Raw genomic sequence first — 70,447 nt, 5'->3', positions numbered from 1 at the left:
TCTCGAAGACATTGAATTGTGCACGTTGCTCACAACAGCTGCAAAGAATCAACAGGTAATTTCCTATTTTAAGCATCAGACTTTCACCGCATTGTTCTCAAGACTTTGGGATAATTACCAAGGAGTCACTGAAGAGAGTAACAAAATGAGCAGCCAAAAAAATCCCACTATCCTGTCCCTCAGACGACGGAGTTTGCAAATGTCAATTTACCCCGAGACTGAAAGTGTTATGAAAGAATTCGCGGAGAAGTAACATCCCTTGCCGGAGGCAAAGGACAGTTCGGGTGGAGACTACGAAGGACATGGAAGGGGCTTTACCACCGGCCGTCTACACGAAGCAACAAGATTCCACCAAAGTGGACTTGTTAGCCGGGTTAGGGAACGATTTTCAGCCAGTACGGCTCAGCAGCGACAAAGGAGCCGACTGTATCGTTGAAGTGGAAGTTGCTGAGGTGCAAACATATGCAGACGAATATGACACGGACTCAGAAGACGACCAATTCGCGCCCATTTTCGCTTGGATTTCTAAAATAAGCTTACAGTAGATATCTCTAATAACCTAATTGGAAAGTAGACAAAGGAACATTCCTTTCCACCAGATTATTTCATCGGAGTCATTCGCAATCGACACATAAAACAAAACATAAAAACATAATATTGTGCTTGAGGACTCTTCAAAACTTTGTTTTCCTTCTGAAGATCTTCTTTCTAACATTTTGACCGGCTGAGACGGTTGAAAAGAAATGTTTCAATTTTGCACACGGGCGTACAGAAGTTTGTGTGCAGAAGGGTGATAATTAACTTAAACACCCTTCAAACAAAGACTGAAAGTCACTTGGGATATCTTGGCATTACTTTATTCCAGAATTGAGAAAATGGAGCTCTTACTTTATCAATTTTCGACTTAATTTTTGAATTTATGCTATGTGCAGTTTTTGGCCAAAAATAGGGTCGGAAAGTAATAATAAACTCGCCAAGTTAATTATTAACAGTCATTTAACTGACAACTGACAAATGGCCTAAAGTTCAACTGAGAACTGACAAATGGCCGAAATTTTAACTGACAACTGACATTTGTACCCCCCTAATCCAGACCCTCACACATGACTCAGGAACCATTACGTTGGTTAATCTTTCGCTTCAGAGAAAGATCGCTAAGCGAGGAATCTTGTTGTTGTTTACAGCATTTATGGATCATCGTGAGACCAAATTGAAAATCTTGTGAGCCCAGTCAAGTGTTTTATCCCTTTTATCATCTGAAAGAAAGCTATCGTTTCATTTAATGAGCAAAATTTGAGCAGTCCTGGAGCATCAATATTATCTGTAAAGTGCATTAGAACCTGTAAGTACTGAAATGTTGCAATTTCACAGTGGAAAAAAACATAAATCAAAATGCATGGCTAGAAAAAAAATATCACTTAACGAAAAAGTCTAGTAGCTGGCAAATCACTTAAGCAAGGATAGATATAAGCTAGTTATTTGTTATCCTTGTATTCGGAATTCAATATATTTGTGTTAACGTACGTAGCCCTAACTGCATGCAGCAGCTTTTGGAATAACATAATCGTTGCATTCGCAGGCATTACATCAAGCAGCGACTTTTCTAGCGAAAAGTTTTCTTGCTAAAATATTTTTACAAGTACAGTATAAACTGAACTTGTAAACAATGTGATATAAGATAAGTTGTTGACAGTCAAATTTACTGTATTTTGCGCATTTCTAAAGGCTCTGCGATTTATTGAAGGACAACATCAGAAGTCTTCCTGTAGACTAATGGCAAATGCGGGTTTTAAAGTCGAAGGTCATCTAAAAGTGAATCACAGAATAAGAAACGAGAGCACGTGATCAGGGCTGAGTTAATGAGTAACTATAGCAGATGCTTGTATTATTCTGCGATTGGACTGTATCCAATACCTCACTACACGCAACGTGTGAATTTCTCTATTAAATCGTACGTGTAACGAGACCAGGACCCTCGCTTGTCTACCGTTCTCCATAGTAGAGATAATTCCATATTGTCACGATTAAGAGAATGATTAAATAGCATCTCAGGGCTACCAGTCTCGCGTTTAGTTCTAAACACCTACTAGTTGAAATTGAATGAACTTGAACTTCGATAAGTTCGTTTACTCGTAATTTAGAATCAGTCTCTTAAACATAAAGTTGTTTCGAAAAAATGATGATTATCCTACTTAATATCTTCTTAATAACCATTTTGACCTCTTTGAGTTCGCTCTTTGATTCCAAAGGATTCCGATAAATTATTTACTGGTGAACCTGGCTATTTCCGATATCCTGTTTGCAATACTCATCACACCAAAGATTGTCCTTAGCTTCAACATAACTCACCCGGTTGGAAATGCAGGCTCAGTTCTTTGCAAGTTGGTGACAGGTGGGAGTCTGGCTTGGCCTCCTGGAATTACCTCAGTTGTTACTTTGGTGGCGATTGCTGTTGCGTGATATTATACTGTGCTTTATCCACTGGATCCTAATAAAAAACTAACCCTCCGTATGCTTGAGGTGAGTCAAAGCATTACCCGTCGACCTACCAAGTGAACGGGCTGACTGCCCTCTCTCGCAGGCTATTCAGGATAAATTATGAGTGATTATGTTCTACCAGCAGGTTTGTCTGTTCAAATGTGCAATTTGTATTATACTTGATGAGCTTACAGTTGTTACTAAAAGTGAATCGAAATCAAGAGATATTTGTTTATTTAAAATCTTTTACATTCGTGAACTCAAATGGGGTTACATCTGGACTACGTACCTTAGTACACTGGGACTCACGGTCATTCCTTACACAATTATGTTCATATATACATTGGACTAGATGGAACATTTCGCAGATACTAACGAGGGATACTTCATTTCTTCATTTGAAAGAAAACATATTGATTCAAGGTGTAGAAGAGGTCGGAATTTGATTCTATGAGTATTCATGACCGCTGTGGAGATGTAAATTAAATAAATCAATGAATAAAAACAACTGGGATGAAAGTATTCCCTTTGAAATTAAGGATTGAAATACTTTCAATCTTCCTTTCAGGTGATCATCCTTAGTTCCTGGGTGTTCTCAATAATTTTCAACCTACCAAAATATTTTGCCCGTACCTTTGATGACAAGAAAAAACACTGTGTGCAAACCTGGGCTAAAGAGTGGATGATCACAGCTTATTGCTTATCCTGGTTGGTCCTGGTCGTGGTTGCTGTTGGCATAATGATTTTGTTATACTCTAAAGTAGTGTACACACTATGGTACAAAGCTGATGATGGCAACCATCTAAACTATAAACAACGAGTGAGTTCCTAATTACCGCAAGTTATATTTGGAATAGTCAAACCAATAAGCTTAGCTTAGGCCTTTTTTATCATCATAAGATGGTTCTCAAGGAAAACAGAATTAGCTGAGTTTTCATAATTCGGCACAAACGCTCGAAGAACCTGAATGACAAGCCTATTGATACAATTATCGTCCTTGCAATTAACAGAAAAAAAAACCTAACTGGCTGATCAGGATTAAGATGGCTATTGACAGTTGCACAGGAAAGCTTCTCAGCTGAAATTTTTCTCATACTATTCACAGAGTGTGTTGAAGGTGAGGAAACGCATCACATTGATGGTCGTAACAATCAGTGTCATATTTGCAGTTTGTTGGGGAGCAGAGTCAGTAGAATACGTCTTAAGATTTCTCACGAATCTGAAAATCAGCTTCGTCCACATAGCCACCGTTGACATGATGGTGTTGGTTCAATTCAGCTGTGAACCCCTTTGTTTATTCCCTCCTAAACCATCCGTTCAGAAAGAAGATCAGGGGAGTAATGGGTGGCACGAGTCCTGTGGTGGCAGTCAAGCCTCGGAGCGGGACTGGCACTGATGAGGAAGGTTTTACTGACGAAAATAAAGGATTTTAAAAAGTACAGCGCAGACCAAAAAAAGTAAGTATAACATACAGAAACTTCTTAAGTGAGTTACTTCCTCCCGTTCACCTTTTACAGTCAGGTTTCGAAATAATTTCTTTCTAGGAATCAAGACCATATCTCGAAGCATAATTAGTAGAGTCCCCTCTACTAACTATGCTCGAAGGCTCCTAGTTGCCCATCAAAAAGCCATAGTGAAATCTGGACTATGAGATCCTGCGAGACTTGGTGGACGCCCTGTATCAAAATATTTACTATAATAACAAAACCAGTAAGTGCGGATTTCTCCATTCAAGGTGGACGCGAATATCAGAATGAAGCCCTTCTGTTGATGATACAATGTAAGACAGTCAGATGTGTCACTCACACATTTTCAGCCGCAAAATTCAAAAGGCAAGATGTAGCCACTCTGTCTGCAACCATATCTATTAGAATCTTATGAAGTTCGTTAGAAGTCTCTCATAAACAGAGCCTGTAGAAGGGAATCAAAATGGTTCAATTTAACTAACCAACAGGATAGCATTAATTAGTTAATTTGGTTAGGCAGGGGATGTTAAAGAACCCACTCACGAGATTACTGTGATGTGGTCTGGCCTGTTTACTGGGAATTGGGGGGAAGGGAGCGTCTTCAAATAAGTTTCCTTCGATTGTTTGTAAACTGCTGATGCAGTCCGGCCAAAGTTCCCCGAAAAGCTTAGTGATGCGCATTTGATCATATCCACATGTTAATTTGCGCGATATAAATAATAAATTATTATAAATATTAAATTATTGTTATTATTATTATTATTATTATTATTATTACTATTATAGCAACTGACTCTTAGATTGAGAATCTAACCTTGTTTTCATTACGTTAATTACTAAAAACCTGTAATCTATTGATTGCAACTAGGAAGGGTTTCAAAAGTGTTCCTCTGAAATTTACTTTGGCTTCTGTTCTCTTTTTTCAAGTTTACTTTCTTGATATGTCGATGTTTTTGTACGTATCGCTCTCTTTCTTAAACGTCCTTGTTGTTTTACACGAAACATCTATGAAATTAATGCGAAATGGATATTTATTTACTAATTGGTCATAATACTAAAGTAGGAACACCCTACCTGATAGCTGATATGCGCCTTACGAAGTCATTTGTGTGGGTAAATTTTTTTTAAAACGGCTCCCTTTCAATTCAAACAGGTGAAACTTTCTGAGTTATCTTTTAAAATATGGGTAAAAATGGTTCGGTAATGTGGTAAAGTTTAAATTCTAGGAATGGTCATAAGTGGGTTATTATCGGTAAATAGAAAATAGATCAGCTGTATTTGCCAGCAGCAAAGGGGAAAGATTGTACAAAACTCAATAAAAACTTAACACGTGTCAAATTCAATAACACTTTATGGGACAAAGCCTCTTTTTGGTTAATCATATCTTGAACTGTTCCCTTTTGTAATTGAAGGGGTTGTAATTGTAATTGTAATTGTAACTGATCATTCTCCAGTGGTACCAAAAACTTATGAATAATCAGTTCAGGGCGAAGATAAAACGGATGTTGATCTGTGATAATCCCACAATGCCACGGATTCATGCCGCTGAAAACCCCAGATGATTCAACTTAACAACCAACCAACAACATCGAAAATCATATAATCAATCCACTAAAATGTTTCTTTGAAGGAAAATGGCGTCATGCCAAAAAGGATAAAAGTCAGAGCTCCACTGATCCATATTTAGCACAGCATTCGATCTGGCAATTCTTGGTTTTGTAGGCTACTTTCCCTCTTGTTCCCTAGAATCCCAGTTTAATTTCAAAGCAGCACGAGATAATGTAATTTAGGTGTAACTTAATAAAGAAGACTAAGACTACCATGTCCTAAAAACATATTATACGCCATAGTGATTCGTTCTAAAGTTTCTTTACTCTCATGCCGGAGGAATATCTCTTATCAAGGGGTCATATCCGAGGGCAAGATCTTTGACTTTTAGAGTACTGGACGGCTGATTATTTTCAACACCATTTTGTCAACACGACAAGGGAGTGATTTGAGAACGTGTGCTACACGTGTACCACCCAGTTTACAATCCGCTGACCTACATTCATGGCCATTCAATGACCAAATGAGTCATACACGAGTCTTGGGCGTGGGCATAATAACCCTTCTAACCAAACAGTATAATGTTGAGAAGGGTGAGAGGGTAGGTTAGGAGAAGGTATTGAGGGATGAAAAAATCAACAAATATAAACTGTGATGGTGAGATCGACAAATAAATGTCAAGATTCTCACATTTCCAGTGATATATAGTTCCATGTTCTTCCCAAATAAACTTTGCTCTCGTTTAATGTGGCTTCACAAAGAAAGACAAACTAACAAACAAAAAGCCAATACTGACAACCAGAAATAAATTTATTGACATTCCTAAACTGAATGTGGAATTCAGGGGAACTGATTGCTTTTTTCTCTAACTCATACAAACAACTTTTTTTTAACCATTAATGCATTCGCTGGCAAAGAAAGGTTTTAAGAATTTCTACTTGTTACTATGCACAAATGTTCTTAACTACATAAAAATTACAGTGTTCTCCTCCACTGATTACAAAGAATGAAAATTTAAGAAATAAATAAAGTTTTGCGTAAACTTGAACGCGCCATCACCTTGGCACAAATAACCGCTCTTGCACCTTGAGTTGTGGGAGAAGGAACCAGGGGCCCGTTTCTCGAAAGACCCAGTAACTAACGGGCTCGATGGCATATTTCAAAATCGGAAATTAAAGAATAGAGAAACAACTTCTCTGACATCCTCACCAGTCCATTTCGCTTCTTTAGCTGCTAGTTTTATTGTATAATACTCAAACCATCTGAAACCCCTGCCTCGAATGAAAATAGAACAGCCTTACGGGCTCGTAAAGAAACTCGTAAGTTTACCGGGACCTTCGAGAAATGCCGGTGACCCAGCATCGAAATAATTCATTCTGACAACTGTAAAGAGGATTGAATTTCGTTTTTAATATTTCATTCTTATTTATATCATGTTTTTATTTGTTAACTCCTCGCCTTCCCCCTGTATACATCCCGGCCACATCTACAAGTTGGTTTTAACCCTAAGCCAGTTTTTCATTTTGCAGGATACCGCTAGAGGTGAAGCTGAATGCTTTTCAATTAACTGGTAACCCAGGAACCTACTCACAAATGGCGGACTCCGATGATAGCCACCAAAGGACACTATACATCGGTTAAATAGTCTCTCCGTAGATAATCTGCAAATGAAGCTAATCGCAACAAAAAGACAATCTCCCTAATGCAGGTGAAAACTCAGTCAGCCCAAGAGAGTGGAAAGAAACAAGAGATACTGGATCACGTTGGTTCTATAGTAAATGAAAATCTGTTTTGATTTTGAGAAAAACAAATTGATTGCAAACTGATGGTAAAGCTTCACACTCAATTGAAAAAAATTTTTCCACAAATAACTTATCATTAAAACCATACAACTTTCCGAGCCTCATGACACGAAAGGGAGAATGCACCCCCATCCCCTTTTGTGAGAATTTTCTTTTTGCATAGATTGAAGTCCCGCTCTCTCCCTCTCCCTCCCCTTCCCCCTCCCCTCCCCCCACCTCTTCTTCGATTCTCCGGATCTCTCCCTGCTTAGGTGTTATTGAAAGCTTTGAAGCATTGAATCAGTTTTATCCTTTCCTCCATTTGAGTCTCCAGGAAATTTAAGGATGAAACACTTATTGAAATCATGTGGTAATTTTAATGAAATAGCTACACCATATGTAATGAGTGCTAGTGTTTGGCTTTGGTTTGTCATCCCTAGAGTTTAAAGAAACCGCAATGCGCTTAGGTTTACTTGGTTCTTGTAATGATCTCCCAAACTGCACCGTCACCTAAAAAGCTTTGTGTATAGCTACAAAATTATTAATGCATCTTACAGTCTAAACCTCGCTAAATAGTTGGAAGTTAAAACAAAACAAAAAAAGCAGTTGAAAATTTAATTATTATTGATATTACCACATATTTTTGTCCACTGACCTTCAAACATGAACAACAAACACCCAAACCTTGCAGCCTCTTTGGAGGAGATTGATTCCTAGTTAAGTTATACGACATTAAAAACTATTCTACTCTTGAAAAGTTTGTTTGTAAATTTCAACTCTGAACTTCAAACCACAGAATGATGACTTTAGTTCTACAGGTTGCTTTGCGTAGCCTACACCTTAGAAACCGAAAAAAAACTGAATAATGACCCAAAGATTTATCTACTCTTCAAGGTAAAGTTACAAAAAACAGCCTCAAAACATGATAATCACTAACCGTTAAGGAAAGTACTGCCTTGTACACTTCACTGGATAAATGTGATAATCACTCTACCATGTCCATCGCTATTATAACAACATTCATTTTGCTGATTTGTTCCATTGTTAAAAGATCCCCCCCCTCCCCCACAGGAAAAATTTTCATCACCTCCTCCGCCATTTCCCCCAGAGTAACCTCCACCGCCGCCAGCTCCCTTGTTGCCTCCGCGTAAACCACCGCCACCTCCGAACCCACCCTTGGCACGTCCTCCTACTCCTCCTTGAAGATATCCTTGACCTCCTTGACCACTTACGCTCCTAGAATTATCTTGTCCCTTATTATAGAAGCCACCACCACCTCCACCTACAAAACCAAAACATGATAAGTAGCTCTCTTATAAAAAGCAACATTTTCATTATAAACTAAAAAGTAATTACACAAAATCATTGAATATTGTAGCCATGCAAAAGCTTATGAGGAATAGTCAGTGTTAAAATTTTGCATTGCACAATTTTTTAAAACTAAACTAGTGGGCAACACTCTGAGAACAGTAGTTGTAAAACTTCTTTATTCTCCGACGCGTCTCGTCTAACTGTCGTAGACTTCCTCAGGGAGTTTTACAAGTTAACACTAAACGCCTGTTTTTACAAGCCATAGTTAGCAACTCCTACGTGGGCCAATGACCATAAAGGCTTGGCCGGACTTACGAACAGGAAAAAGCGAAGTTGTCAAAAATTGGAAATTTTTTTAGGCGACGTGAGAAAAAATATTTTGGGAGCCACAGTTTTAGCTAGTTGAGTGCTACGAGCTTAATTTTAAAAAGTTGTTCTATTTAATCCAAAATCGCTATTAGCTAATATGAAGGTCTCGCCAGTTGTTCTATTATTATCTCATACACGAGAAATTGAAATAACGCGATGATAGTGCATATTGACGGATCGGTGGTGAGCAGTAAATAAGTTGAGTAGGATTTTTAGAGACTGAACGAACGAAACTCAGTTGAACTTTAGATATTTATAGAGGTGCCACTACAGGTGTTGTTAACTAGAAAAGAAAAAAAAAACAAAATTTAGGATTAATAATTCCAATAGAGATCTGATTAATTTTACTGTCGTCTTACTGTCCCAATGAATTGAATATACTAATGGATTTTTCTTCTTTCTCCGCTTACCTGATCTTTTACCAGTGGTATTTCCTCCACTTCCACTGCTTCCTCCTCTCCCCAGTGGCAAGTTGTATCCTGCATTCCCTGTTGTATTAATGGACGCATCACATCCTGGATGTTGTTCTGACATGTTTCTAACCCCCCCTCCTCCTCCAGCAATGATCAAAGGCGTGTTGTTTCCTTTCACCACAAATGTACCTCCACCACCTCCGGCAGTTTTTGGGTTGGTATTCCCTCTTCTCCCTTTTTGACCAACAAGTACAAAGATAATCTCATCTTTAGTCAAATTAAAGTTTCCAATCATCCTTGCCCCTCTTCCTCCGTTGTTGATGTCACTGTCCTCACCGTACCCCCCTGAGGCTCCTATTGCTTCCATTCTGTATTCGCCAGTGCGTGGCACAGTCCAGAGTTGAGTACCGTTGGACACCGTAACTTGTCCGCTATGATCCTGATCTGTGTAGTGACTACCGATTGAGTCTGGACCCTGAGATCCATTCTGACCCAGGTTTGTAAACACAGCTGTAAATTCTATTTAATAGACGTGAAATAAAATGAAAGTTACGATGTTAGTTGGAAATTTTTCAAATTTTCTTCGTCACTTCAGTGTTGCCATTACAATGGAAATGTTCTTATAGTAACGTAAATTATTGGATCACACTGGAACGGAAACGTCAGTCACTTGGAGTGTTCGAATTTTGTCGTACTGTGCTATTTTCTAAAGCCTGCTCACCATTGTATTTTTAGAAAGTAGAAACCTTTGATAGTCGGGTATTGACTGACTTCACTGCATTTGAGGATTACATTCGACAATAAGATATCTGAAACAAAATTGTGTTTTTGAACAGACACATGCTACTTTCATAAACTGTAGAATTCAGCTGTCACTGAATTTTGTTGTTGGGAGATCTAAAAATCCCAGGAGAGGACGAAGTTTCTTTCCCATTCCCATAAATTGAGTCGTTTTTCTCGTCAATTTATTCAAGATCGTTGTTCGGCGATCACAGGTGATGGTGAAAGGAAGAGAGTGAAGAATAAAGGAATTCCTTATGACCAAAGCTGATAAGTCAATTGAGTAATGCCCTGCAGAGCAATTTTCGAATGACTGGAATAAGTTATCGAGGATTTCATTGGCGTTGCCTTACTTCGCCCTGTTATTGGTCCACAAAAATTACGCCGTTGAGATGACACACAGAGAATAATATCCGAGCGCTTGTGTTTGAACTGAAAATGAAATATCATCTAGTATAAATTGATCTTTTCAAGAGGTACCACTCGGGCGATATTGTCATGCAGGCCTTACCTTGTACACAGCCATACAGTTCAACCCCCATTGATATCCAGTTCTGCCACTCTACTGGTTTAAAACGAATGTAACGCGCAGTAATTGGTGGGTTAAGGTCGTGATAAACCACGGTATTCTGATCTGCGTTTCCACGAAAAACCTTTCAATCAACAACATAAAACATAACAGCCTTTCAATTAAATCTTTAATGTAAGTGCATGACTGTTGACTTCCTTCAGTATAATGGTTACAAGGCTCCCTCGGTCGTATCGGGGGGCGCTGTTGTAGAAGAGGTCTCGTCGTTCAAGCTCTTAGGCGTCAACTTGTTCAATGACCTTTCCTGGGGGACGCATGTTGACCACCTGCTGAAGAAGGCTAACAGACGGTTGTTTGCTTTAAGGCAGCTCAGGAGAAGTTCTGTCCCAGCGGAAGATATCGTCTACATCTATTGCTGCCTAATATTTTCCATACTTGAGTACGCCTCTACTGCATTTGCCAATTTACCGTCCTACTTATCTAAGACCTTAGAGTCAGTGCAGAGGCGTGCTCTCGCCATTATTTGGCCAGGTCATTCGTACTCACATACCCTAATGCTAGCCGGTAATAAGTCGTATTCATAATGACAACCCCCTTTATACTGCAATGTATGCCGACGTTCGTAAATCTTCAGACCGCTACAATTTAAGATCAAATCGTACTCACTATCACTCAAAAAAGTCAACCGATCATTTTAAGAACTTTGTGACAGTCAAATAGTTGTCAGTTTAATCATACTCGTTTTTTTTATAATAAACATTATTATCATTTTAGTATTTTTATTTCTATGTACATGCTGTTTTTACTTGTATGTAGTTTAATGCATTTTGTACAGTTTTCCCCCTTTTTTCTCCTATAATTCTTCTTAATATTATAAAACTGTAATTCAGCATTCTCTGCAAGAGGTTTGAATAAACGATATTATCATTATTATTATTATTATTATTATTATTATTATAATAAAGGCTATATTATGAATATCAGTTATTACGATGTAAAAACAGACCTCTCACTTATTCATGTACCATTCTTCTAGGCGTTCCCCTCGGGGGCCTCGATGTTTTATATCATTTGCGGTGCATATTGCAAAGACTCTGCTAATGATGATCAAAAAAACATTATTTTCCTGCTTATATTAAACGGAAATCACGCGATACACGATAAATCAATTCTACCTTCGTAATGTTTTGTCCTGGGACTGTATAATTGTAGAACCTTCCTGTATTGTTGCCGTACTGCAGATTGTACTTCGTAACCCACTCCCTCTGGTGTCCATTACTACCTTGCGTTGCCACACGTATCACTTTTGTGTGCAGAACAACCAGATCAGCCTGGAGCCATTGATCCGTATCATTGCTTGCAGCTGCCCAAGATTCCGCTTTGTTAGGATGCACGAAGTAAAGTCTACCCTGGGCGGCAGAATGATTGGAATCTCTCTCTGAGGAGGCGCTTAACTGTCCATCAGAGATTTCACCGCTTTGCATACCGAGAAATCTTCCACATTCTGTTTTGGAAAGGTTTATAGACGATTTACAAAGCAGCTATAGGATAACCCAATAATTAATTAAGTGTGAAGGTGTAGTCTGATCGTCCGGGTGAGTGTAGTCCTGAGAAGGACTGTTGTCGGTGGCAGTGACTGACGTTTCGACAACCTGTGCGGAAGTCATCATCAGAGTCAAGTGAATGATTGTTGTCAGTAGAATGTTTTTATTCCAGTTCGTGTGAAATGATCGGTTGGTTTTGCCGTGATGTTATTGGCTGTAAGACTCAAGTGACGTAAGTCGGTCGTGATTGGTCTGTTTCGGTCTGTCGGTAAAGTTATGTTGTTCTTTTTCGGTCGTTTGTGATGTTTATGTCGGGAATGAGTCGTTTGTATGGGGCGGGTAGTTGTTGACATCTGTTTAGGGGAGTCTGTTCTAAGTTAGTAAACCAGCTTTCCAGAGTCAGTCGTTGAAAATAGTCAGTGCTGTAGGTGAGGCATTGCGCAGAGTCCCAGTCAATGTTGTGGTTGGTAAGTCGATGGTGTTCAGCAATGTGATTGCTGACATCACCTTTCCTCGTCGCCCGTCTGTGTTCAGTCAGTCTTGTTGTGAGGTTTCTGCCAGTCTCACAGATGTAGGAGGCTTGGCAGTCGGAACAATTGATCTTATAAATCGTTCCCTGTCTGTTCCTCGGTTCGTCTTTGTCTTTAACATTGGTTAGTAACTGACGTAGTGTGGTGATGGGTTTGTGGGCGACGCGGATATTGAAGGGTAGTAAGATGCGCGAGATGTTTTCAGACATGCCTTTTATGTACGGTATGGTTGCTGTAGTCGTAGGGGTTGCGGTGTCGTTTGTTTCGGTAGTGGTAGTGGGTCGGTGAGTGTTTCGTCGGATGAAGTCGTTGTTGTAGTTGTTCTTCGTAAAAACACGGTGAAGGTATTTGTTCTCGTCGGATAAGCTGTCTGTCGAGTCACATACTAGTTGTGCGCGTCGTGTTAGAGTTCTGATAGTTGTGGCTTTGTGTGATGTAGGGTTGTAGGATGACTCGTCTAGTAATCTGTCGGTGTGTGTCGGTTTCCTGTAAACTGTCGTTCGTAATGAGTTGTCGTTGTAGCTTACCAGGCAGTCTAGAAAAGGAAGTTTGCCATTTTCTTCGACTTCTCTGGTAAACTGTATGTCAGTGTTTTGTTCGTTAAGGTGGTTGTGGAATGCGTCAATTTCGTCGTGTCGAACGGCGGTATCGTTTGTCGGCAAGTCGAAAGGGCGCGTTCCTCGATGTTCTGCATCACAATTTCTGCTTTAACAACAGAAACTGGAGACCCCATGGCAGTGCCGTGTAACTGTTTGTAGTGTTTACCGTTGTACTGAAAGTAAGTAGACGTTAGGCAAATGTTTAGCAAGTCCATGATGTCGTCTGTCGGTAGCGGTAGTGGATCAGTAGATTGTCGGATTGCAGTCTCAGTGCATTGTAATGCTAATTGAAGTGGAATACTTGTGAACAGTGATTTCACATCAAATGACACTAGTTTGTAGTCGTCAGGTATCTGAACAAAGGCTGATAGTTTCGAAAGAAACTGTTTGGGGCTGCGTCGGTGGGAGTAACGAAATAATTTGGATATATCAACAAAGTTGAAATGGTAAATTGGCCACCGTAATGATTACAAAAGCTGACGTTTCGAGCGTTAGCCCATCGTCGGAGCGAATAGAGGAATTGTGGGTTGTGTGTGCTTTTAAAGGCAGAAAATGGAGCTACGTTATTGGTGGGTGCATGGCAACGAGAAAAACATGAATAAATTAGTGGAATGAAAAGCGTTCATTGATCCCTGTGGGATTTAGACTGCCGGTTTGAAAGATGAGCTTTTGTTCAAGATTTTTACGGCTTTCCGTGCCACCTAAGTGCAAGGAAAGACCGCAGATTGCCATATGTTGCTTAGAATGATTGGGTAAATTAAAATGTCTAGCGACTGGTTTCGATGTGTCCTTGTCATTCCTTTCCACGTCTTGAAGGTGTTCTCGGAATCGGTCACCTAGTCTTCTGCCTGTTTCGCCGATGTATATCTTTTTGCAATAAGTGGCCAATTTACCATTTCAACTTTGTTGATATATATCACCGATCACTTCACGTGCACCTCCGCCAATGTAATCTATTGCATAACTTGCACTTATTGCAAAAAGATATACATCGGCGAAACAGGCAGAAGACTAGGTGACCGATTCCGAGAACACCTTCGAGACGTGGAAAGGAATGACAAGGACACATCGAAACCAGTCGCTAGACATTTTAATTTATCCAATCATTCTAAGCAACATATGGCAATCCGCGGTCTTTCCTTGCACTTAGGTGGCACGGAAAGCCGTAAAAATCTTGAACAAAAGCTCATCTTTCAAACCGGCAGTCTAAATCCCACAGGGATCAATGAACGCTTTTCATTCCACTAATTTATTCATGTTTTTCTCGTTGCCATGCACCCACCAATAACGTAGCTCCATTTTCTGCCTTTAAAAGCACACACACAACCCACAATTCCTCTATTCGCGCCGACGAAGGGCTAACGCTCGAAACGTCAGCTTTTGTAATCATTACGGTGGCCAATTTACCATTTCAACTTTGTTGATATATCCAAGGTATCTGAACAGTCTTGGTAGCGTTAATGAAGTCTTCAGTGGATTGTAGTTTATGTCTGGATTTGTCGGTTAGCGGTTGTAGTATTGTCGTCAGGTACTTGGATAGTTGGTATGTGGGAGAGCCACAGAAAGAAACAATAGGTCGCACCGGGAAACCAGGTTTGTGTAGTTTCGGCAAACCGTAGAGTTTCGGTGGCTGTGGTACCGAGCACCTCAGTCGATAGTACCGTTGGGTGTCAAAGGCGTTCGTTTTCTTGAGTGTCAGTAGTTTACTGTTGAGTTTACGTTGAAGGGCAGGAGTTGGGTCACGTTTGAGTTCTTCGTAGGTTCGTTTATCGTTAACTAGTGCGTCCATTTTGTCGTGATAGTCAGTTTTGTACATAACAACAGTAACTCGTCCTTTGTCGGCTGGTAGGATGACTATGTTCTCGTCGTTTCTCAGTCGTTTCAGTGCGCGTTGTTCGTCTTTAGTCAAGTTGCTGTCATGTAGTGACGTTGATTGTATAGTGGAGGCAATTCTGCTATATAGTAGAGGCAATTCATCCATTTTTTTTATAAGATCAATTGTTCCGACTGCCAAGCCTCCTACATCGGTGAGACTGGCAGAAACCTCACAACAAGACTGACTGAACACAGACGACAACTACACGACCAACTGAAACAACTGATACCAACTGACTTACTTGACACCGTTACGACAATTGCCGACAAACGAGCCAACAAGACGAATGAACGCGCCCGCACTGGACATCAACAAAAATTGACACGACTGCTACGAGACAAAGAAGAGAGACGAAGCAAACCGGACGACAACTGGGTAAGTAACATTTCTTCTCGTTCCTTAGACAAGACTGAAACTCGGGTACTATCATACGGACTAAAACACTCAGTAAGACCTAAACGCATACCGACTGAGGCTATTGTATCTAGTGTTGAGGCGGCCCTGTCTCGGCAACGAGAACTATCTGAGCCGACCAAGGATAACATCAGAAGCAGAATTGCCTCCAATCATTTACCGAATTAATTAAGTGTAGTTTATATTAAGCTAAAACTGTCTTTAACATAATTCCAGAAACTTTCAACGAAATGAAGAACCTTAAAGAACTCCTATGATCAGATCAACTGTGGCGCAGAGTCCTTTAATGTCTCAAGCTTATTAGAGGAAAACTGCAAATAGTTTCGTTCGAGGGAAATTTAGAAGCAATTTCTGGGACGCACCCGACAGTCATCGTCTTTGTTAACCACTTACGTTTTTTATGTTTTTAGTACGGCTGATTCAACTTTTAACTTTCAATTTTCTTCACCTAGTTTTTCTTGACAACGGGATCTTTTATTCGACACAATACAAAACAGAAACGATTGCTCAGTTTACGCAATTAGCCGGGTAGATACAATGCGTATCAGCATTGGAAGACAGCCGTCTTCCTTACCTTTCACACATCCATACAGTTCCACTCTCATTGATATCTTATGGTTCCACTTCAGTGGTAGGAAACGTATGTACCTTGCTGTGATTGGTGGGTTTAGGTCGTGATAAACAACACTGTTCTTGTCTGTGTTTCCATTAAACTCCTACATCAAGATAAATATGAAATATGAATGGTGCTCGTTTTGTTTTAAAATGTACTTTACGTGCTTGCGTTGTATACATAAGAACTTGCTAACTACTATCTATAAAATAACATACTGCAATGATTTCACGAGTAAACCGATTCGATTTGACTCGGGAAATTCATCCCATACCACGGTACGGTAAAATTAAGACGAACTTTTTCTAAAAATATCAATCTGAGATTAATCAAAAGCTGGATAGATGAGAGTTATACCCGGGCAAAGAAAATGGTAAAAAGTATGAAACTTTACGATCGTTTTATACATTGCAACAAATCGAGCAATGAAGCTCTGACTGCAAGGAGCGGTGCTTATCCTAACAAAAAGTACTGCTTGTCCTAACAATTTTGACTTTGCGACGCACAATAAGCAGCTCACGTTTCAAAATATTCTACCACCTCGGATCTGTTTTACCTTAACTGGGGTTTCTCCTTGTTCCCTGTAGTACTGAAATCTCACTCCATAATTGCTGTATTGTAGCTTGTACATCTCCACCCAGTAACTTTTCTGATGGGATCCTTGTGTTGCTACTAGTGTTACTTTAGTGTGTTGAGCTCTAAGATCTAGCTGGAGCCACGGATTTGAATCAGTCCTATCAGCTATCCAAGTCTCCCCAGCGCCATGTAATCTTGTGTTTTTTACGGTCTTCCCTTTATGGGATGAGACACTTATCTGCTCGTGTTTGATTGCACCACTTTCGATACCAAGTGTTTCTTGACAACGCAAATCTATTTCAAAACAAAAAGAAACTTTAAACTACCAATTTAAAATAGCAAAGTGTTGCAACTACTTATTATCCTGCTCACTGCTCACATGCAATTAGTAGATATGTCGCATTACTTCCACAGCCATGTTTACCAGTCAAACACTCGTCTATATCTGGAAAAAGAAAGTGATGAACATCATAGATAGTTGGCTCCTTTGAGAAGATTTAAAAAGCTTTTCATTACGTTATATCTTTTCTTGATAATGGGGTCATGTCTGAATTTTGGCGTAAAAATTCGTACTTAGTTTCATTGACATTTACTTCAATAAAAAGAAACTGAGAAACTACAAGTGGCCTAGAGGTTGACCGAAGACATAAGGAAAAAATGTATCGAAAAGATGGGGGAAAAAGGTCATGAACCCGCATCCAGTACCCCTTTTCTTAATGACATAGCTTATGCTAACCGTGATCATTTTCACCGTAAACCTTAAAAGACAAAAGCTCCCAGCTATGATATTCTGTGACTATTAAAACTGTTGAGGTTCTAGCGATTGTTTGACACTCATCCCTTTCAAATAAGTCTGCCCAATCACCGGAACGAATTTCAACTTGGGGGAGGAGAGTGTGGAACTCGTCACTTATATTCAATGTTTCTGCCCTAATAAAAGTATGAGATTCCTTACCCTCATCACAATCATGGCCTTCAAATCCAGATCCATCAACACACAAACACTGATAATCTCTGTCTGTAAACCCAGCTTGGCATGTTGCGTTATTCTTGCAGGGATTTTCCGCGCAAGCATTCTTAAGGAGAAAAGGAAGAGAGAAACTTAAAATGGTATTTCGGCAGGCATGACAGGTTCCTCGCGTCTGTTCATTTATTCCCGTCGCAAGCAGGGAATTTTAAAGGAAAGGAGAAGTGGGTGAATCCTTTGGTCTCGTATCAAAGCTTTCCCGTGGTACAGAATTAGAATTGCCTAGTGGTTATTACCTTGTCAGTATGTAACTTAACGTACTACTACGTGGAGTGGAGTAATATATAAATACAAATACAAATACAAATAAATACAAAGCTTTCCTGGACAAGGACGGGAGTATTACTTATAGCTCTTAGAATTAATCCTCACCTCAGCTCCGCGGTAAACATAACTTTTGTTTTTCACTAGGTCTCCATCGTGTTCAATGGTTGCATTATTCAGTTCACACTTGTGTTTTTCAGGCGCTTGCAATTGTTTTATCGTATGAAAGTTATAACTGACGCAGTTAGGTTCCAGGTAGCATTGTAGCATGCAGATATCCTCGTCAGCAACGTCAACAGTTCGAACCGTGTGATTCTCCAGTCGGTACTCAGGTTTAGGAAAACTGGTAAACTTCAAATTGCGGCAATTACCTAGAGAAAAATTGTGTTAAGTTAGAAAGCTGCTAACAAGCATTTCTACTGACAAGCACTTCTACTTAAATTGGGACTGTACAGCAGTGTTAGTACTGTATGAGTCTCGCTTTGGTTTGGCTTTTGGCTTTTGGCTTTACGTTAAACACCAGTAGAGTTATTTTTATTTATATTCTGAATGATCATAGCAAAGTTTAACTTCTTTTTGATGCGATCAGCTATTGTGATCGATCGACTCAGTGATCCACGCCGAAGTCTATAAACTACTCGTGTTGGTATGTAGAGTGATTCGTGTTTATCACGTACGTAATAATGGTCGTCTCGTCCAAGCTTGTTTAGTTCGTTAAAAACGATTACGTTTTCGCGGAACTTTTTGTTTGGTCTCACCTCAAAACTCATTTCATGAAAAGCGTGTGTTGTTATGTAGCGTGACTTCAGATTTGAACTATACTGCGTATTATGAATGAAAAGTGAAAGTTTTTATTAACTCTTTTAATACCTATTCAGGTGCTGGGTTTTTATCTCTAAAAATGTATTAAAAGTTTACTTCCACAGTGTGGATCACCAGGAAACGAAACGCTGAAATGTATGCTCTAGCATGCACATTATAAGACTGAGCGTAATTGAGTATAATAGGAACAACAAATCCTAAAATGTCACATTTTGGTCAAGTGAAAAGGAAATACGATACAAGGAACTGTGACCAATGATGCGACTGCTTTCCAGAGTCTGATTTCAAACTAGCAAGTGATAGCAAATCTTGGAAAACTATGAAGGAAAGTAGAAAGCCTTGTGCTATAGTGCTATAGGAAGAATGTTCGAAAAGCTTCTTTTTCTTTATTTATTCTGGACATACCACAAGGGTGAAGTCGGCATTTTCATATTATCCTCTTTAAAAGCGTGTTTTCGAAAATTTGCGTTTTCGATGGACAGCTGTATTATCCAGATTTGTGCTGATGGTAGGCTATACTGTAAGAATAAGTTTGTTTTTTTCAAATTTACCCCACTAAGTGAAAGCGCGGACTCAAAATTAGGTGTTGAATTTGATTCAGCTTGAGGCCGCAAAATTTTCCTGTCAGTCAAAACGGGATGTCTGCATCACTGTTAAAGATGAATTCCTTTTCAAAACTATGTCCGCTGTAGTGAACACGTCCATGAATTTCTATCACACAGAATCTTTTCCTATATTCGAAAAATGCTGTCCAACATCTTTATTTACATCAAAGTCAAATAAAGTTGATATCTTTTTGAGACCAAGAAAATTTACTGACATCACTGTTCATCATGAAATTTCCGATCTTCGGAGTTCGCAATACTGATGCCGCCGGACATTCATTGTGGTTCTGTCCTCGTGTACCGGTTCACAAGAGCCGATACAAAAGACCAAATAATACACGACAGCTAACCAATGACCGGCTAAACAAAGAAAGAACGATGGTAATTCCCTTGTGAACCGGTACACCAGGACAGAACCTTCATTGTTTTATGAAATAACTCATAGATCTTAAAAATCCGTCCACAGTTCACAATGAAACCTGTGTTCAACGACAAAAAGACTCCGCTCTGTTTCGATATACGCGTCAGATCGTGCAAAACAAAGTCGTGTTTGTCATCTTTGTTCTCGCGCTTGAAGAAGTTGAAAACCTGATTCTATAGTTTTTGAAAATAAAATATCATAAGGAAATCCACAGATCGACGGCCACCAATCTCCGTTTTGATCAAACAGGACTGCGTAAAAAAATTTTTAACAATTTTTATCCTTGAAACCACCTGTTTAGCTTGAAAAGCCCTTTTTAGGAAGTAACAGTGATAAGATGATGCATGTGAGATCTACCAAAAGCCGAGTTTCAATACAAATAACATGTTTAAGCCCAAAGGTAAAAGCTCTGCTGCTTTCTCTTTTCTCTTGAATTTTTTCCACAAAACGTTATTTTTAAAAAACTATATTACCTGACTTAAAAGTTTCGCTTCATTTGATCCAGCCGAACTGTTTTAGTTGAGTTCACTAAGACTTCCCACTTGTTTTAAAATTCGTAGATCTGCCAGTGGCCGCTTATCCATTGCGCGGAATCGAAAAGTCGAGAACGTTTATGGACAGCATTACAGAGACGTATTTAAATGTTCTGAGTTAAACTGTCCCTTTCGGCTAATACAAGAAGCATGTTCTCTTAAAATTTTATTCTGAACTTATAAAATGCGTACGTTGTATATACTATGCCTGTCCAGGGCCAAAACTATTTGGTTGAAATAACTTCAATTTCTTTTATACTTCTTAAAGAAGCCTGTGCGAATATTTCAAGACTTAGTTATGCTAATAAGGATAATAAAAATGGAACATAATGACTTGGTAAACTTTTGAAAAGTACTCAGACATGAGTTAGGACATAACTGTAGGAAAATCTCACCTTGTCCTTCTGGTATTAAGGAAGCCAAAACGGCGAGAACGAAGCAGTAGAATACAAAGAGCATGTTTCCTAGAAAATGCCCGCTGTACTTCAGGCGAACAATTACGGCGAGTTTTTCAACCTTATGCCGGAGAAATATCAGACAAATTGAGACAGCTGAAGTTTAATATGCGTTCAAATACACAACCTTCTCTGTTTAATTATGGGGTTGTCAGTGGTTGCCACAAATGAATAAGTTTCTCTGGGATGTAGTTGGTTGGTGAAATTCGATTATACTTAATGCATATCGGTGACCTTCAATTTGAATTTTAGGGAAAGTTGTCCTTTATGTGTTAATCTATTCTGGCTTAATTATCTCTGTAGGGGTGCAATGTATGGCGATAAGTTACTTGAAAATGTTTTAACAAATGTTTCTACGCTCTCCTTATCTACCCAAACTTGACCGCAAAATAAAGACGACCAAACTATCATAACTAAACACGTAGAACTTTCATACAAAATCCTGAAGTAACACAGAAATTCTTCAGGCGGTAGAAACTTGTTTGAAAGGATCATTGGTCTTTCGGTTCTATATAGTTCCTAGCATATCCCGTATATCCCTGACAGCATTATTTTTGAAAATAAAACATCTCAAGGAACTCAACGAATCGACGGTGAACAATCTCCGTTTTAATCAAACAGGATTGCATGAAATTTTTTGAACAAAAATTTTCTTGAAAACCACCTGTTTAGATTGAGAAGCCCCGGCTCTTTAGGAAGTAACAATGATTGGATTTATGTATGTATGTATGTATGTGATTCAAGCTTAGTTTCTTTTCTCCAGAGGCAAAGTTTCAATCCACAAAGTCCTCAGATTTTACCAACAGCCTAGTATTAATACAAATAACACGTTTAAGCCCAAAGTTAAAGGCACTGGTGCTTTTCCTTTTCTCTATATTTTTTCTCTTCAGGTAGGGTTTGAAAATTAAAAATTTTTCACAAAACGTTAGTTCGCTTGTAGTGACGATACAAAGGACCTCCAGTGATAATTTCGCTATCACTTGGTATCGAAAATTTAAAAACGTGCATGGACAGCGTTGTAGAGACGTGATTAATCATTCTACCGTATACTCTCTTTTGGCTACTCCAAAAATCATGTTCTCCATATTCTTCATCTTGTTGCTCGTAAATAATTTGTTGTAAAATGAATTCGGCAAATGTTGAACGTACTGTAAAATTTGAATAAAGGCTGATAGTTTCGAAAGAAACTGTTTGGGGCTGCGTCGGTGGGGGTAACGAAATAATTTGGATATATCAACAAAGTTGAAATGGTAAATTGGCCACCGTAAGTGGCCAATTTACCATTTTAACTTTGTAAAATTTGAAGGTTATTTCATACCATCCAAAGGAGAAAACTATTTGTCATGATTGAGGTAATTTGTTATAGCTAGCAACACTGGAAGTTTGTGTGAATATTTCAAGGCTTTGTTATGTTAATAAGGATAATAACAATCTATAATAATAAATTTTTAAATAGTACTCAGACTTGAACCAGGACATAATTATAGGAAAATCTCACTTTTTCTTCTGCAGGTATCAGAGAAGCCAAAACGGCGGGAACGAAGCAGTAGAATGCAAAGAGCATGTTCCCAGAAAATGCCCGTTATAATTTTCTCGAGTCAGGCAATTTGAGCTAGCTGAAGTTTAATCTGCGCTCAAATACACCTCATTCTTTCTTTATTTATAAGGTTGTCAAGGGTCATTTCTTATGACTCTTTCCCCTTGTTATGTTGAGTTGGAGAACCCAATGCAGCCGTTCTTAGCGTTCAGCGCGCTAAAAGTTGCTTGTATTTTCGATCAAAGTGTGAGGAAATATGCTTCGTAATGTTAGATTGTAGTTGTACCTTTTTATTCAGCGGTCGCCACATGTACCTGTTCAGACACACAAGGTACTCGAGTACCATACCGTAAAAACGACATTTGGTAAATTCTCGCTTGTGCAACTTGAAGTTTGTTTGAATCTTTTCTTCTTTGGAAGCTTTGCTAACATGGTTTGTGTATAGAGATTACTCCGCGTTTACGATTTTTATTTACGAATTGAGCAGTATAAGCCCTCAAGGATTTCATGGTAATTCAAACTCCTAAGTTTACAAGGCCAACCAAGGGGAAATATACATTAAATTTTAATTTTACAGGTATTTGTATAGTTTCTCTTTACGGTTTCTGGAAGCTTAACCGTCAACCGTCCTTTCGATCTTCGGTTAACCATTGGTGCTACAATTACTTTTATATTTATCTATTATTCCAAAAAAAAAATTAAAATTAGCCTGACCAACATTTCTCTACAAGTGGTTAAATGAGTGCGAATAAAATTTGAACGTTCCCTCTTACTTTTTCTAACGCTTTTTTTGAAAATCTGCTATCCGAGTTTGCATGCCGACCTAAGCAGGAGTAAAAAAACATCACCATGCTTTGAAAAATTTATCTACAGTCACAAAGACACGCGGGAGGTTGCAAGACCTGTCAAGGAGTTACAAACAAATCCCGATGTTTTGCTAGATTTGACTAAACTCACAAAGACATACAGGAAGTTGCAAGCCCTGTGCAAGAGTCACATACAAATTCCGATGGTTTTCTAAATATGACTAAACTCACAAAGACCTCCGGAAGGTTGCAAGACTTGGAGAGGCACCATTACGCAAATAAAATGTTTTGATCATCATCTTGTCGTAGTTCACCTCCACATCTCCCATGCATACTTTACTCTTATTTCATCAATTTTCCCTTCAGCCTTTCACATTTTTTAAAATAAACTTAGAAGCAAAATAACTTGGAAAGTGTTAAACTTGTATGCTACGCATGTAAAACATGCGTAGCGTACAAGTTATCATTGATTTCCCGTCAGCAAATCAATGATAAGTCATTAGCAAACCGCGTAAGCTATCAAGATATTCGCAAGAATATCGTCTAAATTAATGGCGATGTACCTGAACACGAGTGTCCATCGCCAGTGTATCCCTCTCTGCAAGTACAGTGATAGGAACCCACGGTGTGTTGGTACAGTATCCATTGACATCACAAGCATTGTTTCCACTGATGCATTTATCTTGATCTGGTTAGTTCAAGAGAAAGGAAGAAGTCATGATTTCATAAATGTTAATAAAGCAGAGAAATAGCCTTACACAGTACTAAATTGACAATCACTGCCATAAAACAAGAATTAATTGTCTCCCAGCAAAATAGACCGTGTTTACCAGCAATATTGGAAAAATAATTTTTTTTTCAAATTCTTGTATAAACTCATAGTGTATAAACCCATAGTGTCTTAGTGGTCGATTCCAATGACATTTATTTGCCGTCAGTTGAATTGAATTCTCTTCGTATTCTTTAAGCGAAAGATGAGCTAATAGACAGCATTACCATATTAGCTTCTGTGTGATTAATTCGAGCGACGTTCTGTCAAGTTTGCGAATATCTTCTCGATTTAAATAGTTTCAAAAAGTCAAACTCATGACCTACTTTCTTCGGGTAATGTCGAAAACGCATTGCACAAGAATTGATCACAAAAAAGAAACTTGTGGAGCTGGCAGTTGTGCACTGAATAAAGAGTCCGGCTGTTTTCAGCCCTTTCAGGTTGTGGCGTTGTTAAGGTTAATAACTTCAAAAGCATCGCTTTTTTAGGTTTGCAATGGCATTTCTTCAAGACAGAAAATTAAGTATTGGATCGCTTGGCGTTAAATTAATATATTATCACAAATGATTCAAACTCCCCTAAAACAGAACAACAGAGTTCTATATAGTTAAAGTTTGGAATTTGCAAAAAGTCCGTCGCATGAAGCAGCTTCAATTCCAGTTTTCGATCGTACTCTTCTTAAAAGTTTTATCGATCCTTAGGGCGCCAAATTTGTCGAGGTGGCATATTTCGTCAATGACGTGTATTCTTTTAAGTGTTGCTTCCGTAGTAGTCTGATAAACGGAGTGTGAGTGTGTTACCTGTGAAGGGGTCTAACTCGCTTGTCTTCACTAGTCGGTACCTGGACGTAATCTAAACATCTTTAAGGTGAAACAACATTTGACTAGTCGATTTTCACATTTTAAACATTGCTTCGACAACGCCTTTTGTGAAAGTTGAAATAATCTGCTCATATAATTTTCTGGGCTCCGGTCTGTCCTAAATTGAGGACATGTTTTTCCTAAATAAATAAATTTCCAGCTGTTTTTTTTTTAATAACCTCGAGCATTTTTCTCAATCAGACATTTTTCGTAATAATAACTGGCCACAAGATTGCCTTTTGTTATGAAAACTTATGTGGAAAGAAAAAAAGAAGCTAATTAATTCCCCCTGCGACTCATACGCTTTTTTTTTAAAACTAATGCACCCAACCAACGACTGAATAACAAAATAGAGTAGAAGGTAATTACCCCTATAAGGTGTTTTTTGGCAATGTGAATTCAATCCTACTGTCAGGGCTCGATTGAAGATCACGTTGGTGAAGAACCCTTACTAAGTGGTTAGAAAGCAAACCACTTATGTGGCAAGTTAGAGGTGGTTTGCAACCAATCTCTAGAGACACAGGTAACAATGGTGAAAAGAACAAATGCTGGTGGACGAACAAGTGGAGCTAAAGAGATATCTATTTTTTACGTCCACCAACGTGGCGGCAATGACGTAACGTGCAAACCACCTACACATGACAGTTTTTAATAACTGGCATGTGATCTCTTCAGTGGTGCCAAATCAAAACTACTGATCGCATGAGACTTGCTGCCATCAACGTCAGGTAGAGGTCCATTGGTCCCATGAGAATTTAACATTTTATTGCGAAACTTTAGAAAGGCTGTGTCAGGCAAAGCCATTTCAACAAGCCTTTCGGCGTTTTTTTCAAATACAAAGGTCTACCAATAGTCGTCTTGTCCATTGTGCGGCATGGAAAAGTCGAAAATGTTCATGGACATCATTGCAGAGACAGAAAACTTGCAGAGACAGAAAACTTGCATAGAGAGCATCGTAGACGTGCCTATTTTTTGTAAACTTTCATTTAGGCTACCCCAAAATTATAACCGTTTCTAATCTCATTACTGCGAAAAAATTGGTTGCAAACTGAATGCATGAACTTCCTGAATTAGCTTCTTGCGATCCACTAACCCGCTGAAAAAATTTGAATACAGAAGCTTGTACATGAATATATGTGAACTGACAATTAAGAAAAAGAGGCCTATTTTCTTTTTTCTTTGCAAACTTCAGTATCCGCTAAACCATGATGAAGGAGTTACTTACTCTTCTGCAAGTTAGCTGAGAGGTCATCATTTTGAAATTTCTGTGTAATTTCCCTGCCAGGCGGTAACCCTGAAAGGTTACAAACGAAGCAGACAGGCCTTCCATTAAAAATTATCTTGAAAGGAAGGTTTAAATTCATTCGCATCATATTTGTACAATACGTTTACAAATGTTTCCTCTTTCTAGTTCAGTTTTTTTCATGTACGCGCTGATTATGGAGGGTCTCAATGGGATGATGGCTTTTACAGCTAATGGTTAACGTTTTGACCATTTTACGTTTAACGCCGTTTTTTTCTGCTACGGTTAACAGAACTATTAAAAATTGATTTTAATTATGTTTAAAATGTACGACTCAACCGTGTACTCAACCGTGTAGTTAATCTACTTGCCAAAGAAAAGGCAAATTAACTAATCGCGAATATTGTATGGTAAATCTACTATCTTGATCACTGAAAAAAGGACAGTTGGATTAGGGCAATGAAAGGAGTCACTTGATAAATGAATAACTCTACCTTAGGCAACTTGACACGCCGGTAAGCGGGAAAGCAAAAGGCAGTTCTACCGATGGTGTTCACAGGGCTTGTGCGACTCCTGCCATTCGCTAGCTCTTTTAAATCTTCTGCCCTCAAAGTTAAGCTCTTATTAGGATCTCTCTTAATGACTTTCCTTTGCGATGTGATACTAAGGGTTAGTTTTAGGATGTCCTATCTCATCCGTATGTTCTTGAGGTTTGGAAAAGCCGGATGAGCTTGTGTTACAGGAGGCAATATTTTTCTTCTTTCCGCGTGCTATTTTCTTTTTTTTTTTGTAACATTTCTCTCCCGCAGAAGATAACTGCAGATATGTTCCTCAATGTAAAGTCTTGCATGGCACTTGCAAGTAAATGAATCACAGCGTAAGTTATGTCCCTATTAACAGAAAGTACCGCAGCATTACTTTCTTTTAGATACACCAGTAATAAAATGTTCTTAAATTCTATAGATTTCATGACTCTAAATGGTGCTCTGATTGAGCTTATTTAAAATCATGATTAGTTATGATTCTAGATCGTGTATCGTAATTAGTAATTGATAGTTAATCGTTGTAGACCTCTGTCTTCGAGAAGCCTCCTTCGAGGAAAGTCGATAAAGTATGTATTGATTTATATGTATTTAGGTTCAAGTAGTTACCACCAAAGATATATCAGTTAGGCCCGTTTCAAACGTCGAACTTTACATGTGCCGAACCTACTAATTAGGTTCGGCACATGTAAAGTTCGACGTTTGAATCAATTAGGATCGACGCTTTTGTATTAGGGTCGACTCTGCCGTTCTATTCGACTGAGCTTGTCGAATAGAACGGCAAAAGATCGACTTCGATTCATACGTCGATCTTCACAGGTGCCGATCTTAATGCATACATTATAAATATATTAAATTTGTAATTTTTTCCCCACAATCCCACTAGCTTTTAGGTAGTTGCCATGCGCATAAGATTACATTCGATGTGAAATGGGGTTGACAGGCCTACACGACTTCTCAGCCCGTGTTTAGAATAGCCTATTCAAAGTTTTGCCCTCATGAGTATGTCTTTGAGCGACCGTCCTCTTTTGTAAGACACGAGGGGCAGTCTTTTGTATATTTCGCTCAGTAGTGGTTGTATTTCTATTAAATGCCAGTTTCTCATGAGAATTTGCTTTAGGTTTGGCACTGATGGTTGCTATTGTGTAACAAAAGGCAAGATTCGTTGGTTCATCTTCTGTTTCTATTGAAGAGCTAGTTTCTTGTTTTTGAAATTCACCTCTGAGAGGGTTGTGTTAATGAGGTCCTCTGGGTAGCCTCTCTTCAGCAAATGCGCTTTGAAATTTGCGATTTTCTCCTCGAATATTGTTTGAGAGGAGTTTGTTCTGAGAAGTCTAAGGGCCTCCCCTTTTATGAAGCCTTTTTTAACTCCTTGAGGGTGACAGGAACTATAATGTGTATAATGAAATGTCTCAGTTTGTTTAAAAGGAGTACGCACATCAAGGACTGCGTCTTTTTCGAATCGTTCGCTTTGTAGATGTAGGTGTCCAAGAATGTTGTTTCCTTATCGGAAATTTCAGCCGTAAATTTTATTGTTGGATGATGATGGTTAGCTCAATTGGTAGGGCGCCGGAATGTTGTGCGGGAGGTCGAGGGTTCAAGCCCCGGCAGGACCAACACTCAGCGTCTTAAAATAATTGAGAAGAATTTGCTGCCTTTCTATAACGTCAAGAAATGGTTAGATATTCTAGTCTTCTCGGATAGGGACGAATGAATGGAGGTCCCATCTCCTGCAAGGTTGGGGTAAGAGACGTTAATTTCCCACGCACGAGGTTACTGTGTGATGGATGTCCTCCACTGGGGTGGTTTGGGTGGGTTTATTAGAGGGCCATGTGTTAGAAAACTCTTTACTGGGTTAATCATGTATCTGCCCTCTCGAAACAAAGAATATTGTATTGTAAAGAACATTGTATTGTATTATATTGACCGAGAAATCCGAAATGTTTTCTTGAATCTTGCCTCCGAATAGTTGTTCCGAGCATTCTCCCACCATTCAGCGCTTCTCCTCAACCGACGACAGGAGCGAGACACAGGAGTGATGTTGTTTCGTTGTGATGAAATAAACAACACAGCAAGAAAACAAGCATTTAAAACTCTCCTCCTCTGAGCAACTAGGTGGTTTAACGCCATTTGCATGTTAAGGCGCCTTCTTCTTCCTTCACGGATGGCATTAGCGATGAGAAATTCTTCCGAGTTATTTCCCGCGCGGTTTTCCGAAAACTCCGCCATGTTGAATCCTCTTGGGTTCATATCAGTAACCGCTGACCGTAACGGTTTTATTTTGTTGTTGCGCCATTTTCGATGAGCCTCGTCTTTCGCGACAGGCAGCTTAAAAATTCCTATTCCCTTCGATCGTCTGCACGATCCGAAGCCAAGGACGGAGCAGTTGACCCTTGGCATCACTTACGAATCCTCTTAAGATAATATTTCAGTTAGATTATTTTTAGATCATCCGTAAAAAAAGAATAAACTGGAAGCACTTTGTGCAGCTTCGCGGTCACGTGACATGCCATGAACCAACACAAAGAGTTCCATCGTTTGAAGTTCGCCGGCTTTCATAACCAGTTCCCTCTATTAACTCTGGTTCAACTGACGTCTGAATCAACTGTCGAACTTAATTATTTGGGTTGACCCAAATAGGTATTAGGTTCGGCACATGCAGAGTTCGACGTTTGAACCGGGCCTTAGAGGCTCATTGTAGGTTTTAGGCTGAATATTTCCTAATAAAGAGTTCATTATTCCTCTCTATTGATAGGTCACAAGTAAATTCTAAAATGTTTCTAGAATACTTGATCTTGAGTACTTTAATGATTCCTCAATCTTCCTGCCCATAACACATATTTTATAATCATGCAGCCAACATTGAGCTGCTTATCGTTGTATTTTCAGAACTATGAACAGGTTGGAAAAAGGAAAAAGAGAAAAACTAGAAGAACTGAAGCGAATTTTAACAAATGTCTATTTGAGTTGTTTAAATATTACTCAATAATTTCAAGATATAAACAAAGTTGAAATGGTAAATAACAGGCAGCCCAGGCTCACTACTGGAAAAGCGGACGTGACTCTTACCGTGTTGCGCAACGTTTTATATTTAGAGACGTTTGTATGGGATGTTATCGGTTTGCCTTAAAAGAGAGAAAAAAATCTCTTGTTTTGAAATAAAATGGGCTTAGCTTATTGCCTTGTTGTTTTCTCTGTTGATTCCTAGCGTCTCAGGCCATTTTGAAGCGTTTTCGGCGAGTCAGCGCTATGTTGGTGTTCAACTGCTAAAAGGCCGGAAACCTATTTTAAAAGTGTCCGTCGCCCGAAGCGAATAATTCCGCCAAAAAATTACCACCAGTCTCGATTCCTCCAGAAAATCAAAGCAGAGATGTTGCAGTTCCATTTCCATTCACTCGATTCCCAATTCCTTCCACAGATCTTTCACTAGCGAGGCTTTTATCTCCAGATCGACAAACAAACCAGTTAGCTCCCCTGGTCCCCTCGAGAGGTTTTGACAAGAAACCAGTGGTGTAGCCATGGGTACACAAAAACCAATGGTGTAGCCATGGGTACCAAAATGGGACCTAGCTATGCCAATCTTTTTGTAGGTTTTGTCGAACACTAATACAACGGCTCCAAACCTGAACTCTACGGTCGCTACATCGACGACTGCATCGGCGCCACTTCCTCTACCAGAGAGGAGCTGACTCAATTCATAACCGCAGTCAATTCTTTTCACCCGGCTCTGAAAGAGACATCAAACTTTCAATTGAAGGCAACGGTTTATGCACTAGTGTGTTTAACAAACCTACAGACTCGCATAATTACTTGTTGTATTCGTCTTCGCATCCATCTCACGTTAAGAGCTCCATTCCTTTTTCTCAGTTTCTAAGACTTCGTCGTTTATGTAGTGATGACTCTGATTTCCACCACAAATCAGAGTCAATGTGCCAGTTATTCGATAAACGTGGTTACCCTGATTCTGTCGTTCAAGCGGGTTACCACCGCGTCCTTTCATTCACAACACTGAGAAAATATTGGGACCCAAACGATCCATTAAGATCACCGATCACTTCACGTGCACCTCCGTCAGTGTAATCTATTGCATAACTTGCACTTACTGCAAAAAGATTTACATCGGCGAAACAGGCAGAAGACTAGGTGATCGATTCCGAGAACACCTTCGCGACGTGGAGAGGAATGACAAGGACACATCGAAACCAGTCGCTAGACATTTTAACTTACCTAATCATTCCAAGCAACATATGGCAATCTGCGGTCTTTCCCAGTTACACTTAGGTAACACGGAAACCCGTAAACTCTTGAACAAAAGCTCATCTTTCAAACCGGCAGTCTAAATCCCACAGGTATCAACGAATGCTTTTCATTCCACTACTTTATTCGTGTTTTTCTCGTTGCCATGTTCCCGCCAATCTCGTAGCTCCATTTCCTGCCTTTCAAAGTACATACAACCCACAATTTCTCTATTCGCTCGGACGAAGGGCTAACGCTCGAAACGTCAGCTTTTATAATCGTGATTGTGGCCAATTTACCCTTTCAACTTTGTTGATTTATTGAAATTATTTCGTTACCCCCACCGACGCAGCCCCAAACAGTTTCTTTAGAAACTATCAGCCTTTATTCATAAATATTACTCAGTTTTAATAGACCGGCCCAGCTTGTCTATTAAAGTGGGGCGTAACGATTATTGTTCCACAGAAATATGTTTGTATTTGTTATTTGCTTTTGTTAGAAAAAACTTTTCTTAGATCCTGAAAAAAGTTTTTAAAGACTTTTGTTTAGTCAGGAAAATATTTCAACAGGGAGTCTATTTCGATTAGACCCTGCATGAAATAAATTACAGACATTATGAAAATGCTTGAATGATCAAAACTACATGTTCAAAGCCTGAATACGTTTCAAATTTGATAAGTTGTATTTTGAGGAACAAGCAGACTTATTCTATTGACTGAAATTTCATAAGACCAAGAACTCCAAACAATTCTGTCTTGTATTTTAAATTTCAAAGTTCAGCTAAGAAAATCTCTATAAAGATTTCCACTCTCTCACGAAAACGAGTCAGTCCTTTAGCCGGTAAAAAAAGGAATGTAAATTGATTCAATTTTGTGAATTTGCCTCCATCAGGACAGAAAGTATCCATAAAATATTTTAACGCTTTTCTCAATAATTGGTCTGTCCGGCGATAGAAATGAATAATTTTATGGAGATTACTTAAAAAAAAAACAGACTTTAGCGAACCGTTGTTATTAAAAAGATTGTCTCATTATGGGTAAGAAGCTGAAGTAGGTGGAAATAATTCACTGTTGGGGATCGAGCTTTAGCATAGATGCAAACGCCGACTACAAGTATTGTATAATAAACTGCAAAACGCTTATTTTGGCATAGTTAACCAAATGTTACAGCGAGCATGAGGTTCTTAATAACTACGAATGAAAATAATAACAACGTCTGGCTTTTGAAAGCATCTCAGAAACATTGGTGCTAAAGCTTGCTATTGGTAGATTTAAAAATTAAGAGTTACTTATTCCATCTGAGTAAGTCAATGAATCAAACATCCATTCGACAAACTCCTGCAGCAAGGAAAACGTTTGAAACAAGTCGACCAAATAAAGACAAAATTACATCTGTAGTGCTGTTTAATTCACAACTGTGTGAGTACATTAGACAAGCATTACACATTAGGGTCTGGTATAATGAAATAAATTCAACCACTTTTAGTTGCTTGAGTTCTTTTGCTTTTTTTTTAATTTTTTAGACCTTCCGTCTTTGTTGGAAGTCATTGGCCCATTCACATCGCTATTTTTCTGTTTTTATTTCCAAGAGGATTTGTTGTCGACCGTTTTACACACAGTTTTGTTAATCTTCACACATAGAACAAATTGCTTATAAATTAACTTTACAACCTGAGGGAAATTCGGATAAAATGATGGAGAGTAAAAGAGGGACCAACTTGAACTCTAAGGTCTGCCCAGATCTATCGCAAGTAAAAATAGAACACTTAACAACTGGGTATTACTAAAACTTACACCAGTGTTAATGCAGTCCACATCTATATGCGACAATCCATGCCACTCAAATACAAATACAACTAAATGAAAAAAAAATGATCACGTAAGTAACAAGTATTATATTAGGGGAGCATTCAGGGAAAGTACGCCACCAAAGAGAAACTGAAACGCGTGAAAAGTTCCAATAGGCTGCACTTTCTGATGAATTATTTCGGTGCTTCTGCGAATCTGCAAGTAAATAGATTGTTACGCTGCTTTATCTGAGAATTCCTTGTTTACACTAATACACCAATGTGCCATAAGCTATAATTTGTCTTTCTAAGAATTACGAGATTGTGTGGAATACCGCGACTATATTTTGTGTGAAAATTGTTGCTATGTGTATTGATCACTTGACAAGGTTGATAGTCACTCTACCATTTCCAGCCACATTATAACAACATTCATTTTCCTGATTTGTTCCACTATTAAAAGATCCGCCTCCTCCGCCACAAGAGAGATTGTCGTTGTCACCTCCAGCTCCCCCAGAGTAACCTCCACCCCCGCCAGGTCCCCCAGAGTAAGCTGGATTTGAGCCGCCACCTCCGAACCCACCGTTATGCGTTCCACCTTTCCCTCCGTTCAGAAATCCTTTGCCACCTTTACCGCCTCCTCCCCCATTAGCGTTAAAGCCGCCGCCGCCGCCGCCACCTTAAACAATAAAACAAATGTTTAGTGGTCTCTAATGATATCGGGGCGGCATCAATAGAAATAACGAGAGATTAACATTTTTCTTCTATATTACAACTAATTCACTAAAATCGAACTGTTAAAGAATTTCATATGATTCTCACATTGCTTTTGCTGTGTCACCCGAGTTCGTAATCAACCAACGACCCTGATATCCACCTTTTTCCCGTTTTATGACCTAGTTTGGTGGCTCTGAAATAACGCAATAAGGGTGCAAGTGAAATACGAATGTTAGTCAACGAGCTACATTCAAGTGAAATAAGATTTTGCGAAAGTGTTCAACTCTTTGGCGTATGTGCTTTTGATACATCAGTTTCATGGGTTAGAAATTGCTCATGAGATGACTTTTTATCGTCTCACAGTTCTCACAGTCTGAAGATAAATGGGTAAATCTCATTTTGCTCACCTGGTTTATCCCCAGCGCTACCTCCTCCATTTCCGTTTGTTCCTCCCGACCCCAATGGCGAGGGGTACCCTTCATTCCCTGTGGTGCTTGTGGATGCATCACATCCTGAATGTTGTTCTGACATCTTTTTAATCCCCCCTCCACCTCCAGCAATGATCAAACGCGTATTGCCTCCTCTCACCACAAATGTACCTCCACCACCTCCTGCAGTTGTTATGGCGTAACGCCCTCTTTTTCCTTTATGACCAACAAGTATACGAATGATCTCATTTTTGGTCAAAATAAAGTTTCCGATCATCCTTGCTCCTCTTCCTCCATTCTGGATGACACTGTCCTTACCATACCACCCTGCAGCCCCTATAGCTTCTATTTTATATTCTCCAGTGTATGGCACAGTCCATCGTTGAATACCACTGGATACGGTAACTTGTCCGTCATGATCTTTCCCTATATAGTGACCGCCAAGTGAGCTTGGACCGCTAGTTGCAGTCGAACCAAGATTTGTAAAGACAGCTTTAAACTCTAGGTAGATGGACACAAAAGGAATGACGCTTTATTGTTGAAGGCCAAACGGCTGCCTAACTGATAGCAAATATGCCTTCAGCGCACTCTAAGACTAATGGGAGAGCGAAGAAATCTACTCGCGCCTTGTTTGACAAAGTAGCGGGAATAGTTGTCACCCGACCGCGCCCTTACCTATGCACATGTTTTTTCCATCCCCGATTAATCCTGCTTTGCAGGAGCAATTGTAAGAGCCTTCAGTGTTGTTACACGTGGCGTCAGCATGGCATCCATGCAGACCTTTCTCACATTCGTTGACGTCTACGATAAACATAAAAATGATACCATCAGTTGACCTCCTTTTTATAACAGGAAGCAAAGAATACAGCGTTGAACTTACCTTGCTCACAAAAGTTTCCAGTCCACCCGGATGAGTTACACACACACATGTAGTTGACGTGTTGGTTTACACACCATGCACTGTTTTGGCACTGGTGTTGGATGCAGTAATCTGCAACTAAATGGGAAACATATCCAAATAACATTCACTTACACTTGATCAAAGTCATCAGGAAATATTTGTCTTCCTAACCTTCTGTTATCATGTCACAGTAAGCTAGAATAGGGTTTCCAGACCTGATGGAATCCAACCAGTAATTACCGCTGACCACTTGTCCTCCCTCACTCGCCTTAATCTCTCTGCACGAATAGGCGGGCAACTTAGAAATGGAGCCGAGAGGGACTGGAATCGAAGAAATTAATTTACAGGAAGACGAAAGTTAGAAACAATGATGAGTACCGATGTAGAATCTTTGAACGAGGTAATTATTAGAAGTTTGAACGAGAAATCGGTTATTTCTGATACTGATATAAGTTCTTTTACCTCGTTTTGAGTCACTGGCCATGTAATATCTGTCTTTGTCTTTGACAAAGTCGTCAGGTCTGGCCTCCTTGGTCCGGTTATTTAACTCGCACTTTGAATTGAGTATGACGATGTTATAGCTTTGACATCTGAAATCAGCGTGACAAGCTTCTCGGCATTTCAGCGCGACGGCGCCCTGTCGGCCCTCGATCGTCATAAAGGTGTGGCCCCTCAGCATCATTTGGAAAATGGAGTGAATGCTTGCTCTACACTGCTTGCTGGTAATACTGTGCAACATTTGAATCATGACAAGCACGACAAAAACTGAAATCTGTCCACTGACCCTTGGTAGCATTATTGCTGTGACGTCTGCAAGAACAAGTACCATATGACGTTGAAGATGTGGGGCGGAAAAGTAAAGGAAGACAAGAAAAAATTGAAAAAAAGAATCCTGCATATACCGTAAGAGAAGAAATGGGATGCAAAACTTTCAATTGTGACAAAAATCCCACTAACTTGGCCAGCATTCACCCTCCAAGCCTTGACAAATTTCCGAATCGTTAGAATGGTCACATTTTTCCTCGAGCATCGCTCTCGAAAAATGGTGTTCTTATCTTTTCACGCCCAATGGGGGCTATTGTTTACTCACACCTGTTTGGTCTCGTACGTGTAATGAAAATTTTCAATTGTAATTACGAAAAAGACTAATACGGAATTCATTCCCGCATGTAAACATTTGTTTTACAATCTTTGAATTGCGGTTTAATGTCTGCAAAAATCATTGTTCACAATCTGGTTTCTTGAAACGTCAGGACATACTCAGCAACCAGGACTGTCAACAAAAGGTCGACAGATAACTTTTGCCCTTTAGCTAAAGTTTCTTTGGTAAAGTCATAATTCAAATATTAAGAAGGTGAAAAAGGCAAATTTTCAAAATAAACCAAATAAACCACAGCAATATAAATCAAAATAAATCAAAATCAAATCAAATAAACCACAGCATGGTAACGTTCACAAGTACGTGATTAATGTCAGCATTTTTTGATTGAGTTTTGTCATAGCACCATCTCGTCATGCAAGGAATAGCTTGAAACCAAGAGCCATAATTGGGCCCAATTATGGCTCTTGCTGAAACTTAAACGAAGTCATTCGTCCACAGGATAACTAAAGCTTTGGCTCTAGAAGAAGAGAACAAAAGCCACCGAAAGTTTAGCTTTTGAAGTTAAAAAGAAACTGGATGAAAAAGGTTTCTTAAAAAAGGAATATTCCCGATTACAATTAATTTACAAACTAATGGTTGAATAATTCAGTTAAAGGTTTTCTAGACACCCTCTTGAGTGCTAACGATTAAAATTTAATAAGTACAAAACCTATTAATACGAATTTCAGATGACTCCAAGAAATATCTCAAGGTAAAAATCCGTTGCACACCCATAGAGGCAAATGATTTGCAGATCGGCGAGTGTTCTAAAGATTGAAATGTGAAAAAATTCCTCATATGTCACCCCCGCGAGCTGATTAGGATCAAAATTTCCAATTCGAGATTTTGTAATGTCTTTAAGAAACAAGCAAATGGGACGAAAAAGAATCCTATTCAACTGATAAAATGCAGAATAATTTTCAGAATGAAAGTAGGTGCGGAAAATCGTACCGAGACATGTAAACCAAACAGACTTAGCTAATTTATTGTCAAGCGTTGTGTTCTAAATAACTTTCTCTTGACTATTCATTTAAAGGAAATAAATTATTAAAAATCCGTATGATCGAAAATCCCTCTCTGTGTGCTTAAGGTTATGCTGTTTTCTGAAGTGGCTCTTTAACATACTGCAATATGTCGTGGTAGAAATGTTTTACTTTTAGGACTTAAGAGGTGTTCAGTTCGACTCTCCTGATCTAGAAATTGTCTATGTCCCAATTTTTCCCCGGGGCTGTATGCTCCTCATTTCAAATTTACTCTTTACTCCTTCTAGAAAAGTTCTCAAAAATTGCAAGAGGCATAACATAAAGATTTCCAGCAGTACTTCCACGTAACCTACAAATTCAGTCATTAAAGTTTGCAACTTCGCTTCTCTAATGTCCCTCACTGACTTGAAAGAGACATAATCCAACTTTGGTGTAATTGCAAATAACGCCGTACTAAAATGTTCTCCATGAAACTGAGAAGAAGTAAATAAAAATAAAAAAACCATATTTATATAGTATATTTATCTAAATTAATCGATGCTTACCTAAAAAGAAAAATTAAATCACTCAAGCGATTTGGTTAACATCATGGAAATCCTGTAAATCCTGTTCGTTGTCAGGTCAAGTTACTGAACTTAAAACATCAAAACTGCTTCTTGTTCTCATTCTCTGTACCTTAGCCGTACTCGTGTAAGTAAAATAATCACCCATATTTTTACTTTAGCTTCTTGATGGATTCCAATTAGTCAAACTAGTGCATCGAAAGAGCGGAAGACGTCGAATCATAATCTGCTGTGTTGCACAATCATTAGAGAAAACTTTATTTTCATTTGCTTTGAAAATATTACCAATGACGTTCCAAACAATCGCCAGTGAGGAAAATAGTAATAGATGACCCGAAAAGTAAACTAATGATTGAAAAGTGAAAATACAAACTCGACCAAACAAATGGAGGACGAAATTTTGTTCTCACGAAGAATCAGCATCGGCCAAAGTAATTACTGGCAACTGATACAGAATAGGGAAAAACAAAAAAACCAACAGAATTGTATAAACTATTTTCACGTCTTCTTTGTAACTATTTTGAATTTTTTGAGATCCAACTACATAAATTTTTGTAATCTTTTTAGGCCACCTGATGTTTGTTTCTGACAGAACGTAAATTTCATGTCATAGTCGGGACAGAAATTTTTAGAGTCAAAAAGTACCAACGTATTTTTCGTAATTGATGCTCACCTGCATGAATTTCTAAAATACTGCATATTTTCATGATACGAACACAGAGAAACTTGGACTGCTTACCTGAAGTTGGTATTCAACGGATTATTTGTGTCTTGAAAGATAATTCAAAATTTTAGACCCATTATATTTTGTCTCGCGCGGTAAGCTGCCTACTGGCAAGAAATGGGAAAAAAGATTCTTTGCTATGTCCTGCCGCGAATGTTTAATTGGTCATTCATGTTTTGAGATATATAGACTTAAACGACTACAACGCACGCAAACTGGCCGCAGTTTGTTCAAATTAAGCCTCTCGCGCATGCTCGCTGTTTGAACACTCCCAACATACTATGCATGTAGTACAGGTGGCTTGTGGTGTGGCCCTTATTAAGCTTTAACTGTAAAACAGTACAAAGTTGATAAAGTGGAGAGATGAGAGCAGGAGAAGAATGCATGAGACAAAGAAACCATGAGAAAATGGTAGTCCTTTTTATTGTAGAATCTCGTATATCCGATGAAACACATTTCCTCGTCCTTTCCTGAAGAAACGTAGCTTTCAAGTTGTGAAATTTTTATAACTTAAGTCAAATGAAAAACAGAGGTGCACTAACTGACCGCTATGAATCAATATATTGATTTTTATCAAACCGTATTTTCAAACTTTGATTCATTAACTAATCAATCAAGGCAACTAAGCAAAGCAAACTTTATTTACACAGGGTAGCCCATTCAGCTCTAAGGCTGGTATCCATAGGGGCCCTGTATTGAAAATAATTTACATCAAATTTCTAGAATAGATATATATGTATATATAATGACTAAGATTTTACAACTACATTAACAGCCTAAAACTACAAAGCTAAAACACAATTAAAACATAACATAGTAAATAAAATATCAAAATTATCAAAATTACGGTAAAAGGAAATGTTTTGCTCGGCGACAGAACGTTTGAATGTTTTCACTCTTCACAATGTTTAAAGGAAGTTTATTAAAAATTTCTGCGCCAGTAAAAAGAAAGGTCCTTCTCCCAAAATTCTGTTTTACTTTTGGTAGGGATAGCCTCAGACTTTGCCTCGTGGAATAATTGTGAATATTCGAAAATCTGGTAAAATATGATGAAAAGTAACTAGGAACTAATGAGTGGAGACAGAGAAAAACGAGTTTAGCCTTGTGGTAATAGCGTCTACTGGAAAGAGTCGGCCATTGCAGCTGATCTATTGCTTCAGCTAGGAAAAAGTAATAACTTGTTTTTGTAATTCCTAGAAACAATTAATTCGCAACAAACACACTTCTGATTGCTTGTGGCCTACATCTCATTTCGACCTACATACATGTTAATTACCGCGTTTTCCTCAACCTAACAAGAATGATCATAAGAGCTTACTGAAAATGTTACTCTAGATGTTGACGGTAAACTAACAATAAAGTTTTGCTTAAACTTAAAGATGCCATCACCTTGGCAAATGTAGCCGCTCTCAAAAAAAGGAAAAATATAGAGCCTGCATGACAAGGCTGACAGTCAGCTGAAAAACATTCTTGAATTTGCTATATTTAAAAGACTTAAAAAACGAAAAAAACAAAAGAAATGACTTAACATCAGTTTCTTTGTACAGACTTGTCGTAGTTCCTTGTATTTATTTAATGACCAATAACCATTTGACGAAATTTCCAGCCTAAGTCTAAAAATCTTTGGCAACTGTATTTGAATTAAGCTAACCTATTAGCTAAAGTAACTCGTGGCTCACCGTCACAAAAACTCCAAAATGACAAAAAAGCGGCGGGATCATAACGCATTCATTTATTAACCTTGCCTTGAACAGTTGCTCTTGTATTTTTTATTTCAGAATAAAAAGGCTCGTAAAGATAAACTGAATAAAACAAATGAAGATAGGCTCGGATCCCACAGTCAATAGCCTCATAGTTTTGGCGACAAATATTGAACAAGTCTGATCCTCTCCATGTGAGCCCGTACTGTGGTCACACTGAAAGCTCTCTTAATCACTGACTCAACGTTAACTATTATCATTTAGCAAGCTCGGCTAGTCAGGAGCTAAACAGTTTTTGGCAGTCAAAAACATGGATATTGTTTTGTAGATGCCCACCTCCTACCTATCAGTGACCCCTTCTTTCCTAATTTTCCTGACTCTTCGCTGCTTTAGGTGTAAAGTGTGACGAGTTCTTAAGTTGATCTTGGAGACTTTGTCCGTCGCTACAAAATTATTTTTATTAATACATCAGGCACTCTAGACTTTGATAAACAGGTGAAAGTTTTAAAAATTCTCACAAAAAGCATTATTTGTGTCCACTGAACTTCAGAGAAGGAACAAATTTTACAGGTTTTGTAGAAGATAAATTCCTTAAGGTAAAGATATTCACAAAAAAGACCTATTCCAGCAGATACTGTTTGTAGATCTAAACTTGGAACTTAAAAGCAAACGACTTTAAAATTTAAGGGTTGAGCTGGTAAGTGTACACCTTAAATCCCTTAACAAAAAGTAAATAAATCAAAATCAAATCTTGTGTTTGAAAACTAACAACAATCAGCCTTCAAAACACAAATCAAAATCAAATCTTTAGTGTGTTTGAAAACTAGCAACAATGAGCCTTTAAAACAGAATATCCACTTCACTTTGAGGAACTTGCTACCATGTGCATTTCACTGAAGAAATGTGACAACCACTCGACCATGTTTATTGCTATTACAACAACATTCATTTTGCTGATTTGTCCCAATGTTAAAAGATCCTCCTCCTCCCCCGCAAGATTTAGCAATATTCCCACCTCCATTTCCCCCAGAGTAACCACCACCGCCACCAGCTCCGTTGTTCCCTCCACGAAAACCACCGCCACCTCCGAATCCACCCTGATACGCTCCACCCTCTCCTCCCTGGATATATCCTTTACCTCCTTTTCCACCTTGTCTTCCTCCACCCTTTGCAGTCTTTCCATTGCTAAAGAAGCCGCCACCTCCACCACCTACAATGATAAAAACCTAATCGGTGATCTCCTCTATAAAACACAGTAATTACAAGTTGACTCTTCCATACCGATTCGTAATATTTGGTCTAAGTTTATTTCTTTATGTTTGGATGTTAATAAAATTTGACAAGTCAGCACTGCAATTTTGCGTTAGACTCGGTTTATTGCAGCTGTTTCGTTTAAATCCTCAATTAGCCGATAGAAACCCTTGTCAACTGTGTATAAACATCATTGTAGAATTTTTAAAAAGCGAACGAGCGAAACTCAATTGAACTTCAGATATTGTGGAGAAAAGAAAAAACTTCAAACGTAGAGTTAATAACTTAAATAAATAAGGTTTTGATTAATCTTATTGTCGTCTTATTATGTGGTGAATTGAACACACTGATGGAATTTTTCTCCTTTCTCCGCTTACCTGGAAGTTGACCACTGGTTTTCCCCCCATGTCCATTGCTTCCTCCTGACCCCAGTGGCGAGTTGTTCCCAGAATTCCCTGTGGTGCTTATGGACGCATCACATCCTGGATGTTTTTCTGACATCTTTTTAATCCCCCCTCCACCTCCAGCTATGATCAAAGGCGTGTTGCTTCCTCTCACCACAAATGTACCTCCACCACCTCCGGCAGTTGAATTCCTGGACGACTTCGATGCACCTCCTTTTTGACCAACAAGTAAACGAATGATCTCGCTTTTTTTCAAATTAAAGTTTCCAATCATCCTTGCCCCTCTTCCTCCGTTCTTGATGACACTGTCCTCGCCGTACCCCCCTGAGGCTCCTATTGCTTCAATTCTGTATTGACCAGTGTGTGACACAGTCCACAGTTGAATACCGCTGGACACTGTAACTTGTCCGTCATGGTACTGACCCGTGTAGTGACTACCGATTGAGTCTGGACCCTGATGTCCACTTGCACCAAGGGTTGTAAACACAGCTGTAAATCCTGCGTAACAAACACGCAATGTTATGAAATTTATCATACTTGCGATGAATTGTCAAATTATATTGCCAATATCGCCAACTGCCATGCTTGAAAAATTATTCCTGCAAATTAAGGGAAATTAGATAAAGAAGAAAAGCTCCTGAAAATTATACGAAGTTAAACCGCCTTCTTAAGACTTCTTGAATCCTGGAAGAATAACAATGCTTCCCAGACTGCTTCCGCTTCCTTCTCTGAATAAAAGCCATTTTTATTCCCTATTCACAGTATACTCATATGTATCTAGTAACAAATTCATTCCACATTTCCCTGCGTCTGTTCGATAGAAAGATCAGGGACGACATCAAAATGTAATAAGAACGAAAAGGTGGAACTCGAGGCGCAGCCGGATGTGTCACTGAACTTCATTTCTAGCTCTAGAGTAAGAAAAATAAAGCCATTTAAACCAGTTCTTGTATTTTTTTGGTTTTGTTACAATTTTTCTTCAAGAAAAAAAGAGAGACAGCTTGATATGTTGCATCTCGTTACCTGTGCATTTAGTCCCATTTCCTTTGAATCCATCTTTACACGTGCACTTGTAAGATCCCAGGGTGTTGTTACACTCAGCATTCACATCACAGCCGTGAGTTCCTTCAGTACATTCGTTGGAGTCTTGAACACAAAAAAGCGGGCATATCATGTATATGAGACCCTTTTTTTAGTACCCTCAGATAATAAAGATAAAATACGGAGTCTCAAAATGTTACATTAATAGTTATTAAATCACCTGAGCAATTAGTTCCATTTCCATGAAATCCATCTTCACACGTGCAGTTGTAAGATCCCAAGGTATTGTTACACTCAGCATACACATCACATGGGTGTATTCTGTCGGCACACTCGTCTATGTCTAGAACAAAAAAAAGAGGACCATCTAGATCAGTTATATTACTTCAGAATCTACTTTTGATGAAAGTCACCACAGAAAGTGTGGGGACTAGTTACCCGTGCAGTTAGTTCCATTTCCATAAAATCCATCTTTACACGTGCACTTGTGAGACCCCAGGGTATTGTCACACTCAGCATCCATATCACAGCTGTGTGTTCTGTCAGAACATTCATCGTTATCTGCATCAACAAAAGAAAGTTTATTATTGTGTAATAACATAGGTATTATCATAAAAACAGACCACATTATACCTTACAACAAGTCACCGCGCAGTTAGTTCCATTTCCTTTAAATCCATCTAGAACAAGAGAAGCTAGAGCATACAAATTCAGTTTTGTTATTTCTGCTTCTGATAGAGAGAAAATGACATGACATGTTACCTGTGCAGTTAGTCCCATTTCCTTGAAATCCATCTTTACACGTGCAGTTGTAAGATCCCAGTGTATTGTTACACTCAGCATTCACATCACAGTCGTGCGTTCTGTCAGCACACTCATCTATGTCTGGACGAAGAAAAAGAAGAGCATTCAAATTCAGTTGTGTTATTTCTGCTTCTGATGGAGAGAAAATGAGATAACATGTTACCTGTGCAGTTAGTTCCATTTCCTTGAAATCCATCTTTACACGCGCAGTTGTAAGATCCCAGGGTATTTTTACACTCAGTATTTATATCACATCCGTTTGTTCCATTCAAACACTCGTGTGTGTCTGAGACAACAAAATAACTATCATTGGTATACCAAGGTTTTTTTTAATTGTGCTGGCTGAAGTGTTTTGGCTTTCATGCTTAGAATACTTACCAGTAGAGTTTATGTATGATGCACGATCCTTCGCAGGATCGTGCATCATACGTATTTAATACCGCAGTTCAAAATATATGAACTTCATATATTCATTGTAGTACAGTTTATATTATTTCGATAGTATCCTTCCTTACATCTGCACCTGTACGATCCTATTATGTTATTGCATGTCGCATTACCTCCACAGCCATGTTTACCAGTCAAACACTCGTCTATATCTGGAAGAAGAAAGTGATGAACATCATACATAGTTGGCTCCTTTTAGAAGATTTAAAAAGCTTTTCATTACGTTATGCCTTTTCTTAATAATGGGGTCATGTCTGAATTTTGGCGTAAAAATTCGTACTCAGTTTCATTGACATTTACTTCAATAAAAAGAAACTGAGAAACTACAAGTAGCCTAGATGTTGACAGGAGACACAAGGAAAAAATGTATCGAGAGCATGTGAGAAAAAAGGTCATGAACCCGCATCCAGTCGCCCTTTTCTTAATCAGATAGCTTATGCTATCCATGATCATTTTCACCGTAAACCTTAAAAGACAAAAGCTCTCAGCTATGATATTCTGTGACTATTAAAACTGTTGAGGTTCTAGCGATTGTTTGACACTCATCCCTTTCAAATAAGTCTTCCCAATCACCGAAACGAATTTCAACTTGGGGGAGGAGAGTGTGGAACTCGTCACTTATATTTAATGTTTCTGCCCTAATAAAAGTATGAGATTCCTTACCCTCATCACAATCATGGCCTTCAAATCCAGATCCATCAACACACAAACACTGATAATCTCTGTCTGTAAACCCAGCTTGGCATGTTGCGTTATTCTTGCAGGGATTTTCCGCGCAAGCATTCTTAAGGAGAAAAGGAGGAGAGAAACTTAAAATGGTATTTCGGCAGGCATAACAGGTTCCTCGCGTCTGTTCATTTATTCCCGTCGCAAGAAGGGAATTTTAAAGGAAAGGAGAGGTGGGTGAATCCTTTGGTCTCGTATCAAAGCTTTCCCGTGGTACAGAATTAGAATTGCCTATTGGTTATTACCTGGTCATTATGTAACTTAACATACTACTACTACGTGGAGTGGAGTAATATCTAAATACAAATACAAATACAAATAGATACAAAGCTTTCCTGGACAAGGACGAGAGTATTACTTCTAGCTCTTAGAATTAATTCTCACCTCAGCTCCGCGGTAAACATAACTTTTGTTTTTCACTAGGTCTCGATCGTGTTCAATTGTTGCATTATTCAGTTCACACTTGTGTTTTTCAGACGCTTGCAATTGTTTTATCTTATGAAAGTTATAACTGACGCAGTTAGGTTCCAGGTAGCATTGTAGCCTGCAGATATCCTCGTCAACCACGTCAACGGTTCGAACCGTGTGATTCTCCAGTCGGTAGTCAGGTTTAGGAAAACTGGTAAACTTCAAATTGCGGCAATTACCTAGAGAAAAATTGTGTTAAGTTAGAAAGCTGCAATGTGACAAGCACTTCTACTTAAATTGGGACTGTACAGCAGTGTTAGTGCTGTATGACTCGTTTGGTTTGGCTTTTGTTTGGCTTTTGGCCTTACGTTAAACACCAGTCGAGTTATTTTTATTTATATTACAATAATTTCATACTTATATTGCGCAAATTAACATGTGGATATGATCAAATACGCATCACAACACTTTTCGGGGGACTTTGGCCGCACTGCATCAGCAGTTTACAAACAACCGAAGGAAACTTATTTGAAGATGTTAAAACAAGATTATACGTTGTTTCAGGTGGCTTTTCGCCAAAGACCAGACCGATCAGTGTGGAAGCCGAAGCCACTCAACCGTCTGCTTTTGCATTTTTTAAAATGCCTTCTCGGTCGCGGGCTATTGTCTCGCATTCGGATAAATCGTCCATCGTGGAATATCCGCATGCATGCCTCACGCAAAGCTGTCTTGGAAGTCAAATCAAATTCCCTCGCGAGCAGTTGTCGTTCTTGTTGTCGATCGACTGTCGTCATAGTTCGTCGCCCTACATTGATAACACAAAGACAAAGTACGGAAAGTCCAGGATTCCGTATTACTCTAATAGTACGGCGACTTGCCAGCTGTTAATGGCTTGTGGCGACGTCCATCCACAACCGGGACCTACATTAACATCCACGAAACCAAAACCAAAATCATCTTCGATGCCAAAGTGTCCAGTTTGCGAGAAAACTGTACAGAGAAATCATAGACGCCTGGAATGTGAAAAATGCTTTGACTTAATTCATCTTCGTTGTGCTGGTGTAACAAGTTTTAACCATGTGAAGGCAAACTTTCCCGGAAAGTGGATCTGTTGTAACTGTGCGCTATCAATGCTGCCTTTCCATGGTCAATGTGATCTAGACCAATCAGGCCCGTCTGAGGCCTGCTAATGATGTGATATTCGAGACATTGATCGATAAATCCAGCTCGCTGAAGTTGATGCACTTGAATACGCAAAGTATGCTTTCGACATTTAATTAATTCGCTCTGACAGTCAACAAATACCCCCTTGATATCTTAACTCTAAGTAAGACCTGGATGAAGAACAGTAAGGATCTACTAGAATATGTCTCACTCCCTGGTTTCTCAAAGGAATTTCGGAATCGGGACAAGGTCAAGGGCGGTGGGGTGGGGGCTTATATTCGAGACAATATCAAATACAAGCGACGAAAGGACATCGAGAACACCCAACCTGACATGGAACACCTCTGGCTGGAAATTCAAGGAAAGAACAAGCGCACAAATCTTTTGCTGGGGATTTTTAATCGGTCAGAAGCCATGCACAGACCTTCGGTATGGCTGGAAAAGTTCGAAGATCTCATCGGTTGCATTATTGCGCAGTGGGATGGTCTTCTCCTTCTTACAGGCGACGTGAATTTCGACCTATTGGGCATACCGGACGCCCCAACGCGGCGATATATTTCCCTACTTGACACCCTTAATGTCAAGCAAATCATTGACAAACCTACAAGAACAACAAGAACATCACGAACCTTACTGGATCACATTATTATCAATGATCCATCCAAAATAACATCTCATGGTGTGATACCGTGCAGTACTGTGAGTGACCACGATGGCCCCTTCGCGTGTGTAAACATCAGCGTAGCTCGTTATCAGCCAAGATATAAGTACATCAGAAACCTGAAGAACTTAAATGAGACAGCTTTTTTAGAGGATTTCTCCGCACTATAATTTTCGGTAATAACATCAACTGATGACCCAGACGATCAATTAGAGACTCTCAACACCTTGATTAACGACTGCCTTGAAAGGCACGCACCCCTCAGAAGTTGCCGTGTGACACGTTCTCCCACCCCGTGGATGGATAACGAAACAACACTTAACCTCCAGTCACAAAGAGACAAACTGAGGCGAGAAGCGCATCAGTCAAATTCAGAATCTTCTTAGTCTGCTTTCCGGGAAGTGCGAAATAAAATAAAGAGCGCTATACGCAAAGCTCGTAAAGCTTTCATGGAAAAGGCTCTGCTGTCCAACAAGTCTAAGGAAGTCTGGCGCATGGTTCACCGCGTACTCCACCCCTGTCGATAGCCTTTAAGGTTAGACCCCGACAAGCTTAATCTTCATTTTGCTACGACCGCAAGGAGAACGCTTGATGTTGAATCGACCAACCAAGATGAACTCTTCCAGTTCATCCGCGGTCTTACGGATAAAGAGGGCGCCTTCCACCTGGAAAGTGTTACACAAAAAGAAGTCCTGCGAACCCTTAAACAACTGCGCAGTGACTGTTCGACTGGACCCGACCAATTGCCTGCCCGGTTTGCAAAGCTGGCTGCTGGATGCTTGGCCGGCCCACTCACAACTATCATCAATAACTGTATTTCAAAGTTGTACTTCCCGCATGCCTGGAAACTCGCTCGTATCAGCCCCATTCCAAAAGTTCACACACCTGTCTCGGAAGATGACTTCCGTCCAGTGTCGATTCTTCCCGTACTTTCTAAGGTATTTGAGAAGCTTGTTGCTTCCCATATGACTGATTTCTGCACTAGAGAATCTCTCCTTAGAGACACCATCTCCAGCTTTCGTAAGGGGCATTCGACCTCTATGGTACTCTTAGGTCTAAGGGACGACCTATTGAGTGCCATGAAAAGGAAAGAGGTAACTCTTATGGTACTAGCAGACTTTTTGAAAGCATTTGATACCGTTTGTTTTAAAACGGCGATAACCAAGTTGCATCACCTCGGTTTTTCAAAGTATGTCCTCGAATGGCTGGCTAATTACCTATGCGGCAGGAGACATTACGTTCAAATTGATGATCGCAAATCGTCACCCGTCCTCTTCGAATTTGGAATCCCCCAAGGCTCAATCCTTGGACCGATGTTGTTCAATCTCTACGTCGCGGATCTTCAAGATATTCTTCCACCTACAATCAAAAGTTTCCAATATGGCGACGATACAACATTATACTCTAGCTGTTCTGCACCGCAGATCACATCTCAAGCAGAGAGCATGAATGCAACCCTGGCAGGCCTCGGCGCCTTGTTAAATGATTCAAATCTGGCCCTGAATTCTAATGAAACCAAGGCCATTCTTATCTCAACTCCACAGATGGCTCATGTATATTCTCTCGGAAATCTGGAGTTGGGATTAGAAATCTCCGGTAAACCACTGGAACGTATTAATTTTACAAAACTCCTGGGAGTACACATTGACTCAAATCTTAAGTGGGAATTTCATATCAATTCTATTCTTAAATCTTGTTATGCGACTCTGAGAACCTTAAGAAAAATAAGGAACTTTACTAATTTTAAACTACGGAAATATTTGGTAGAAACATTAATTCTGTCTAAAATAAGCTACTGTGACATTGTTTTTTATCCACTACCAAAGTTCCTCTCAGCTAGACTACAAAGGCTCCAGCGGTTCGCTATGGCTAGTTTCATCACTTGTAAATATGTAAATAGTATATCGACCATTTTGGATCTTGGCTGGTTACCTATTCTGGAGCTAAGGGACTACTCGCTACTAAAGACTATTTTAAAGCACTATATTCTGATAACTGGCCCTCCCATTTAAATTTGCAAGTCGTAAAACCCGTTAGGCATCTCCGTTCCAGTGTTGCTCCAAGGCTTTATGTTACATTTGTACAAGGCACCTTTCAGCATTCAGCAGCCATGATTTTTAACGAATTGCCAGCAAATATAAGGAATTGCACAGATTTTAAAGAATACCGCAGGCTCTGCAAAGCGTTCTTGAAGGCGCGCGCTTTGTCTTCCTTGTAAAGATATAGAAACAACCACCACCACCAACCAATATATTCTGCATATTTACTTTCATGTATAGTTTTTATTACAATTTAGTTAGTCATTATAATTTAGTTCTAATATTAAATATAAGTATCGTAGGCCTTCACAGATGAAGAGCCACACCTTTTTATGTGGATATACTGTGAATAAACCGTTATTATTATTGTTATTATTATTATTATTATTATTCGTGTTTATCACATACGTAATAACGGTCGTCTCGTCTGAGCTTGTTTAGTTCGTTAAAAAAGATTACGTTTTCGAGGAACTTATTGTTTGGTCTCAGCTCAAAACTCATTTCATGAAAAGCGATTGTTGTTGTGTAGCGTGACTTCAGATTTTAACTGTACTGCGTATTATTCAGGTGCTGGTTTTTTATCTCTGAAAATGTAACAAAAGTTTCCTTCCACAGTGTGGATCACCAGGAGGCAAAACGCTGAAATGTATGCTCGAGCATGCACATTGTAACTGGACAGAAGACATGTTATTTGGCACGTTTATCGATTATCCTATGATTTCCAGAATATTCTTGTTTAGTCCTTTAGGAAAGTTCTAGTAGTTCCGGCATGAGTAAGTGACGTCTATTTATCGAAACTCGAGTTGTTTACCGTAAATTCTGGAAAATTCTATGATGTAATATTACTAAAAATAGTCGTGTTGTAAATCTGTAGAATCTTCTAGAAAGATTGTGGGGAACTATATAAGAAGGTGCAGTAGGTTGTTTCGTTTAGAGGAAAAAGAAGAAGAAGAAGAAGAGAAAAAGATAAAGGAAATAAAGGAGTTAGTGAAAACAATTAATTTCAAGGTTTATAACGAAACCAGTAACAGCGTAATTGAGTATACAGGAACAACAAATCCTGAAATGTCACATTTTGGTCGAGTGAAGTGCAAATACGACAAAAGGAAACATGCGACTGCTTTTCAGAGTCCGATTTCGAAATAGCAATTGATAGCAAAACTTGAAAAACTATGCAGGAAAATAGAAAACCTCGTGCTGTAACTTTCCTGTCAGTCAAAACAGGATGTCTACATCAATTAATGATGAATCCTTTTCAAACATCTATCCTTTGTAGAATATTTTCCTGTATTTAAAAAATGCTATCTAACATCTTTATTTACATCAAAGTTAAATAACGTTTATATCGTTTTTGAGAACAGTGAGGAAAATTTATTGACATCACTGTTCGTACATTTCCGATCTTATTTCGCAATACTGATGCAGCCGGACATTCATTGTTTTATGAAATAACTCAGATATATACTATCGCTTGGAATTCAAAACCCGTCCACAGTTCACAGTGAAACCTTTATTTGACGAAAAAAAGACTGCGCTACCGAGTTAAAGTTGCTTTGATGGCACACAGTCTGAAAACGGTCTGTCTTGAGATTCGTGTCAAATCGTACAAAGCAATGTCGTGTTTGCCATCTTTGTTCTCGCGCTTGAAGAACTTTTAAACCTGACTGCATTGTTTTAAAAATAAAAAATCTTAAGGAACTCCATGAATCGACGGCCAACAATCTCCGTTTTGATAAAACAGGACTGCATAAGAGTTTGTTTAATCAGATACAATGAAATATATGAAGTTCATATATGTTTTTTTCTTATTTAGCAATACTGATGCAGCCGGACATTCATTGTTTTATGAAATAACTCGTATATTTACTATCGCTAGGTTTTCAAAACCCGTCCACAGTTCACAGTGAAACCTTTATTTGACGAAAAAAAGACTGCGCTACCGAGTTAAAGTAAAAAAAAAATAAAAAAATAAAAAAATAAAAAAAAAATAAAAAATATATGAACCTCATATATTTCATTGTATCTGATTTATCACTTTCACGGGTTTATTACGAATCAACTTAACGGCCTGCTCCCAGTTGGCTTGTTAGCTCAATTGGTAGAGCGCTGCACTAGCATCGCAGAGGTCAGTGGTTCGAGTCCCTTACAGGCCTGATTTTTTTTCAGGTCTGATTTTCGCTATTGCATAAATAGCGCTATCTACTGCGAGGATCGTGCATCATACGTATAGTTTGTTTAATTTTTTTTTTCGTGAAACCAACTGTTAAGCTTGAAAAGTTATTTTTAGGAAGTAACAACGAATGGATATATTTAAGAAGGTAAGATTTGTCAAATAGCCGAGTTTTACCACAAATAAAAGGTTAAGCCTAACGGCCGTTTAAAAGCTCGGCTGCTTTTTCTTTTCTCTTCAATTTTTTCCACAAATGTTATTTTTAAGACTATGTTACATGGCTTGGAAAGTTTCGCTTCTGTGTCAAGTTTTCATTTGATTCAGCCGAACCATTTTAGTTGAGTTCAGTAAGTATTCCCATTTGTTTTAAAATTCGAAGATCTGCCAGTGGTCACTTATCCATCGTGAGGCATCGAAAAGTCGAGAACTTTTATGGACAGCATTGCAGAGACGTGTTTAATTAGTCTGATTTAAACTTTCCCTTTTGGCTAATCCAAAAACCATATTCCCTTAAGATTTTATTCTGAACTTCTTATGAAATGCGTAGGTTGTATATATTGTGCTTGTCCAGGATCAAAACTATTTACTTGAAATAACTTTAATGTCTTTAATACTTCTTGAAGAAGCCTGTGTGAATATTTCAAGACTTAGTTATGCTAATAAGGATATTAAAAATGTAACATAATGACTTAGTAAACTTTTAAAAAGTACTCAGACATGAGTTAGGACCCAACTGTAGGAAAATCTCACCTTGTCCTTCTGGTATTAAGGAAGCCAAAACGGCGAGAACGAAGCAGTAGAATACAAAGAGCATGTTTCCTAAAAAATGCCCGCTGTACTTGCGGCCAACAATTACGGCGAGTTTTTCAACCTTATGCCGGCGAAATATCAGACAAATTGAGAGAGCTGAGGTTTAATATGCGTTCAAATACACAACCTTCTCTGTTTAATTATAAGGTTGTCAGTGGTTGCCACAATTGAATAAGTTTCTCTGGGATGTAATTGGTTGGTGAAATTCGATTATACTTCATGCATATTGATGGCCTTCAATTTGAATTTTAGGGAAAGTTGTCCTTTATGTGTTTTTCTATTCTGGTTTAATTATCTCTGTAGGGGTGCAATGTATGGCGATAAGTTACTTGAAAACGTTTTAACAGATATTTCTACGCTCTCCTTATCTACCCAAACTTGACCGCAAAATAAAGACGACCAAACCATCAACTAAACATGTAGAACTTTCATACAAAATCCTGAAGTAACACAGAAATTCTTCAGACGGTAGAAACTTGTTTGAAAGCCTCATCGACCTTTCGGTTCTATATAGTTCCTGGGATATCCCGTATATCCCTGACAGCATTATTTTTGAAAATAAAACATCTCAAGGAACTCAACGAATCGACGGTGAACAATCTTCGTTTTAATCAAACAGGATTGCATAAAATTTTTTCAAGAAAAATTTCTTGAAAACCACCTGTTTAGCTTGAGAAGCCCCGGCTCTTTAGGAAGTAACAGTGAATGGATTTATGTATATATGTATGTATGTATGTATGTATGTATGTATGTATGTATGTAGGTATGTGAAGTGAAATTGTGTTCCAAGCTTAGTTTCTTTTCTCCAGAGGCAAAGTTTCAATCCACAAAGTCCTCAGATTTTACCAACAGCCAAGTATTAATAGAAATAACACGTTTAAGCCCAAAGTTAAAAGCATTGGTGCTTTTCCTTTTCTCTATAATTTTTCTCTTCAGGCAGGGTTTGAAAATTAAAAATTTTTCACGAAACGTTAGTTCGTTTGTAGTGACGATACAAAGGACCTCCAGTGATAATTTCGCTATCACGTGGCATCGAGAATTTTAAAACGTGCATGGACAGCGTTGTAGAGACGTGATTAATCATTCTACAGCATACTCTCTTTTGGCTACTCCAAAAATCATGTTTCCCATATTCTTCATCTTGTTGCTCGCAAATAATTTGTTGTAAAATGAATTCGGCAAATGTTGAACGTACTGTAAAATTTGAATAAAGGCTGATAGTTTCGAAAGAAACTGCTTGGGGCTGCGTCGGTGGGGGTAACGAATAATTTGGATATATCAACAAAGTTGAAATGGTAAATTGGCTACCTTAAGTGGCCAATGTACTGGTGGCCAATTTACCATTTCAACTTTGTAAAATTTGAAGGTTATTTCATACCATCCAAAGGAGAAAACTATTTATCATGATTGGAGTAATTTGTTATAGCTAGCAACACTGGAAGTTTGTGTGAATATTTCAAGGCTTTGTTATGTTAATAAGGATAATAATAATCTATAATAATAAATTTTTAAATAGTACTCAGACTTGAACCAGGACATAATTATAGGAAAATCTTACTTTTCCTTCTGCAGGTATCAGAGAAGCCAAAACGGCGAGAACGAAGCAGTAGAATGCAAAGAGCATGTTCCCAGAAAATGCCCGTTATAATTTTCTCGAGTCAGGCAATTTGATCTAGCTGAAGTTTAATCTGCGCTCAAATACAGCTCATTCTTTCTTTATTTATAAGGTTGTCAAGGGTCATTTCTTATGACTCTTTCCCCTTGTTATGTTGAGTTGGAGAACCCAATGCAGCCGTTCTTAGCGTTCAGCGCTCTAAAATTTATTTGTATTTTCGATCAAATTGTGAGGAAATATGCTTAGTAATGTTAGATTGTAGTTGTACCTTTTTATTCAGCGGTCGCCACATGTACCTGTTCAGACACACAAGGTACTCGAATACCATACCGTAAAAACGACATTTGGTAAATTCTCGCTAGTGGAACTTGAAGTTTTTTTTAATCTTTTCTTCTTTGGAAGCTTTGCTAACATGGTCTGTGTATAGAGATTACTCCCTGGAAAATCCGCTTTTACGTTTACGTTTACGTTTTTATTTGGGCAATTATCAACTTTCATTACGGTAACGTACAAACATTTCAGCCAAGTGACAGATAACTCTACACAAAAATGATTCGAGAAGGAGGAAACGCAGAATGACCAGAAACTGGAGACAGAAACAACACGAGAGACTGCATCAATGACATTTTCCAAACTGCGAGCTTAGAACACGCGTTCTTGCAAAATCGAGGATCCAGAATGCACAATGGTAAGGACCTTAAAATGAATAATTTTTTCGCTTTATACGTATTATGGGCGGCAACATCAGTCGCAAAAACCGATATCGCGCAAATCGCGAAGCGATGGTTGCGATATCGGTTTTCAAGTATAAAAACAAACAATATTACTGCTCTTTTCTTTTTTTCTTATTGTTATTCAGTTGAGCGATTCAAGGAAAATCTATTAATCGACTTGTGAATTCCACGTTAAATTGCGCTTGAAAATCGATATCGATAGCGATTTTGTGTGCAATTTAACACGGAACTCACCTGCCTGTAAGGAAATTGTGAATTGCCAAATGCGACGGTGATGTCGGTTTTGATTAGTCTCAGCCAATGGGTCCGTGATTTTAGTCTCTGACTCTTTACAATTGTCCGCTTTGCTTTCTTATGATGGGATTTTTTCATTGCATGTCGGTGCGAGATTACCTGAGTAAATCCTTGGATGCAAACGTCGTAATTGGATTACAACATTGGTGACTTTTTTTCTGCCGTCAAGTCGAGCTCAAACAAAATTCCTAACTTTGTGTTTGGTGAATATAAACCAAAATAACTTATCCTACGAGATATATCAAAAAGAATAGCCAAACTATGTTTTCTTTTTTATTTTGTCCAGGTTATGCATAGCCAATATTGATCCCTTCACCATGGTCGTGCCCACGTCTGAAACAGCTTATGTCGTGATTACCACTGTGCTCATAACACTCGTTGATGTGGCCATCGCAGGAAATACACTGGTTTGTTTGATTGTAAAAAAATATCGCCAGAGGAGGTATGCATTTGGTTTTTTACTTCACTTTTTGTAAATGGTATTGAACATTTTGAATCACTTGTTTTACTCCTATGTTCCTCCCTTATGCTCTTGGTCGTTCCATGAGGGTAGCAAAGGGTGATTACGACGTATAACTATAAGGCCAAAATTAATATATGACGCGTAAATACTAATACAGAAAGTAGTGCGCGATTCCAGAATTTATGAACCAGCATAAAGCGTTATTTGTCTCCTGAAATAATTATATGACTTGTGAAAACCTCAAGATTTCTCTGAAAATCTTGTAAGCAGGATGAGAGTTTTGAAGTTTTTCCTTTATAATTTTATGCACTAAGAAAATAACAATCATACATTCATGCACACTAAACAAGAAAAGAACAAGCAAACCCGCCTCAAGGTAAGATCGAGGCCGCTTTCCCCCATGATGCAGCCCTACCAAAGCAGCCAGGGAGCAAAGAAAAGAGAATTGGAAACGGAGTAAAAGTAAAAGGAAAATGTTCAATTGTCCTAGGAGGAATTACTGACATAGTAAGACAATGTTCTTCCCGATTTATTTAACCACCGCGACGGTGATGCGCATTTCTAAAGGCTGTGCGATTCAGAGAATGGCAACATCAGAAGTCTTCCTGTAGACTAATGGCAAATGCGGGTTCTAAAGTCGAGGGTCACCTTAAAGTGAATCACAGAATAGGAAAAGAGAGCACGTGAACAAGCTACGATGAAATCTGGACTATGAGATCCTCCGAGACTTGGTGGACGCCCTGTATCAAAATATTTACTATAGTAACAAAACCAGTAATTGTGGATTTCTCCATACAAGGTGGACGCGAATATCAGAATGAAGCCCTTCTGTTGATGATACAATGTAAGACAGTCAGACGTGTCCCTCACACAGTTAGCGCAATGGATAATGTGCTGGACTGTTGTGCGGGAGGTCGAGGGTTCGAGCCCCGGCCGGACCAACACTCAAGGTCTTAAAATAATTGAGAAGAATTTGTTACCTTTCTGTAACATCAAGAAATGGTTAGGTATTCTATTCTTCTCGGATAGGGACGAATAAATGGAGGTCCCGTCTCCTACAGGGTTTGTGGTAGGAGACGTTAATTTCCCACGCACGAGATTAATGTGTGATGGATGTCCTTCCCTGGGGTGGGATTGGGTGGGTTTACTGGACCTGCAGTAATCGGTGCAAGCTGTTGCGGTGTCCCTGCCTGTCGGCGAATCTAATAAATTAAATTATATGTTCAACCACAAAATTCAAAAGGCAAGATGTAGCCACTCTTTCTGCAACCATATCTATTAGAATCTCATGAAGTTTGTTAGTAGTCTTTCATAAACAGAGCCTGTAGAAGGGGCTCAAAATAGTTAAATTTAACTAATCAATTGGATAGCAACTGATTCTTAGATTGAGAATCTAACCTTGTTTTCATTACGTTAATTATAATTACTAAAAACCTGTAATCTATTGATTGAAACTAGGAAGGGTTTCAAAACTGTTCCACTGAAATTTACTTTGGCTTCTGTCCTCCTTTTTCAAGTTTGCTTTCTTGACATGTCGATGTTTTCGTACGTTCCGCTCTCTTTCTTTGACTTCCTTCCTATAATTATATGCGCTTTACGAGGTCATTTGCCTAAATAAATTTTTTTTAAAACTACTCCCTTTCAATTCAAACAGGTGAGACTTTCTGAGTTATCTTTTAAAATATGGGTAAAAATGGTTCGGTAATGTGGTAAAGTTTAAATTCTAGGAATGGTCATAGGTGGGTTGTTATCAGTAAATAGAAAATAGATTAGCTGTATCTGCCAGCAGCAAAGGGGAAAGATTGTTCAAAACTCAATAAAATCTTAACACATGTCAAATTCGATAACACTTTATGGGACAGAGCCTCTTTTTGGTGAATCATATCTTGAACTGTTCCTTTTTGTAATTGAAGGGGTTGTAATTGTAATTGTAACTGATCATTCTCCAGTGGTACCAGGAACTTAATAAAGGCGAAGATAAAACGGATGTTGATCTGTGATAATCCCACAATGCCACGGATTCATGCCGCTGAAAACCCCAGATGATTCAACTTAACAACCAACCAACAACATCGACACCCATGTAATCAATGCATTAAAATGTTTCTTTGAAGGAAAATGACGTCATGCCAAAAAGGATAAAAGTCAGAGGTCCACTGATCCATACTTAGCACAGCATTCGATCTGCCAATTCTTGGTTTCGTAGGCTACTTTCCCTCTAGTTCCCTCAAATCCCAGTTTGATTTCAAAGCAGCACGAGATCATGTACTTTAGGTGCAACTTAATAAAGAAGACTAAGACTACTATGTCCTAAAAACATATACGCCATAGTGACTCGTTATAAAGTTTTCTTAACTCTCATACCGGAGGAATATCTCTTATCAAAGGGTCATCTCCGAGGGAAAGATCTTTCACTTTTTGAATGCTGGACGGCTGATTATTTTCAACACCATTTTGTCAACACGACAAGGGAGTGATTTGAGAACGTGTACTACACGTGTACTACCCGGTTTACAATCCGCTGACCAATTTCCATGGCCACTCAATGACCAACTGAGTCATACACGAGTCTTGGGCGTGGCCATAATAACGCTTTTAATCCGCAACTGTACAATGTTGAGAAGGTTGAGAGGGTAGGTTTGGAGAATGGATTGAGGGATGGAAAAATCAACACTGAAACATAAACTGTGATGGTGAGATCGACAAATAATTGTCAAGATTCTCACATTTCCGGTGGTATGTATCTCCATGTTCTTTCCCAAATAAACTTTGCTCTCGATTAATGTGGCTTCACAAAGAAAGACAAACTAACAAACAAAAAGCAAATACTGACAACCAGAAATAAATTTATTGACATTCCTAAAATGAATGTGGAATTCAGGGGAACTGATTGCTTTTTTCTCTAACTGCAAATGAAGCTAATTGCAACAAAAATGCAATCTACCTCATGCAGGTGAAAATTCAGTCAGCCCAAGAGAGCGGAAAGAAACAAAGATACTGAATCACGTTGGTTCTATAGTAAATGAAAATCTGTTTTGATTTTGAGAAAAACAAATTGATTGCAAACTGAAAGTAAAGCTTCACACGCAATTGAAAACAGTTCTTCGACAAATAACTTATCAGTAAAACCATACAACTTTCCGAGCCTCATGACACGAAAGGGAGAATGCACCCCATCCCCTTTTGTGAGAATTTCCTTTTTGCATAGATTGAAGTCCCGCTCTCTGTACTGCCGTGTACACTTCACTGGATAAATGTGATAATCACTCTGCCATGTCCATCGCTATTATAACAACATTCATTTTTCTGACTTGTTCCATTATTAAAAGATCCTCCCCCTCCCCCACAGGAAAACTTTTCATCAGCTGTTCCACCATTTCCCCCAGAGTAACCTCCACCGCCGCCAGCTCCATTGTTGCGTCCGCGTAAACCACCGCCACCTCCGAACCCACCCTGGGCATGTCCTCCTACTCCTCCTTGAAGATATCCTTGACCTCCTTGACCACTTACGCTCCAAGAATTATCTTGTCCCTTATTATAGAAGCCACCACCACCTCCACCTACAAAACGAAAACATGATAAGTAGCTCTCTTATAAAAAGCAACATTTTCATTATAAACTAAAAAATAATTACACAAAATCATTGAATATTGTAGCCATGCAAAAGCTTATGAGGAATAGTCAGTGTTAAAATTTTGCATTTCACAATTTTTTAAAACTAAACTAGTGGGCAACACTCTGAGAACAGTAGTTGTGAAACTTCTTTATTCTTCGACGCGTTTCGTCTAACTGTCGTAGACTTCCTCGGGGAGTTTTACAAGTTAACACTAAACGCCTGTTTTTATAAGCCATAGTTAGCGACTATTACGTGGGCCAATGACCAAAAAGGCTTGGCCGGACTTACGAACAGGAAAAGGCGAAGTTGTCAAAAATTGGAAATTTTTTTAGCCGACGTGAGAAAAAATATTTTGGGAGCCACAGTTTTAGCTAGTTGAGTGCTACGAGCTTAATTTTAAAAAATTGTTCTATTTAATCCAAAATCGCTATTAGCTAATATGAAGGTCTCGCCAGTTGTTCTATTATTATCTCACACACGAGAAATTGAAATAACGCGATGATAGTGCATATTGACGGATCGGTGGTGAGCAGTAAATAAGTTGAGTAGGATTTTTAGAGACTGAACGAACGAAACTCAGTTGAACTTTAGATATTTATAGAGGTGTCACTACAGATGTTGTTAACAAGAAAAGAAAAAAAAATCAAAATTCAAGATTAATCATTCCAATAGAGATCTGATTAATTTTATTGTCGTCTTACTGTCCCAATGAATTGAACATACTAATGGATTTTTCTTCTTTCTCCGCTTACCTGATCTTTTACCAGTGGTATTTCCTCCACTTCCACTGCTTCCTCCTGTCCCCAATGGCAAGTTGTATCCCGCATTCCCTGTTGTGTTTATGGACGCATCACATCCTTGATGTTGTTCTGACATATTTTTAATTCCTCCTCCACCTCCAGCAATGATCAAAGGCGTGTCGTTTCTTCTCACCACAAATGTACCTCCACCACCTCCGGCAGTTTTTGGGTTTGCATTCCCTCTTCTCCCTTTTTGACCAACAAGTACACAGATAATCTCATCTTTGGTCAAATTAAAGTTTCCAATCATCCTTGCCCCTCTTCCTCCGTTTTTGATGTCACTGTCCTCACCGTACCCCCCTGAGGCTCCTATTGCTTCCATTCTGTATTCGCCAGTGCGTGGCACAGACCAGAGTTGAGTACCGTTGGACACCGTAACTTGTCCGCTATGATCCTGATCTGTGTAGTGACTACCGATTGAGTCTGGACCCTGAGATCCACTCTGACCCAGGTTTGTAAACACAGCTGTAAATTCTATATAATAGACGTGAAATAAAATGAAAGTTACGATGTGAGTTAATTTTTTTAAATTTTCTTCGTCACTTCAGTGTTGCCATTACAATGGAAGTGTTCTTATAGTAACGTAAATTATTGGATCACACTGGAACGGAAACGTCAGTCACTTGGAGTGTTCGAAATTTGTCGTACTGTGCTATTTTCTAAAGCCTGCTCACCATTGTATTTTTAGAAAGTAGAAACCTTTGATAGTCGGGTATTGACTGACTTCACTGCATTTGAGGATTACATTCGACAATAAGATATCTGAAACAAAATTGTGTTTTTGAACAGACACATGTTACTTTCATAAACTGTAGAATTGAGCTGACACTGAATCTTTTTGTTGGGAGATCTAAAAATCCCAGGAGAGGACAAAGTTTCTTTCCCATTCCCATAAGTTGAGTCGTTTTTCTCGTCAATTTATTCAAGATTGTTGTTCGGCGATCACAGGTGACGGTGAAAGGAAGAGAGTGCAGAATAAAGGAATTCCTTATGACCAAAGCTGATAAGTCAATTGAGTGATGCCCTGCAGAGCAATTTTCAAATGACTGGAATAAGTTATCGGGGATTTCATTGGCGTTGCCTTACTTCGCCCTGTTATTGGTCCACAAAACTCGCGCCGTTGAGATGACACACAGCGAATAATATCCGAGCGCTTGTGTTTGAACTGGAAATGAAATATCATCTAGTATAAAGTGATCTTTTCAAGAGGTACCACTCGGGTATTGTCATGCAGGCCTTACCTTGTACACAGCCATACAGTTCAACCCCCATTGATATCCAGTTCTGCCACTCTATTGGTTTAAAGCGAATGTAACGCGCAGTGATTGGTGGGTTAAGGTCGTGATAAACTATGGTATTCTGATCTGTGTTTCCATGAAAAACCTTTCAATCAACAACATAAAACATAACAGCCTTTCAATTAAATCTTTAATAAAGGCTATATTATGAATATCAGTTATTACGATGTAAAAATAGACCTCTCACTTATTCATGCACCATTCTTCTAGGCGTTCCCCTCGGGGGCCTCGATATTCTATATCATTTGTGGTGCATATTGCAAAGACTCTGCTAATGATGATCAAAAAAAATTATTTTCCTGCTTATATTAAACGGAAATCACGCGATACACGATAAATCAATTCTACCTTCGTAATGTTTTGTCCTGGGACTGTATAATTGTAGAACCTTCCTGTATTGTTGCCGTACTGCAGATTGTACTTCCTAACCCACTCCCTCCGGTGTCCATTACTACCTTGTGTTGCCACACGTATCACTTTTGTGTGCAGAACAACCAGATCAGCTTGGAGCCATTGATCCGTATCATTGCTTGCAGCTGCCCAAGATTCCGCTTTGTTAGGATGCACGAAGTAAAGTCTACCCTGGGCGGCAGAATGATTGGAATCTCTCTCTGAGGAGGCGCTTAACTGTCCATCAGAGATTTCACCGCTTTGCATACCGAGAAATCTTCCACATTCTGTTTTGGAAAGGTTTATAGACGATTTACAAAGCAGCTATAGGATAACCCAACAATAAATTAAGTGTAGTTTATATTAAGCTAAAACTGTCTTTAACATAATTCCAGAAACTTTCAACGAAATGAAAAACTTTAAAGAACTCCTATGATCAGATCAACTGTGGCGCGGAGTCCTTTACTGTCTCAAGCTTATTAGAGCAAAACTGCATATAGTTTCGTTCGAGGGAAATTTAGAAGCAATTTCTGGGACGCACCCGACAGTCATCGTCTTTGTTAACCACTTACGTTTTTTATGTTTTTAGTACGGCTGATTCAACTTTTAACTTTCAATTTTCTTCACCTAGTTTTTCTTGACAACGGGATCTTTTATTCGACACAATACAAAACAGAATCGATTGCTCAGTTTACGCAATTAGCCGGCTAGATACAATGAGTATCAGCATTGGAAGACAGCCGTCTTCCTTACCTTTCACACATCCATACAGTTCCACTCTCATTGATATCTTATGGTTCCACTTCAGTGGTAGGAAACGTATGTACCTTGCTGTGATTGGTGGGTTTAGGTCGTGATTAACAACACTGTTCTTGTCTGTGTTCCCACTAAACTTCTACATCAAGATAAATATCAAATAAATGCTGCTCGTTTTGTTTTAAAATGTACGTTACGTGCTTGCGTTGTATACATGAGAACTTGTTAACTACTATCTATAAAATAACATACTGCAATGATTTCACGAGTAAACCGATTCGATTTGACTCGTGAAATTCATCCCATACCACGCTAAGGTAAAATTAAGACGAACTTTTTCTACAAATATCAATCTGAGATTAATCAAAAACTAGATAGATGAGAGTTATGAAATAGTTTGGATATATCAACAAAGTTGAAATGGCAAATTGGCCACCGTAACGATTACAAAAGCTGACGTTTCGAGCGTTAGCCCTTCGTCGGAGCAAATTGAGGGATTGTGGGTTGTGTGTGCTTTTAAAGGCAGCAAATGGAGCTACGTTATTGGTGGGAACATGGGAACGAGAAAAACAAGAATAAATTAGTGGAATGAAAAGCGTTCGTTGATCCCTGTGGGATTTAGACTGCCGGTTTGAAAGATGATCTTCCAAACCGGCAGTCTAAATCCCACAGGGATCAACGAACGCTTTTCATTCCACTAATTTATTCTTGTTTTTCTCGTTCCCATGTTCCCACCAATAACGTAGCTCCATTTTCTGCCTTTAAAAGCACACACAACCCACAATCCCTCTATTCGCTCCGACGAAGGGCTAACGCTCGAAACGTCAGCTTTTGTAATCGTTACGGTGGCCAATTTACCATTTCAACTTTGTTGATGATATATCCAAATTACTACGTTACTCCCACCGACGCAGCCCCAAACAGTTTCTTTCGAAACTATCAGCCTTTATTCAGATGAGAGTTATACCTGGGCAAAGAAAGTGGTAAAAAGTATGAAGCTATACGAACGTTTAATACATCGTAACAAATCGAGCAATGAAGCTCTGACTGCAAGGTGCTTATCCCAACAAAAAGTAATGCTTGTCCTAACCAACTACTCAAAGAACACATTGGAAAGTTCAAGTTAAGTTAAGTTATAATTTTGAATTTGCGGCGTACAATAAGCAGCCGTCACGTTTCAAAATATTCCTCTGCCTCGGATCTGTTTTACCTTAACTGGGGTTTGTCCTTGTTCCCTGTAGTACTGAAATCTCACTCCATAGTTGCTGTATTGTAGCTTGTACTTCTCCACCCAGTAACTGTTCTGATGGGATCCTTGTGTTGCTACTCGTGTTACTTTAGTGTGTTGAGCTGTGAGATCGAGCTGGAGCCACTGATTTGAATCAGTCCAATCAGCTATCCAAGTCTTCTTAGCGTCATGTAATCTTGTGTTTTTTAGGGTCTTCTGTATCCAGGATGAGACACTTATCTGCCTTTGTTTGATTGCACCACTTTCCATACCAAGTGTTTCTTGACAACCCAAATCTATTTCAAAACAAAAGGAAACTTTAAACTACCGAGTTAAAATATCAAAGTGTTGCAACTACTTATTATGCTGCTCCCGGTTAGCTCAATTGGTTAGAGCGCCGGATTATGTTGTGCGGGAGGTTGAGGGTTCGAGCCCCGGCCGGACCAATACTCATGGTCTTAAAATAAGCGAGGAGAATTTGCTACCTTTCTATAATCAAGAAATGGATATATATTCTAATCTTCTCGGATAAGGACGAACAAACCGTAGGCCACGTCTCCTGCAGAGGTAGGAGGCGTTAATTTCCCACGCACGAGATTACTGTGTGGTGGATGAGCTCCCCTGGGTGGGATGGGTGGGTGTTGGCCCTCAAAAGCCCCAATGGGGAGTGGTCAATTAACCTATGTATGTATGTATGTATGTATGTATGTATGTACATGCCATTAGTAGATATTTTCCAATTTACGTAGTCTGAGTAAAATTTTGGCTTCTGCCTCTATCGGGCGCCAGTTGTTCGAAGGTTAGATAACACTATCCAGTGGATAAATCCCTATCCTGTAAATTGCGCAGTATGTTTTGTTATCGCTTATCCGCTGGATAGCGATTTATCCGTTAGATAGCGTTATCCGCGCGCCCTTCATACAACTGAGCCCAGGTATATTTTATTGGTCAGAAAAGATCTCCTTAATACTGTTAACGTGTCTGTGAGGGAATATTATTGTGAAGAGCTGGTGTATAATCTACCATTTAAGAGATCAAGAGCATCAGAGCTCTTTTCTCGTCTTATTAAGCATTTTCTCATGTAAAACTCTGAAAACCCTGCAATATAGGAAAACCTCGTTTTAATTATCTTTCTTCTGCCAAGCAGGGGATGGCCCATTTCTGAATTACCTTAAGCCTCTTTTGCGAAGCGATTTTTGGTGCTCATCCATTCATATGATGATAAGTTTCATTTATGTGCAAATTAAACTTATTTTCACAAGAATGGTTGAGCACCAGGCCTCGTTTTGAGAAAGAGGCCAAAGGTAATTCGCAAATGGCCTATTGATTGTTGACGTCCATACTTAGATCACATGGGGTGGAGTTTTGACATGAATTACCTCTGTTTCGAACTGAGTCGATACGAACCCTAAGGGAGCTAACTTTTACAGCAATGTTATAATGTCGTTCGCTCGCGATAAACAACAGCTATCAATTGAAATGTGTTGCTAAAACGTGGCTACTTGCTCGTAGGTCAGAACATTTCTAACACAGTCAACGAACCTAACTAGGAAAATGCTTGATCATTCGTGACGGTTAAGATCTTTCAAGAAATTTCCAATTACATCTCACGTAAAAACCTTACTTTAGGGAATTATAGAAGGTAATTCTTGCTGATACTGATTATATAGTCAGCTCATTATGGAGATCTTGATCCTGGGCATGCGTATCAAGACTTTATCAGGAGAGGTGTATCATCTTCAAGAATATATCAATATTTTGCAATATACCAGTTTGTGGTCGTTACCGGCGATGCTGAGCCCTGAGAGAAAAAGCTGCTCTATAACAGATATCCATAACAGACTGCTAATCCGGTTTTTAAAGATTGTCATTTTAATATATAAACCATTAAATGCCCATCCTCAAATGTTGAAGTGGACTACTAGATTCTCGTTCTACATAGTTACCTCTGATGGTATAAACCTGAAGAGCGTCCTTCCCACTCGAACCACACTTATTAGATCGCTTAAATGTTTTGATTTTCCGCGGCGCAGTAGCAGTTGCTTTACAGGTGTCATCATCGTCAAGTGCAAACATCCTGTAACCTTCCCTAATTGCTGCCACTGCGCATTTTGAAATGAAGCTCTCAAGCTGCGGAGAGTGACTTCTATTAAAGATGGAATCATTCCCCCACAATACACGAAACAAACGATACTTATCATCCAATTTGTAGCATCCAATACTTTTATGTCCTGAAAGAGTAAACAGCAGGCAGAACCGTTTAATGTCATAGCTATAATTAGTCTACATACCAAACATGTCAAGTGTGGGTATCGACATCGGCAGAAGGGAAAAACTTCCAAGCGATATTTTAGATTGGCAAATTTTTAGTAATCGATCAGCAAATGCAAGGGGGAGACGCATGAACCTTTCACAGCCAAAAGAATTTCGGCTGAAGTCGTCTCTTAACATCTCCAGAGTTAAATGCTGGTTTCATTTCAAAAAACTAAAAGTTCATTTAGACATTTTCGGGTAAGCAATCTTTCTTGTTTTGCAGAAGAAAGTTCCCGCAGAGAAGAATTCTGCGGGTAAAAAAAAGAAAAATAACACTACTTTTCAATGCAAAAACAAAGCGCCAGTTGGTAACAAGCCTAGAGGAGTAGGGTTTTTGATAGACTTGCTCACAAGTCGCGCTTTTGAGCGCGAAGCGCGTGCGAGCCGAAGCGAGCGAAAGCGCGGGTCCTACCACACCAGAACATAAAACCAAGCGAACAACTTTGAGAAAGTCTAGGTTTTTGACGGATTTTTTTTGTTGTGTCAGTTCCTTTGGGTTACATAAAACTCCGCTCGCAAAGATTTTGTAGGATTCAGGAAAAGGTCTACATGTGCAATGAATAAAGTATGCCAAAAGTTGTTCTCAACAGAAGTTGTGATCGCCTAGAACCGCAAAAGGTTGTTCTCAGAAAACACAGAAAAATCGTTGGTCCACAAAATTGTCATGCTGCGTATTATTTTCAACATAGCAAAACATTGTGTTTCACCATCACTCAAGCAGAAGTCTCCGATTTACCATCAAAAAAGGAAATAGACATCGCGGAGCCACAGTAGAAAAAGGGTGGACAATCCGCATATAAATTCAAGCAAATTTGATTGAAATAAGCCAGTCACTATATGCACAGAGTTCTTTTAAAAAGAGAAATATTTGCGTGAACAATGAATTCCTTATTAGAGTATGAGGTTATACGGAAATATCTGCGGAGCTGTTGAGGGTGATTTAATCCAAATCATGAGGCATGATTTATAATTCCAGTCTTGCGGGGCATTTCGTCGAAGGTATCAATGCTATACTACCGGGTAGATTAGCATGGATAACTTGCCATAAAATCTTACCCTTAATGTAATAGACATGATTGACTTGTTTCCCTCCTTTACCACCAGACGGGCATTTATCATATCCATGCTTTTGGAACGTCCTTATAGCCAAAGCACTGGCTTGGCATCGTCCACCATCTTGAACTGCAAAGATATGAAATCCTCGCTTCTCGGCAGCACGAAAACATTTGTCGATGGAATTATTCCTGGTCGAGTAGTTACCATCCAAGATATCACATTTTCCTTCCAACGTTTCTATGGCAGGACTGGTTGTATTGTCTCTAAAGCATCCAATTGACTCGTAGCGAGGTGACGCTTTTAAATAAAGTTGCAAGGTTTTCGTCAAAACTTGGATGATACGGTCACTATTCTCGGTCTATGATTTTCTTCTGCCATATGTGGGCTCATTCCCTCAGGTATTTTTTTAATCATCAAACCCTTCAGCCCCTAAGAATGACTAGCATTTAATTTCTCCTTAGAGTAGTATCGTTCTGGTCACGATTGCAAATTTTTTAATATAAAAGCCACAAGAATGTATATTTTTATTCCTTCTTTCCACGCACCCTCAGGACATGGAACAAACTTCCGAAAGATATTGCTGAAAGCATCTCTTTAGAGACTTTTAAAACTAAGATTTCCAAGTATTTTAACGAGAAACTTTAAACTGGTAAATATTATTTCTATTCTTGCTATTTTATACTTTTTGTATTTTTAACGTTGGTGTGATGTCTAACGACTTTACCGACGTATTTTAATGTAGATATGTAGATCGTCGCTAAATCAAACAATTTATGAGAATTAAGGAAGTGATCATCAACTTAAGAATCCTTTGATTGTCAAACAAATTCTCCTTGTCTGTGTCATTGGAAATATATAGAGAATAGTATGGAAAAAATACATATTCATCCTCAGGTGCAAAGGGTTAATTACAATCTCGTTCTGTAGTGAAATCGGAATTGTGATTATCCCGGCTATCTTTGAATCTGATTTAAACACTCAAAGTCGTCACTGCATAGATGTCTTATAGTCTTAGAAATTAAAGATATGAGATGGAGAAATTTCACACCTGGTAAGAGAGAAGATGAATGAAGTAATAAAAAGAGCTGCGAGAGCCTGAAGAAAACCAAAGGGAACTGAGAATTTGACGAGCGTTTTCCATAGTATTTAGAACGACTTCCAAACATGCATTTGTTGAAAAAGGAATGTATCACATGCCTTTCTGATCTGTTAAATTTAGTGGCTTTTAGAAATTTGACTCGCTCAAATTCTTGAAGTACATTTAGCTCTGATTCTCCTCCGTCTCTCGAGGCGAGAGTGCGATTAAAAGCGTCACCCAAGTTAATTTCATTAAATTTTCTCTAAATAGTCCTATCTCCAATTTTTTACTTTATTTTCTTAAATAATACTCTCGAGTTTTAATGTATTCGTTATGTAACTTTGCTAGGAAACGAGGCTAGTCTCGCCCCAGGGCTTGGGGGAAGCAGAGCGGGAAAATCAGGTCGGCCATCTTGTGTTGTTATAGTGTCGCCTCCGCTAATTGTATCAAAGGAGGTTTATTAAACGTTACACTGGTGGCAGCGGTGGGATCCCGGACGAAATGGCTTCGAGGGAAATGCTGGAGGATGTTTTCGAGCGGTTAACCGAGCAGTTGAAGCTGGCAAACGCAACTTTGCGATCGACAAACGAGGAGTTTCGACAAACACAGGTGAGCCTTGAAGCGTTGGAGAAAGAACACAAACGAGTCGTCCAGCAGCTCGGCGAACTCAAGGAAAGGGAGTCCACACTAATCAGTGAGAGGGAAGAAGCGAGGGAATCGGCGAACAAAGCGTTGGAGAAGGTGTCGGAGATGGAAAGCAAGAACTTGCTTTTTAAGAGACAGTCGGCGAAATCGACTGTAGTGAAGCCCGAAAAATTTTCGGGTAGTGGAAACGACACAGACTTCCAGGCGTTTTTGGATCAGTTTGAAGTCTGTACGAGGATGAACGATTGGAGTGAAGAAGAAAAAGCAAATCAACTGGTTTTGTGCATGAAGCAGAAAGTACGCGTGGTCATGTCCCAACTGCCGTTGGACGACATGAACTCCTACCAGCGCATGGTCAATGCCCTACGCAAAAAAATCGGAATGCGTCAGGCCCTCGAAGCCGCCAAAGCTACGCTCAAGGGTCGACCAAGAAAGGTAGGAGAAACCTTGTTGGATTTGAGCATTAATATTAAACGCCTTTGTGGAGAGGCTTACCGACCTTGAGCCCAGCTAGTTTAGAGCAAGCTTGTATTGATCATTTCACTGATGCACTTGGGGCCTCACTTGAAAAAGATATGATTCACTCTAAGCCCTCGACATTAGATAAAGCCCTTTCAGAAGCTCTGAAGCTTGAAGCGTTGGAACTCAGAGCTATTAGAATGAGAGAGAGAGAGTTGTGAACGATGTGTCAACCAATGGGGGAGAAGTTCGTGAGGTGCTAAACTTACCCCTACCAGGCTGGGCCCCCGAGCTTTCAACCATGATTGCATCAACTACAGCAAAAGCAGCAACTGAAGCGGTGGTTAATGCAATCCCTTCAAGGAGTGTGAGAGGAAACTACGCTCCTCCTCGACTCAGACAACCCAATGGCAGGGGTAGGGGATGTTGGTCATGTGGGTCTATGTATCATTTCCAGAGGAACTGCCCACAGGGAAACTTCCGCAGGGCGGGGGACAGATCGTAACCGTGAGTCGTTCTCCGCCCGGGGACCAAGTACCAGTGATATGCATTAGCTCCATCTAACCTAAAGTGTTCTTGCTCGACTGCAAGATCAAAGGAGTCCTTGTGAGTGCAGTGGTGGATTGTGGTAGCCCGATCTGCATTTTGAATAAGGAAGTGTTCAAACATATCAGCTTAAGTGACACCCTGGGGAAGGTCACATCCAAGATTGTGAGTGCTGAGGGTTCACAACTCAGTATCCTGGGAACTGTAGAGCTAGACACCACTCTCGAGGGGATAAGAGCTAAGCAGCTGTTTTATGTTTGCGACAATCTGAAGCAGAATGCCCTACTTGGGATGGACTTTTTACAAACCAATGGGTGCGTTGTTGACTTTAGTAGGGGAACCCTTCACGCTGGAAACGCACAGATAAAACTGAGCGGCGAATCTCTTTGGGAGGTGCACAGGGTGTCACTGGTAGAAACTGTTACCATACAACCAGATCAGAAGGTTCTTCCTGTTTTCCAAGTCAAAGGGGTGAATTTGGAAGGAATTCACGGGATTCTAGAATTCCTGGACAGGTTCTTTGAACGGTTCCCGATTGCGGTGCCCAGTTCTCTATCCTCGTTCAATAATGGAGAGAAAAAAAGATGACATGTTACCTGTGCAGTTACTTCCATTTCCTTGAAATCCATCTTTACACGTGCAGTTGTAAGATCCCAGAGTATTGTTACACTCAGCATTCACATCGCAGTCGTGCGTTCTGTCAGCACACTCATCTATGTCTAGAACAAGAGAAGCAAGAGCATAGAAATTCAGTTGTGTTATTTCTGCTTTTAATGGAGAGAAAATGAGATGACATGTTACCAGTGCAGTTAGTTCCATTTCCTTGAAATCCATCTTTACACGTGCAGTTGTAAGATCCCAGTGTATTGTTACACTCAGCATTCACATCACAGTCATGCGTTTTGTCAGCACACTCATCTATGTCTAGAACAAGAGAAGCAAGAGCATTCAAATTCACTTGTGTTATTTCTTCTTGTGATGGAGAGAAAATGAGATGACATTTTACCTGTGCAGTTAGTTCCATTTCCTTGAAATCCATTTTTACACGTGCAGTTGTAAGATCCCTGAGTATTGTCACAGTCAGTATTTATATCACATCCGTTTGTTCCATTCAAACACTCATGTGTGTCTAAGACAACAAAATGACTATCACTTGTATACCAAGGCTTTTTTTTAATTGTGCTGGCTGAAGTGTTTAGGCTTTCATACTTAGAATACTTACCAGTACAGTTTATATTATTTCGATAGTATCCTTCGTTACATCTGCACCTGTACGATCCGATTATGTCATTGCATGTCGCATTACCTCCACAGCCATGTTTACCAGTCAAACACTCGTCT

The 70,447-nt window shown here is 39.1% G+C and overlaps 6 protein-coding genes, 1 non-coding gene and 2 pseudogenes across 8 annotated transcripts in view; 3 read left to right on the top strand and 6 right to left on the bottom strand.

Annotated features, from left to right (window-relative positions):
• Nucleotides 1-302: 302 nt before the first annotated feature.
• On the top strand, nt 303-3,911 carry LOC148721322 (QRFP-like peptide receptor; annotated as a pseudogene).
• Nucleotides 3,912-7,513: 3,602 nt separating this feature from the next.
• Nucleotides 7,514-13,172, bottom strand: LOC148721321 (uncharacterized). The gene is made up of 4 exons (XM_088735924.1): nt 11,851-13,172; nt 10,658-10,799; nt 9,364-9,885; nt 7,514-8,555 (listed from the first exon to the last, which is right to left on the bottom strand). The coding sequence occupies exons 1-4, from the start codon at nt 12,157-12,159 to the stop codon at nt 8,239-8,241; spliced, it is 1,290 nt and encodes a 429-aa protein (XP_088592050.1). The 5' UTR covers nt 12,160-13,172; the 3' UTR covers nt 7,514-8,238.
• A 2,886-nt stretch (nt 13,173-16,058) lies between these two features.
• On the bottom strand, nt 16,059-20,958 carry LOC148721320 (retinoschisin-like). Its single transcript, XM_088736131.1, has 5 exons — nt 20,895-20,958; nt 18,227-18,489; nt 17,783-17,903; nt 16,808-17,121; nt 16,059-16,354 (listed from the first exon to the last, which is right to left on the bottom strand). The coding sequence occupies exons 1-5, from the start codon at nt 20,956-20,958 to the stop codon at nt 16,151-16,153; spliced, it is 966 nt and encodes a 321-aa protein (XP_088592257.1). The 3' UTR covers nt 16,059-16,150.
• Nucleotides 20,959-32,354: 11,396 nt separating this feature from the next.
• On the bottom strand, nt 32,355-35,751 carry LOC148721319 (uncharacterized). The gene is made up of 6 exons (XM_088735922.1): nt 35,242-35,751; nt 34,951-35,100; nt 34,759-34,875; nt 34,554-34,679; nt 33,858-34,379; nt 32,355-33,412 (listed from the first exon to the last, which is right to left on the bottom strand). The coding sequence occupies exons 1-6, from the start codon at nt 35,675-35,677 to the stop codon at nt 33,111-33,113; spliced, it is 1,653 nt and encodes a 550-aa protein (XP_088592048.1). The 5' UTR covers nt 35,678-35,751; the 3' UTR covers nt 32,355-33,110.
• Nucleotides 35,752-41,426: 5,675 nt separating this feature from the next.
• Nucleotides 41,427-43,468, bottom strand: LOC148721318 (uncharacterized). The gene is made up of 4 exons (XM_088736130.1): nt 43,025-43,468; nt 42,807-42,929; nt 42,569-42,691; nt 41,427-42,043 (listed from the first exon to the last, which is right to left on the bottom strand). Exons 1-4 carry the CDS (start codon nt 43,212-43,214, stop codon nt 41,427-41,429), a joined length of 1,053 nt encoding a protein of 350 aa, XP_088592256.1. The 5' UTR covers nt 43,215-43,468.
• Nucleotides 43,469-43,793: 325 nt separating this feature from the next.
• On the bottom strand, nt 43,794-45,226 carry LOC148721317 (uncharacterized; the record flags this gene model as incomplete). Its single annotated transcript, XM_088736129.1, has 3 exons — nt 43,794-43,989; nt 44,501-44,621; nt 44,948-45,226. Coding segments are annotated over 3 exons (537 nt in total), but the record flags the coding sequence as incomplete, so codon positions are not given.
• Nucleotides 45,227-50,915: 5,689 nt separating this feature from the next.
• On the top strand, nt 50,916-50,988 carry Trnaa-agc (transfer RNA alanine (anticodon AGC)). Its single transcript has one exon. It is a non-coding gene; the product is annotated as a tRNA-Ala (tRNA).
• A 3,787-nt stretch (nt 50,989-54,775) lies between these two features.
• Nucleotides 54,776-70,447, top strand: part of LOC148721312 (QRFP-like peptide receptor) — a 107,658-nt pseudogene continuing 91,986 nt past the window's right edge.
• Nucleotides 57,751-70,447, bottom strand: part of LOC148721315 (uncharacterized) — a 34,223-nt gene continuing 21,526 nt past the window's right edge. The window contains exons 2-11 of one of the 2 annotated variants that reach the window (XM_088735904.1): nt 69,908-70,447; nt 69,703-69,825; nt 66,379-66,675; nt 64,956-65,240; nt 62,992-63,305; nt 61,779-61,920; nt 60,984-61,312; nt 60,579-60,720; nt 59,290-59,811; nt 57,751-58,481 (exon numbers count right to left, since the gene is read on the bottom strand). The exon at nt 69,908-70,447 is cut by the window's right edge and continues 4 nt beyond it. In XM_088735904.1, coding sequence (XP_088592030.1) covers nt 58,165-58,481; nt 59,290-59,811; nt 60,579-60,720; nt 60,984-61,312; nt 61,779-61,920; nt 62,992-63,305; nt 64,956-65,240; nt 66,379-66,675; nt 69,703-69,825; nt 69,908-70,145 — 2,709 coding nt within the window. In that variant the 5' untranslated portion in view covers nt 70,146-70,447 and the 3' untranslated portion in view covers nt 57,751-58,164. The remainder of the gene's footprint in view (nt 58,482-59,289; nt 59,812-60,578; nt 60,721-60,983; nt 61,313-61,778; nt 61,921-62,991; nt 63,306-64,955; nt 65,241-66,378; nt 66,676-69,702; nt 69,826-69,907) is intronic. The other variant, XM_088735903.1, reaches the window with a different exon arrangement.

Source organism: Stylophora pistillata, chromosome 10, assembly GCF_964205215.1.
Source record: "Stylophora pistillata chromosome 10, jaStyPist1.2, whole genome shotgun sequence".
In the NCBI taxonomy this organism is placed as follows: domain Eukaryota; kingdom Metazoa; phylum Cnidaria; class Anthozoa; order Scleractinia; family Pocilloporidae; genus Stylophora; species Stylophora pistillata.
Note: the sequence above shows the minus strand (reverse complement) of the source record. Positions and strands in the feature narration are given on the sequence as shown.

What these genes read in the sequence shown, in the direction of transcription:
- LOC148721321 (XM_088735924.1), bottom strand. Translation starts at nt 12,159, where the DNA reads ATGCAAAGCGGTGAAATCTCTGATGGACAGTTAAGCGCCTCCTCAGAG. An exon ending in ACTGTATGGCTGTGTACAAG is followed by an intron (nt 9,886 to 10,657) that starts GTAAGGCCTGCA and finishes TCTATTAAATAG; the next exon opens with AATTTACAGCTGTGTTTACA. An exon ending in TACCACTGGTAAAAGATCAG is followed by an intron (nt 8,556 to 9,363) that starts GTAAGCGGAGAA and finishes TTGGTTTTGTAG; the next exon opens with GTGGAGGTGGTGGTGGCTTC.
- LOC148721320 (XM_088736131.1), bottom strand. Translation starts at nt 20,958, where the DNA reads ATGCTCTTTGTATTCTACTGCTTCGTTCTCGCCGTTTTGGCTTCCTTA. An exon ending in ATGTTTACCGCGGAGCTGAG is followed by an intron (nt 17,904 to 18,226) that starts GTGAGGATTAAT and finishes TTTCTCCTTAAG; the next exon opens with AATGCTTGCGCGGAAAATCC. An exon ending in AGGCCATGATTGTGATGAGG is followed by an intron (nt 17,122 to 17,782) that starts GTAAGGAATCTC and finishes GTTTTGAAATAG; the next exon opens with ATTTGCGTTGTCAAGAAACA.
- LOC148721319 (XM_088735922.1), bottom strand. Translation starts at nt 35,677, where the DNA reads ATGCAGGATTCTTTTTTTCAATTTTTTCTTGTCTTCCTTTACTTTTCC. An exon ending in GGCCAGTGACTCAAAACGAG is followed by an intron (nt 35,101 to 35,241) that starts GTAAAAGAACTT and finishes CTTCGATTCCAG; the next exon opens with TCCCTCTCGGCTCCATTTCT. An exon ending in TGGAAACTTTTGTGAGCAAG is followed by an intron (nt 34,680 to 34,758) that starts GTAAGTTCAACG and finishes TGTTTATCGTAG; the next exon opens with ACGTCAACGAATGTGAGAAA.
- LOC148721318 (XM_088736130.1), bottom strand. Translation starts at nt 43,214, where the DNA reads ATGTGGTCTGTTTTTATGATAATACCTATGTTATTACACAATAATAAA. An exon ending in AAATGGAACTAACTGCACGG is followed by an intron (nt 42,930 to 43,024) that starts GTAACTAGTCCC and finishes TTTTTGTTCTAG; the next exon opens with ACATAGACGAGTGTGCCGAC. An exon ending in AAATGGGACTAAATGCACAG is followed by an intron (nt 42,044 to 42,568) that starts GTAACGAGATGC and finishes TTTGTTACGCAG; the next exon opens with GATTTACAGCTGTGTTTACA.